This window comes from Trichosurus vulpecula, chromosome 8, assembly GCF_011100635.1.
Source record: "Trichosurus vulpecula isolate mTriVul1 chromosome 8, mTriVul1.pri, whole genome shotgun sequence".
NCBI classification, from domain to species: Eukaryota; Metazoa; Chordata; class Mammalia; order Diprotodontia; family Phalangeridae; genus Trichosurus; species Trichosurus vulpecula.
The window spans coordinates 77,541,655-77,602,602 of NC_050580.1; the positions used below are offsets into that span (position 1 = coordinate 77,541,655).

The window sequence follows — 60,948 nt, forward strand, 5'->3', positions numbered from 1 at the left end:
AGGCATCTCTGGCCTCTTCTCCAAAGAGACTTTAATTCCTGGCAGGAGGGAAAGCAGGAAGTTGGGGCCAGAAGCCAGCACTCTGCTTTCCTCAGAGAGAGTAGACATTAGGCTAAAATTATAACTACTCTCACCTTTAAATATTATTAGTTCAGAGGATATAATTGGATTAAATCTAACTTCTGATCAGTTTCTCATGATTGGGAGAAGAGGGATTCCAAGCTCTATTTCCAAGGCTCAACCCTTTTCCCACCAAATATCACTTCCATAATGAACACACATAACAAACAGCAAACAAACTCATTTATCCAAATCAGAGCAAAACAGAAATCAGAGAAGGTATGCATAGGACAATATGTACCAGACAATGCCAAGTAAAGGAAGAGCTCTCCCATTGGGAGCAAGTTAACTTAGCTCAACCAAAAAAGAGAATTCTAGTCTCCCCCAAGGGAAAACTCATTGTAATTTCTACTGTAACAAGCTGGGGATGGGGATATGATGATGCCATCTCAGTGTCTTCCTTCCTAAAGTGGGATTGGCCTCTTCCATCTTTCCTCTCAAAGATGGAAGCCAGAAGCACCCAAATCTACTCAAAGATCAAAGATCTGAAGATTGAGGAGTACCAAAGAGAATTCAAGAAGGCCAAAGCTCTCCTGCTCTGGCCAACTCCACCCCATGCCTCACATAGAGCAGAGCATTCATCTCCACCATTGAGGAGAGGATACCATACCAATGGGCTTTGGGATTACACATGATTACACATGTATGTGTATTACACATGTGACTACACATTTATGTAACTGGGGTTTTGTTCTTCTTGTTTTCTTAATGGGAGGGGAGAGAGAAAGGATCTTCATTTAAAAAAAAGAATAAAGTTACAGGTGGGGGGAGGTGTGGTAGAGAAAATGCTGGCTGCATTCTTGCCTGTCTTCTGGGTTATTTGGACCTCAAATTAAAGAACAAATTCTTTCTACCGATTCTGATTCCCAAAGAACTGATTCTAGGACCTCTTTCTGCATCTCTCCTCAGGGACTTTTGTGACTCAAGTAGCAAGACCCCAGGACTGTACACTGGATTAGACTCATTGAATTACAGAAAAGGATTAGTGGTTTTCCCCCTCCACCCAGTAATCACAGAACAGCCACCAAGGCTGTTGCATGTTCAATCTGGACAGATGTGACAAGACTAAAGAGTCCATGTTACCAGGTCCTTTAGGTGGGAAATAGAAAAGGGAATCAGATGCCTTAGTTTTGCAGGGATGGTCTCAGACATTGACAGCCTACCCAGAGTACCCTGGGGAAAATCCAAAGAAGGCTCTTCCTTGGCATTCTATGATATACAGATTGGTGGAATCTCTTTGGATTACCATGTCTATGTACGTGTAAAAAAGAAAAGACTTGGAGATGTAGTAGTTAAGTTTAAAGTGATTGTTTATGTTTGCCCATTTGTTGCAAGCTTCTTCGGGTCTACACCTGAGCCAGAATTTCCCAGAACCTTATTTACCATCAGGGTCCCAAGGCTTGGCATGGAGGCTGATGGAAAGGCTTCAACCAAGTTCCTCCCTAAGTCCATGATTCAGTTATGAACCGTTCTCCTTCCCAGACACATATATCACCTTGCTTGAGGAGTTCTAAGGGAGGGAAGGGAATTAACTCTTCTCATCTCCTCTTACCTCTTCTTCATTGGCCTTTTCTTTGGTCCCACCTCCAGTCTCACATAAGCCAGTGGGAAATGTGGTTCTTTGGGATGAAGGCGGACTTTGTAGGAGAGTAAAACCCAAAGGAGAATAGCACTAGTGTCATCAACTCTTTGGGGTTACTGGGCCATTACCATATTTGCAGTTGCCTATGTCCCAACAAGAAATCCATACACAAACAGAAGCATCTTGCATTTTATGTGCCCCCACTATTCACCTCCATGCCCTTGTTAAAGATGTTCCCTATGCCTGGAATGCCCCACCCAGTCAAATCTATGGGATGTTGATTCTAGTGTTTGATAGATGCAAGAACTTACATTATTGGAGGAAGGTGTCTCTCTTTTATAAGAACTCCTAGGAAAACTAAACAGAAAGTTCAGACTAACAACTTATACCATATAACACAATAGACTCAAAATGGATACTTAACCCTGAATATTAAAGGTCACACCAAAAAAAAAGTTAAAAGAGAACAAGGTGCAGTAATTTTCACAACTATGATTAAAGAAAGAATTCCTTTTTAAAAATTCAATTCAATTTTATTTTATTTTCACCTTCAAATTCCCTCCCACTTCCCCTTCTCTACTGAAAAAGCAAGAAAAGCCAAAAGCTTGTTAGAAAAATGTGAGTGTGTGTGAGAGAGGAGAGAGAGAATATATGTACCTTAATCTACATTCTGAATTCATAACCCCTCTATCTGGAGGTGGGTAGCCTGTTTCATCATGAGTCCAAACTGTGCTCCTGATTCTACTCACTTAATTTTGCATCAGTTCATACAAGTCTTCCTGAGTTTCTCTGAAACCATGCTCTTCATCATTTCTTACGGTACAATAATATTTTATCACATTCAAATTCCATAACTTGTTTAGCCATTCACCGATTGTTGGACACCCCCTTAAGTTCTCCTCCCCTGCCACATATATAACCACCTCCCTTTGGCCTCTTTTTTGGTCACATACTCAATCTCACATAAGTCAATGGGAAATGTGATTCTTTGGGACCAGAGTGGACTTTCCAGATAAAAGGGTATGCACAGTTTTGGCTTTTTTAGTATAGTTTCAAACTGCTTTCCAAAATGGAAAGCTGGACTAACAGTGGACTAACAGCTCTACTAACAATGTATTAGTGTACTTATTTTCCCACAGCCCCTCCACCATTTATCATGCTCCTTTTTTGTCAACTTTACCAATCTGAGGACAAACCTCAGGGTTGTTTTAATTTGCATGTCTCTAATTATTAGTGATTTAGAGCATTTTTATATGGCTATTAATATCTTGCATTTCTTCCTCTGAAAACTACCTATTTATATCTTTGACCATTTATCAATTGGGAAATGGTTCCTATGCTTATAAATCTGAATCAGTTCTATGGGGGAAATTCTTAATGAAGGAAGATAAACTATCATAAAAGATAAAATAGGCAATTTTTACTACATAAAATTATAAAGTTTTGCATGAATAAAATTAATGATGATAGAATGAAAAGAAAAATGATAGAGCCAAAAAGAGTTACATTAAATATTAATAAAATCTGATATCTAAAATATACAATGAACTGACATAAGTATATAATACCAAGAGCCCTTTTCCCAATAGACAAGTAGTCAAAGGAAATAAATGGCTTCCAAAAGAAGAATGGCAAACTATATTTTAAAAAATGAAAACATGATTTAAACTACTAATAGTAAAATAAATGCAAATTGAAACAACTCTGAGATTTCATCTCATACCCAGAAAACTAGCAAAAATTTTAAAAATACATATATAGTAACAGTCAATATTGGAAGGACTAATGAGAAGATGGGTACATTGATGTACTGTTTGTAAAGCTATGTGGTGGTCTGGTCACTTGGGATATAAATTAGGAATTTTGCAAGAAAAATGGCTAAACTGTCCATAGCCTCTGACCCAGCAATCTCACTACTGGGTATATCCCCCAAGGAAGTCAAAGACAGAAACAAAAGTCTAATTTATACCACAAATATTCATGATAGCATTCTTTGTGGTTGAAAGAACTAAAAACAAAATCAGTGCCCATTGATTGGGGATGTCTAAAAAAAAGATTACAGCATATGACTGTAATGGAATATTATTGTACAGTAAGAAATTATGAATATGAAGAATTCAGAGAAATGGGAGATTTGTATGAACTTATCCCCAGAAAAAGGCACAGAATTAAGAAAACAAGATAGACAATGAATACAGCAATGTAAAAGAAATAGATCACTGAAGCTGACCACTGAATAAGGGGGGATAAAACAATGAAGGTCCTAGAAGGTAATAATGACAACTTCCTCCTCCTTCATGTCAAGAGAAGTGGGGAACAAGCAGGATAAAATATTGTATTAGTCAGCATGGTTTTTCTATTGGGTGTTTTTTCTTGATTATTTTCATTCATCTCAAGGAAGATTTCAGTCTACCAGGTGGGGATGTTATAAAGACAAAAAGAATATATATATATATGTGTGTGTGTGTGTGTGTGTGTGTGTGTGTGTGTGTGTGTATAGTGTGTGTATATGTATGTATATGTATATGTATGTATGTATATACATACATACATGTGTGTGTATATATAAAAATTTCCTTATAGTGAGTGCTCTGTTAGGACCCCTTTTTGCCTTCATCATATTTTACCTTGTATCACATTGACTTGTGTATGTCACATCCTGATTATTCAATTATAAACTTCTTGAGGGCAGAGACTATATTGTTTTGTCCTTATGTCTCCTCTAGCAATTGGCACAGTGTCTTATACATGGTAGGTTTTTTTAATGTTTGTTGAAATATTAAATTGATCTCCCTCTACTAGAGTGTAAACTCCTTTAGAACAAAGACCATATCTTATTCATCTTTGGATCCACAGAGCCTAAAACAATACCTCAAACATAGTAGGAGCTTAATCAATGTCTATTGAATGAATGAATGAGCAGCTGAATGAACAGATTCCTTCTGGGTACCCATTAGGATCAAAGAATTATTAGTACAAAATCTCAGGATTTGTCCCCTGCTGAAGGGATGCTCTTTCTATGCTTTCTGCAAAACTCTTCTCCTTCCACTGGCCCTTCTGTTGCTGCCCCATTGCTCCTGCTCCTGCTAACTCAACATTTCTTCTTTCTAGAGTTGGGCTAAAGAGAGGAGCAGAGATAATTATGTTGTTCCCCAGACCAGAAAATGGTGGGGTTAGGGAGAAGAGGGTGGGAAATTGACATCTATATAGACTGTATACGCATTATCTCATTTGATCTTACAACAACCTTGTGAGCCTCATCTAACATATGAGGACACAGAGAGACTCAAATAAGTCAAAGAACTTGCCCAAGGTTACACTGCCTTTGTAAGTGGAAAAGCCTTGAACTAAGGTCTCCTCCAAAATCTGAGTTCAATTTCACCCACCAATACCCTAAAGGGAAGCGAAGTTCCATAAGATAGGAGGGGGATGAAACGGAATGGTGCCAGCCAAGGAGCAAAGGTTAGGTATCAATCAATCAACAAGCATTTATTAAGTGCCTGCTACGTGCCAAGCACTATCTTAGATATTGAAGATGGTGTTGTTGTTGAGTCCTTTTTCAGTTGTGTTCGATCCTTTTTGACTCCATGTGGGGTTTTCTTGGTAAAGATACTAGAGTAGGGGCAGCTAGGTGGTGCAGTGAGTAGAGCACCAGCCCTGGAGTCAGGAGGACCTGAGTTCAAATTCGGCCTCAGACACTTGACACACTAGCTGTGTGACCTTGGGCAAGTCCCTTAACCCCAATTGCCCTGCCTTCCCCCTGCAATAATTAAGAAAAAAAAAAGATACTAGAGTGGTTTGCCATTTCCTTCTCCAAGGTGCTGGAGATACAAATACATGTATAATGAGGCTGGAAAGTTAGACTGGGGCCAGGTTTTAAAGGTATTTAAAAGTCAAACCAAAGATGAGTTGGTCACCCAACCACCCAACCAGTGTGTGTGTGTGTGTGTGTTTGTGATCAGAGGCAGGATATCCTGACTTCAAATCTGACCCTCTCTCTACTGCTCTAACAGTTGCTCTCACTCAGTAATGATCAGATCCGTTCTTTAGTGTTTTCCCATGAAACCACATTCTACTTCAGGGAATTTATGAAGCTCTTTCTCTCCATCAGACAGGTGAAGTGGGTAGAGAGGCAGCTTGGTGTATTGGCTAGCATGCTGGACTTGGAGTGAGGGAGACCTAGGCACTGATTCTTCCTCTGACACTAACTAGTTGTGTGACCATGAGCAAGTCACCAAAACTATCTAACCCTCAGTTTCCTCATCTGTAAAATAAAGATATTAACTGCAGTCCTTACCTCACAGACTGGTAGTGAGATTCAAATGAATATATGTAATGTACTCTGGAACTTTTCAAGGTTGTTGTTATTTATTACAAGGTTTATTATGCTTATTTTGGAGATGGGAAAACCATGAGCAGCTAGGCAGTACAATGGGGAGAACTCTGGGCTTAAGTCAGGAAGACCTGAGTTCCAATACTATCATGTATGACCCTTGACAAGACACTTAATTCCTCCTAGCCTCCATAAAATGGGGAGAGCGGAGTTGGATTTCATGGCCTCTAAGACCCCTTCCAGCTCTTAATCTATGATTCTACGAGGCTCAGAAAGGGTAGGTACCAAGCTCATGATCAAACAGCAATCATTTAAAAACAGCATGTGGTGGAGTTATATATTTAAATGTCAGCTATTATTACCCCCCACCCCAAACTGCCTAGTTTCCCTTAGTAACGTACCATGGATCAGTCATCCATGCATTTATTTAACATCTATGCATTTATTTAAATCTTTTTAAGCCTGCATTTTCAGTTTGTGCCACCTCTTGGTAGCATTGAGTAGGAGGAGATTGACTGGGCAGGATCACACTTGGGGGACTCAGGAGTGATCCTACATTGCTCCTTGTCAGAAAAGCCTTGGTTTTTAGCACCAATACTTTCCCAGTGGTGCTACATGGCTGTGAATACAGGAAAGCCATGATCTTAGAAGCATCAAAATGGCAGCTGACCTGTAGGGCGATAGAAAATTGCATGGGTGTGGCTGCAGCGTATTATCAACTATGACTACTGGGCCTTGAAGAGTGATGTAAAAGGCATCATTAAGGATCTACGGGGCATTAGCAGGAAGAAAAGAAGATGGGCCTGCCAAATAGTGGGAGTTAGAGGTAACATATGGGTAGGCCCAGTGGTCGATTGGTGCCCTGGAGACACTAAAAGAAGTAAAGGCAAGCCTCAAGCATGTTAGGTGACAAAGTCATCAGCAAAAATAGTACAGGACAAGCAGAGCATGGAAGGAAGGAAGGGAGGGAGGGAGGATGGATGAAAAGAAGGAAGGAAGGAAGGAAGGAAAGAAGGAAGGAAGGAAGGAAGGAAGGAAGGGAGGAAGGGAGGAAGGGAGGGAGCAAGGGAGGGAGGGAGGGAGGGAGGAAGGAAAGGGAAGGAAGGAAGGAAGGAAGGAAGGAAGGAAGGAAGGAAGGAAGGAAGGAAGGAAAGGAGGGAGGGAGGAAAGGAGGGAGGGAGGGAGAGAGGAGAGGGGAGGGGAGGAGAGGGGAGGGGAGGAAAGAGGAGGGGAGGAAAGTTTGAGGAATAATGGAGGGTACATGGTCTATATCAGTGGAGGGGCTGCACATCTGAAATCGCAGAGCCATCGACACAGCAAAGCACCACTGCCTAGGGTCACAAGTTCTATAAATTCCTTCCCCAGTGTGTGAAAGAGGATCTGCCATCCCTGTGTTTATCTAAGTCCTCTGCGAGCCAATTTATGCGATCAGTGTGTGCTGTCTTTTGGGAAAATGAGTTCCTTGAGCTTACTACCCACTGTGTCAAACAGATCAATTCAATTTAAGAAGTTGGGCTTTTTGTTCTCTCTCTCTTGCCCCTTCTTCTCTTTCTCTCCTCTCTTATCTGTCTCTGCCTCTCTCTTTTCTCTCTGTCTCTCTCTCTCTCCCTCCCTCCCTCTTTTTCTTCTTTTTCCCTCTTCTGTCTGTATGTCAGTTTCTCTCTCCTCCATTTCCATGTTTCTTTTCTTCTCTCTCTCTCTCTCTCTCTCTCTCTCTCTCTCTCTCTCTCTCTCTCTCTCTCTCTCTCTTTCTCTCTCTCTCTCTCCATATCTCCATATCTCCCCAAAGTGTTGTCCATTTTGAGATTTGGTGAACAAATTCTCATTCACCTCAGATTAGACTCTGTTAACAGCTAACGTTTACATAGCATTTTAAAGTTTGCAAAGCACTTTACATACATGATCTTATTGGAGCCTCACTACTACGAAGCAGGGGTTATCAGTATCCCCTTTTTACAGATAAGAAAACAGAGGTTCCAAGATGTCAAGTGGCTTGCCAATGGTCCCACTAGTAAAGCGCCAGGGGCAGGATTTGAATTAAAGTTTCACTGGTTTCTAGCCTAGCCTTCCCCTGTTGCTTCTGATGACACACACACACCCCCACCATGTGAAAAAGTGTACAATTCCTACTGGCACCTGATTGCCCATTTCTCCTCGGGCACTAAACACTCCCAATGCCTCATTACCCCCACCTATTGACAGTGTCCTCTCTCTCCATTGATCTCACCGTTACTAATAAGTAAGTAGTAAAGAACCCAATCACAGCATCACAGGTTTAGAGCTGGAAGGGACAAGGAGGGCCCCTAGTACCACCTCCTCATTTTATAGCTGAGCAACTGAGGCCCAGGGCAGTTAAGAGAATCGATGATGGTCACCCAGAAAGATGCGTAACTGAGCTAGAATTAAAACTAAGATCCTTGGATTCCAAATTTCTTTCCACAGTGCTGTTGTACCATTCAATTTCCTTAAAATATCAAGCGTTGTGGTACTATCAGCATTCAAACTCCCCCCACCGACAGCCCAAACAAGCCCCCTTACTTCCTCCTAACCCCTTCTGGATCATAAGAATGAAGCATGCTATACCCACCTCCTGACAGAGAGGTGAAGGCCTCAGGGCATGGATTGAGACATATCTTTGGCACATGGCCAACACAGGAATTTGTTTTGCTTGACTATGCATGTTGGTTAGAAGGGTTTTGTTTTTCTTTCTTTTTCTATGGGGAAGGGGAAGATGGGAAGGAGAGAAGGTAGATTTTTGTTCATTAAAAAATAAATTTTAATTTTAAATATATTTTTAAAAGACAAGAGATGAGAGCCCAGTCTCTCCCCCAACCCTCCCACCATTTCCATGAGGGAAGAGAGAGCTAGCCTGCCGTTGCCACCACACAAACCTATGAATCTTCACCCCAGTGAAAAGGAAGATTCCTCAGTTACTTGTGCTTCTTTCTAAGGAACTTTGAACTCTTTGCCACAGTTTCCTCCCCCTCAACAGTGTTGGGCAGAGATCTTGGGAATCTCCTTCTCTCTGACTGTTCCCAGTTCAATCCTTCCTCTTGGTCTCATGCACAGAGCTGCCCTCATGAAGGAGAGGAAACCCCTGTCTGCCAGTAAGAACGTAGCCAGCAGGAGTCTTCTTACTCAGACCCCGATTCTTAAGCCCTTGCTTACCCTTCACCTCCAGATACCCAATGTTACTGCTGTTCCAGGGTCCTGCAGGGTCACCTGCACCCCACCAGTGAGATCCATATCTTCACCACCCACCACACATGATGTGTACTGTTAGAAGAACACTGAATTGGCAGACAGAGAACTAGAGTTCAAAATATGGCTCTCCCACCTTGTGCTAATCAGTGTCCCTCTCTGAGCCTCATTTATGTCCCTTAATCTCTGTTTGACTCAGTTTCCTCAACTGTAAAATAGGTATGATAATAGCACTTACCTCCCAGGGTGGTTGTGAGGATCAAATAAATATTCCTAAAGCACTTAGCACAGTGTCTGGTACATAATTGGCCCTCAATAAACACTTGTTTCCTTCCTTCCTACTCAAACCTACCTCATCTTCCCTTGTCCACTTTCTGTGGTTTTTTTTCCAGCCACTGAAACTCACACTGACCTCTCCCTTCTCCAAATTCCAACTACACCTACAGGCAGGATCACCCCATTTGGCACCTAATCATGTGTTTGTCTAGCAGGCAGACTCATAGACTCAGGAGGGAATCTTGGAGATCTTCTGTCACCTACCCTCTCATTATACAGCTGAGAAGTGATTCACCCAATTCAGTGGGACAGCTGGGTCTAGGGCAGGGAGCTGAGATTTCAAATCCCACTTCATCTTTCCCTTGAAAATGATACACAGACCTTCAATATTGTACCAGCTCCCCCACTTTCTACAGCTGACCTTTGTTTTGGATCTGCATCGATGGGCAGCTAGGTGGGGTCATAGTGCACAGAGCACTGGGCCTGGAGTCAGGAAGACCTGAGTTCAAATACATCCTCAGACACTTACTAGCTGCATGACACTGGACAAGTCACAACCCTGTTTGTGTTTGCCTCAGTTTCCTCATCTGTCAAATGAGCTGGAGAAGAAATTGGCAAACCAGTCTAGTACTTTGTCAAGAAAATCCCGATGGGGTCATGAAGAGTCAGACATGACTGAAATGACTAAAGAACAACGACAAAGTATATTCCTATATATGTACATGTTGCCTTGATTAACAGAATATAAGTTCCTTGAGGGTGGGAACCGTTTCACAATTTTCTCCGTACCTCCAGAGCCTAGCATAGTGTCTAGTACATTGTAGCTGAACGCTAAATGCCTGTTAATTGATGGATTGATAACTACTTTTTGAATTTAATTGAATTAACTTCAGTTCTCCTGACTCTCAATCTGTTATCCTTATGACACCTGCTTCCTTGCTAAACTAAGTTCTTGGATTTCCTTAACATCTGCCCTTTTCTCCCCTCTAAGTCCTAGTTTGAAAGAGTTCCCTGTGAGTAACTGTAGGCAGTTCCTATCTACTAGGATGGAATGGGAAAAAAATCATTAGATCGTAACCTCCTTGAGGGCAGGGACTGTCTTTTGCCTCTTTTTGTGTCTCAGCAATTAGCATACTGCCTGGCACCAAGAAGACACTTACTAAAGGCTTACCTGACTGATTGATTGATTTAAAACTTTACACTGACCAACCCATCCCTCCAGAGAAAGCCACAAAGGGAGGACAAGGCCTCAGCATTTCATTCCTAACTTTGCAGACATCAATGGCTGATCCAGGCAATCATTCAGTCAACAAGCATTTATTAAACACTTTTGATGTGCTAGGCATTGGGAATAGACACAAAGAAAAGCAAAAACACAGGCCCTGCCTTCAAAAAGCTTGAATTCTGTTGGGGGAGACAACATGCGAAATAACTACCTAGACACAAGAAGTGTGCACAGTGTAAATGGAAGGTAATCTCAGAGAGAAGGCATTAGCAGTATGGCGAGTGGGGAAAGGCCACTTGCAGAAAATGGTATTTGTGCTGGGTCTGGAAGGATGCCAGGGAAAGTAGGAGAAGAGATACAAAGGGAGAGTCACAACCCAGTCCAATCCTCTGGTCTCCACGAGCCTGGTTTGGAAATTCCCACTGAAGAAGGTGTGAAGCAGTCCCCCAAGTGCTTGTCCCAGAGCATGTCACAGCATGGGGAAGGTCCTCCCCTGCAGCCTGATAGCCCCCAGAGGCTCCTTCACTAGGCTAATGAGTGACTTAGAGTGAGGATTGAAACAGAACACAGAGGGGCCTTTCTTTGGGCTGGGGAAAAAAGTCAGGGCCCATCAACATGGCCTCAAGTTCAAGTGCCTAACAGTTCCAGGCCATGACCCTGGTTCCAAGGAGGACAATCCCTCCATTGGCCCCCAAGACTTGGGCATCAGCATCCTTGCCCCCATGAATAGCTCCTCCTCCCCAATTCTTCCATTCCTTAATGAAGCCATTGTTGGTTCTGTGTTCCCTTAACTGCCCCACCTCCCCCTCCCTTTCCTGCCCTCCCTCTCCCCTTCACCCTCTGGCCTTCTCTTCCCTACAAGGTTCTTAATATCTCCCTTGGTCATCTAGAAGAGAAATAACTCCCTGAGTCCTGTGTGACCCAGAGCCTTTCTCCTGGACCCCAGGGCATCCAGTCTGACCAAACAGACCCCAGTCAAAAAAGGGACTCCCCCTTTCCTTTCTGTCCTACTCTTCACAAAGCTTTCCCTTCTAGTTGCTAAGAAGAAACAGAGAAATTCTCCACCTTCTGTCTACATAGAGCCAATATGCTCAAATCGCTGTCAATCACACTGCATTCTCATGGTCCAAAGAAATCTTTTCAGCTCCTGCCCTCCCTGGGTCTTTCTGGGGACATCTAACCCCACCAGCAGCTACCCAGGGCAGTCTACACTGGTCTTAAGGAACCTGGTCAGCTCAGTATCTCCCTTCTATTAGATAATTTGAATTATTGCTCTGCAGAATGGTTAACAGGAGGGCTGGACTCAATAATAATGATGATAATTAATAATAATATAATGTTAAAATAATAACTAATACATAATTGATAATTGCCATGTATTATAATTTATATGAATTATAATTAATAAATATTAATAATTGATAACATATCCATTAATATTGGCTGCCATTTACATAGCAATTTTAATTTGCAAAGCACTTTCTAAATATGATCTCATTTTATCTTTGCAACAGCCCTGGGAGGTAGGTGCTGTTATTATCCCCATCATACTGATAAGAAAATTGAGGGAGACCTGGATTGAGCTATTTGCCCAGGGTCACTCAGCTAATAGTCTCTGAAACAGGATTTGAACTCAGGACTCCAGATCACTGTGGCACCTTCTGGCCCCTTATATTACATCTATGGTCCCTTCCAACTCAAACATTCCATGTTTTTTATGAAACCCTCTCCTTATTCTCTCACACCAAGCTTAATGTTAATTGCAGCACCCTCCTCCCTTCCAGCTCCTTCTCCCTGGCCAGAGTTATTGGCTGGGACTCCAGGGGTCCATCTGTCAGTCAAAAGGCCTCCACAAGACAGTAACTGGCCTCCACTCAATGCAGTCTATTCTATCACCATGAGACCCTTGAGTGGCAGGGTAGTAGAATGCTACAGACTTCCACTAAGTCTGGGAATCAGGAGAGCTTTGTTTTAGTCCCACTAAGCAACAAGACCTTGGGCACTTAATTTCCCTTCTCTGAGCCTCTGCAAAATGAGGAAATAGGACTAAATGCCCCCCACACACACACACACACACACAGTCTAGTCCAGCTCTACCAGTCTATGGTTTGAAACCTGGATGTTCAAAATTGTTAAAAGGGCACTTGCTGCCGTGAAGAGCCCCTGCTGCCCTGAAGTGAGGCAGAATCCTCCCCTCCAGGGTAGAGTCCCCCAGAAGTCAGCCTTAGGCCTGTTACCCTGACTCCCTCAGAGCTGCTCAGAGCCACCACCCTATAGAGCATTTGCCTGCACTCCTCTCTGTATTTGGATGGGGGGAGGTCAGGGGGGAGAGATTGGTTGGCTCCTCCTACCCCAAAGAGCTTACTGCCCCAAAAGGACTGCCAGGTATCCACCCCAGCTCTCTGAGGGGGTGTTGTAAGCAGGTCTTACGAAACTGCCCAAAGCAACAATGCATCTCTCTGTGAGGCCAGCAGGCTGAGCAGCCAAGAACAGCAGAATTGTGGGGCACTGAAGGGCAGCCAGCACCTTACACAAGTACCTGGGTGGCTCCTACTCCCCCAGCTGTCCAAGGCAAAGTCTCCTTGAGGGTGCAGCCCCTGGGGGTAGGCATGGGCACCTCAAGGGGCCAGAGCTACCATCCTGAGCCCATCAATGGAACCTTGGCCAAAATTCCTGATCAAGATTGGCAGGACCAGACTTAGGAATAACAACTGTCGTTCCTATACCACCTCATGTTTTATAAAGCTCTTTCCTCAAAGCATCCCTGTGATTCAGGGCAAGTATTATTATGTTCATCTTACAAAAGAGGGAGATGAGATTCAGAGAGGTTGTGGGACTTCTCTATGGCTGCACACCTAGCCAGTGACAGAGCTGGAACTCAAACCCAGCTCCCATAACCTCCAAGTCTGCTCTTCCATTATATCCTACAAGCCGGGTTGGGGGATACTGCCATCACCTTGTACTCTCCCCCCAAATCACTAATCATTAGCTCTGTACTGTCCTTTCTTCTTAAAGGCATAGGGAGCACTATCTCAGCAGAGGAGAGGAGGAGACCCATGACCAAAGAGACTCTTCCTTGTTACCTTGGAAAAGTCATTCCGTTTTCTCATCCGTAAGATGGAGTGAGCAGTCATAACTAGTAGAAATCATGCCACGGGCAAATGCAGATGGAGAGCAGGGCTGGTGAGTGGCATGGAGGATAGCCAGTCCAACCAGAAGGCAAGGGGATAATGGGAAGGGGGCCATTCATCCTCCCCAAACTCCCACCCCCCCCTCGCTGCTCATCAAGACAAACTGCTGAGACCTCAGGAAGGCATTTCTCTCTTAACCTACTAGTTGGCATCCGGAGGCAAAGTCCTTGCCCATGCTGCCTAAGGCTCTAAGGGGATCATCATACTTGCAGTTCCTACCTCGCAGCTCACCAGAACTTGAAGGATCAAGGAGATAGATGGAGATTTCCCAAACTGAAGCCCAAGAATGGGAAACAAGAAAGGGACCCTGGGACATCTATTCAGAAGCAGGCTTTCACTGTGACAGAGCCCCACTATCTCTGTGCCGCAAAAGGACCGAGGCCTAACTCAACCCTACCTCAGGGCCCATGGGTGGCTAATATAAGGGTCCCAGGTTAAGTCATGAAGAAGTCATTCTCTTCTAACGCTGCCTACCATGACCCAACAAAGGCAAGAAGCGCTCAGTAGCAAGGATCCTAATAAAGACCAGTCTAACTTGGACGAGGAGGGTCAATCAACCAATGCAAGGAGGGGGGCAGAGGTGTGAGGGAAGAGAAACCAGAGCGGGAGGAGAGGGCCCGAGGGGATAGAGATAAGAGAGCTAAGTGAGCGAGAGAAGGAACAGGAGGGGAGCAAGATAAGGAGGAATTGATGTTGGGGGAGAAAGGCTCTCAGGGAGACGCACTGGACTGAGGGCCGGAGAAAGAGAAGGAGCAAGAGGCAGAGAGGCGAAGGGCCAGAGGCCCAGAAGGGGGAAGAAGGGAGAGGGTAGGGGCTCGGGACAGGGCGCGCCCGAGTGTGTGCCGGGGAGGGGGGTGAGGAGGATGGAGTGGGCGAGGGGGGTCAGACCTGCCTCCCTGCTGCCCCGGGGCCATGGGCCGCAGGAGATTGGCTGGGGCTAATCGGCGGGGTACAGCCAGCGCTCCGAGGTGGGTGGCGCCAGGGTTACTCAATCGGCCCGCCCGGGAGCCGAACCTGCAGCAGACACACACACACTTCGCTCCTGCGCTGCGCTCCGCGCGCCCCGAAGTCACCGCGCCCGAAGCAAAGCGGACCACCAGGGAACCGGGACCCGCCAGGCGACGGCTCGGGCGGCAGGGGCCTGGAGGAGCGGCCCGAGCCCTGGCCCGAGAGGCCGCAAAGAGAGAGAGAGAGATGCAGGGCGCACGGACGACGCTGCTGCTACTGGGGCTGGGGCTGGGGCTGCTGGTGGTGCCGGGCGCTCCGGCTGCCCGAGCCGAGGAGTATGACTACTACGGCTGGCAAGCGGAGCCCCTGCCCGGCGGGGGCGGCGGGCGCTTCTACTCCAAGCCCCCGCAGTGCCTGGACATCCCGGCTGACCTGGCGCTCTGCCACACGGTGGGCTACAAGCGCATGCGGCTGCCCAACCTGCTGGAGCACGAGAGCCTGGCCGAGGTGAAACAGCAGGCGAGCAGCTGGGTGCCGCTGCTGGCCAAGCGCTGCCACTCGGACACGCAGGTCTTCCTGTGCTCGCTCTTCGCCCCTGTCTGCCTGGACCGGCCCATCTACCCATGCCGCTCGCTCTGCGAGGCGGTGCGCGACGGCTGCTCGCCGCTCATGGGCTCCTACGGCTTCCCCTGGCCCGAGATGCTGCACTGCCACAAGTTTCCTCTGGACAACGACCTGTGCATCACCGTGCAGTTCGGCCACGTGCAGGCCACAGCGCCGCCAGGTAGCGAGCGCCCCCCGCGGCTCCCTACCCCCACCTGATCACTGGGTTGCCGGTGGAACGCAGGGGCGCCAAGGCTTCCTAAATACGTGCCCTCTCTTGCCTCCCCAATTGAGTTCCCACTCCCCGTACTGGGAGCCCCCTCTGCCTCCAACCTCCCCAAAACCTCTCTTGCTCCTGGGCTGAACCACTTTCTCTCTAGCTTTTCCCAACACAAGTTCCAACTTCTTTCCAACTCTTCTTGTCCTTTGGAGTAACAATGGAATGCGCCTGAGTGGTTTTTTGTCCCCGTCATCTCGCAGTCCACTCCCCCAAGCCCAAGCCCGGTGTCAGCGAGACACAGATATAAGGGGGGAAACTGAGGCAATGAAAAGTGAAGCCACCTGGCCAGCAAGGAAACTAGTGCCTTGGCCTGGGTTGGGACTCCACTGTCTTAGCTCTCGCTCTGGGCAATGCTCTCCAATCCTCCCAACAATCTTTTTCATGAAACTTGTGGGCTCCAAGTGGCCCCAGTCCAGTACTCAGCCACTCACCACAGGTAGATTCTAAATCCTATCCAGGATTGACCCTGATGGCAAACTAATCCATAAAATCCACTCGCATCCCAGCCCCAGCCCCACCCGGACCCCCATCCACACCCAAACTCATTCCTTCACAAGACCCCACAGAGAGAAGTAAGACCTTGAGGCCCAGCTCCTGAGGGCCTTTAATAAAGGTCTAGTCTTAACCTGCCCTGAGGTCACAGCCCTCTGGGTTGGGACAAGGAAAGTGAAGGAAGAGGGCTCTGGGATCAGTGGAAAGAAAGAGAAAAGAAGAGGATGCCAGAAGCAACATCAGTGAGGCATTTTCCCAGCCTAAGACCCAAGCTCCCGCCTCTTCTTTCCTTGGAGACCAAAACGAGAACAAGTCCCTCAGTGTAGGCTCCCCTTCTCTGAGTTCCCCTCACTCACCCTCACTGGCCCTGTAATCTAGCTGGAATCCAGCCCTGATCCAGAAAAGTTCCCTCCCCTCTCCCTTCTCTACCTGTCAGTGAAGTCCCAGCCTTGCTCCTCTCTTTGTAAACCGTGGAGTCCCTGGGTAGGCCCCCAAGCCAAATTCAGGCAGACAATTCCAAAATGGGCAGAAATTTTAGAATGGGCACTCTGCTGGTTGGACTTTTTCCCCCCAAAGAATTTGGGTTTCGGGAAACTATTGAAAGGACCTGTCCACTGCAGACTCTTCCTTAACCTTCCTGCTCCTCCCTGGAAGCTCACTCTGATGCCTGACCTTATGCTTTCCAACAATGTCCCCTTAACTACTCCATAACTCCCTCTAGCCAAGTGTGACATTTTTACTGAGCAGAGCTAGGGAGGACCAAGGCAATTCTATATTGGCTGTCCCACAGTGTTGGGGGGAAGCAGGTTGCAGACCCTGAGACCATGTGACTAGAGAGCTCTAGCCTGGGAAAAAGTGGGATCGGCTAGCACTGGCAATCCAGGACTCTGCACTGTCTCACTTGGCGCCAGACTCCGTGAACCTGGATTTAAATCCTGTCTCTGATGCTTACTACCAGTGTGACTTTAGGCAAGTTACATAACCGTTCCCCCTGGGCCTCCACTCCCTCAGCTGTAAAATGGGAGGGTTGGACGAAATGGCCAGTAAGTTCCCTTTCAGGTTTAATCTGGGATTCTGTGACCTACAGACTAGCCCCTGAAGGTAGCCCAGTGAAGGGGCTGAGTCCATAGCAGTGCAGGGAAGCAGCAGGAGTAATAATCACTCTCAAATGGAGGGACGTGGGAGAAAGGGCCCACACTGTGTCCACAACTAGAGGCTACAGGGGGATAGTGGAGTTGGCAGAGCATTGCCCGTTGTCTCTTACTCACTCTCTCCCTTGGCCACAGGGATCCAAAGTCAAGCTGAGTTGACAAGCATTTGTTAAGTGCCTACTATGTGCCAGACACTGTACTAAGTGTGAGGAATACAAGGAAAGACAAAAACAGCCCTTGCTTTCAAGCTCACAGTCTACTAAGGGACAGACAACAAGGCAGATGGGATAGACTGGAGATCTGCTCAGGGAAAAGGAACTAGCATTAAGGGGGATTGGGTCTCTTTGTACTATCTGCAGTCATCAGTGCTCCTCAGTGATCAGAGTGGACAGCCATGGGAAAGGAAGGTGGTGAGGGACAGGACAGTCTCACAGCATCCTTCCTTCTCTGCAGTGTCCAAGATCTGTGCCCAATGCGAAATGGAGCATAGCGCGGATGGCCTCATGGAACAGATGTGCTCCAGTGACTTTGGTGAGTATGGCTGCCTGGGAGCTCCCCTCAAATTCAGACCCCCACTTGGCTCCAAGCTGACAGCAGAGATTCATATAGAAAGTATCACGTATTCATCTATCTGGGAGACATATATCGCCTACATACAAAGGTGGGCATAAAGCCTACTCTTCAATAGATCTGACATTGACTTCACATTTTAAGGTTTTCAAAGTACTTTATATACCCAGGATATCATTTGATCCCCACAAATCCCCGGAGGTAGAAACTATGGGCATATTTCCATTTTACAGATGAGTAAGCTGAGTGCTGCTTACAGAGGTGACTTGACGTAGCTCCTGAATGGGAGAGACAGGATTCAAGTCCAGGTCTCTCCCGATATCACTTTCTTCCGTACTATATAGCCTCTCAAAAGTAATCATTGCCAGCATTTACATTAGTTAAATGTCTGAAAAGGGCTTTTCATACATTGTCTCATTTGTTCTTAACAACTAACCCTATGAGTTAGGTATTATTATTGTGCACATTTACAGATAGGGAAACTGTGGCTCAAAAATGTTAGAAGACTGAGGGAGTGTCTGGGGTCCTGGCCCCCTGGCCAACTCAATGAGTTGCTATCCACTCAGATAGATAGATAGATAGATACATACATACATACATACATAGAGATAGAGAGAGAGAGAGATAGACAGACACGTGTGTGTGTGCATATATACAAAATACATAATAGGTAATTACAAAGTAAGGTTGAAGGGAAAGAAGAGAAAGTTAAGAACTGAGGAAATCAGGAAGTCGCTCTTGTCAGAGGGAGTACCTGAGCTGTGCTTTGCCCAAGGTTAAACAGATCACTGAGGTGTCCAGGTGATACTGTTAGTTTTTGAGGATGGCCTTGAACCTTGGTCTTCCTGACTGTAAGCCCAGAATCCATCTATATATGCTAGGCTGCTACTAATAACCTGACCCAACCAGAGGCTTCCCACTAGCCATCTACAGAGGAAAGGGCTCATATGGGGAAAGTGAGGTTTGGATCAGGAAAGTGACTCGGCTAGGGTCATACAGCAAAACAATTCAGTTATCTGAACCCAGCAGGCCTAACTCCCAGCACCTTTGTGCTCTCTGCCTATGCACCCATCTTCCCTGCCCCCATCAGTTTTGTATCTCTTTAGTTTCTTTGCACCAGGTTTCCTGAAAGCCCAAGACTTTTCTGCAGTCTACGCCTCCCCTAAAACATCCAGGACTTTGGCTTCTCAGTACTAATCCTCTGGAGACCCTCAGTTTACATGGGTTTGCCACCAAATAACTCACCACCCCTTCCCCAGGAGCAGTCAGGGTCAGAGTTGGGCAGAGCAACGATGGGCACCTTCAAAATAAATACCATACTTCAATAGGATGGCCGCTAGGTGGCACAGTGGGCAGAGCATTGGACTTGGAGTAAGGAAGATCCAAGTTCAAATTCTCCCTCAGACTCTTACTGTTTGTGTGAACCGGGCAAGTGGCTTTAACCTCTCTGCCTTAGCTTTCTCATCTGTAAAATGGCAACAGCAAGAGTCCCTACCTCCCAGGGTTGTTGTGAGGAGCAAATGAGAGGCTATTTGTAAAGTGCTTTGCAAACTTTAAAATACTATATAAATTATTATATGTTATATGGATAGATTATCAATGATTGCATGAATTTATTATTTCATCAATGCAATTAACTCCCTCCACCAGTGCAGATGGCACCCCACGCACACCTTTTATCCTGTATATTCCTTATCCACGATTTTCCAAAAGTCCCCCTTTTTTTAATGATGACCTCTGACACTTGCATGGTATTTCACAAAGCTACCAATCGCTTTCACATCATTTGATCCTCGTGAGTACCCTGCAAGAAGGGGACAGGACCGATACGGTACTTCCATTTTACAGATGAGGAAACAAGTTCAGGGAAACTGAGTGATCGTCCAAGATCACACGGCTTAGAGCTGACAGAGAACCCAGGTCCCCCCGTGCTCTTTCCCATGCGGAACACATAGAAGGGTATCTCAGAATTGAAAGGGACTTCAGACACTTCCAGGACATAGATTTCCTCCCTCCCATGAGTCCTTCTGACCTCTTCGCTTCCATCCCTCCCACAGTGGTCAAAATGAGGATCAAAGAAATCAAAAGTGAAAATGGCGACCGGAAGCTCATTGGGGCCCAGAAGAAGAAGAAGTTACTCAAGACCGGACCCTTAAAACGCAAGGACACCAAGAAGTTGGTGCTGTACATGAAGAATGGGGCCAGCTGTCCCTGCCCCCAGCTGGACAGCCTGACAGGGAACTTCCTTATCATGGGGCGAAAGGTGGAGGGGCAACTTCTGCTCACGGCTGTCTACCGCTGGGAAAAAAAGAACAAGGAAATGAAGTTTGCAGTCAAGTTCATGTTCTCCTACCCTTGCTCCCTCTATTATCCCTTCTTCTATGGGGCTGCCGAGCAACACTGAAGGGCAGCCCTTCCTTCTCCCCCACCTAGCCCCACCTGGTCTCAGCTGGTGCTTTCTCCTCCCAGCCCTGTGGACTAGCTGTCAATTCCATCACCCCCCACCCTGGGCTTGCTCTGACTCACCATGCCTGATGGAGCCATTGAGTGGGAAGGAAGACAGTTTCCATGTGGGAGACAATGACAAGCAAATTGAGGCCCATCTGGCAAGATACTGCCATGGGCCAATAGGTGATATTCTGGCCTTTAGGAGAAGGAATGGAGTCAGGGGGTTACTCTCATTGGCCAAGATATACTATGGTGCCCCTGGTTGGTACCAAAGGAGTTGGTCTCTATTCTGCTACCTTTGTCTTCTCATGTTGAAAGAGACCTCTGGGTCTCAGCAAGCAGGTGATGGGAGGGAACGAGGAGGGGGCAGGACAGTGAGCAAACTGAGGAGGCTATTTCCAGAGGGAGGGAGGGTGGGGTAACCTCTCTCACTCTCAACGATGGAAGCAAGGACTGGGAGGTCTCATTTTGAAATAGGATAAGCTGCCCTGAGTGGCATCAAATTTTTCTCTGTTCCTCTCCTCACTTCCTCCAGAAAGGAAAAGAAGTTAGAAACATCAGGTAAATGCATTGTGGGGTTCTCATCCAAGCTCCAACCTTCCCTCCTTCCCCCCATTTCCCTACCCTTCCACTTAGGCCTACCTACCTACCATTGGCCTTGACATAAAGGGGAAGATCAGTCCCCAGCTCTATGTAATTACTGCCCCCTACAGAATTTCTCCTGGGTGTTCATTCACCAACCTTAACATTTCCTATAAATTATTGCTGGTGCTGAGGTCATAGGGGCTAGAGAATATATGTCATTTGTTTTTTGTAAGTTTCTAATTAAACCAGAGAAACCAACCAAAGGAATTGGACCAAAAAGTTTCTTTGCCTGACCATTCAGAGAGATTGGGGTGGGAGGGACAGTTAGAAGGGAAGAAGCCTATGACTTCAGAAATACACACACTTCACCCTTAACAGATTAAGCACAATAACCTAGTTGGCATTTACATGAGCCCTTAAAGTTTGCAAAATGCTTTCCCCATCAAGACCCTCTGAGGTAGGCACTGGAAGTTATGGGATCTCCATTTTGTAGATGCTTAGAGGTACTAGATGGTAAAGCAGATAGAGCGCTGGACCTGGAATCAGGATGATCTGAGTTCAAATACAGCCTCAGACACTTAGTGGATGTGTGACCCTGGGCAAATCACTTCACTCTGTCTCAACTTCCAGATCTGTAAAATGTAATAGTAATGATAGCACCTAACTCTGAGGACTGTCACGAGGATAAAATAAACTAACACATGTACAGTACTTTGTAAACCTTAAGGTGCTATATAAATGCTAGCGTTCATCCTTACTATTACTATTAAGCACCTACTATGTGCCAAGCACTGTGCCAGATAGTGGGAATACAAAGACAGAAATGAAACAGGTCCTACCCTCCAAGTCACGGATAAGGACGTGTAAAACCTAGGGATAAGGCCTGGACCTGTCATTTACAGGTGCAGGAACTCCTGGCGAACAACTTCCTAAACCAGGCTGGTTGGCATCTTCTCTGCAATTTATAGTCCTAAAAATTACCTAGAGCAGTGGGGTCAAACTCAGATAGAAACAGAGGCCTCTGAGTGGTCGGTGAGGATCCCTGCAGGCCACAGATGGACTGAGTGTTTAAATTCGGTGTTAGCTACTTTTTAACTGTGCTTTTATTTAGTTACATTTTCCCCAGTTACATTTTCATCCGGTCGGGGTAGCGCCCAGCAGTGTCGTGGGCGTCATGCAGCCTGTGTATCCAACACCTCTCTCTTAGAGCACTGAAAAGCTGTTTCACCCAGGGTCACACTGACATGATGTGTGTGTTAGTCAGATCAGGAGGCACTTGAACCCAGGTCATCCTGACTCTGAGGCCAGCTCTCTATCCACTCGGCTAAATATACAAAATACATAACAGGTAATTATAAAGTCATGGGGGCCAGAAGGAACCTTGGGATAGAGGAGATCAGGAAACCTTTTTTTTCAGAGAGGGGACCTGAGCTGTGCTTGGCCCAAGATCACAGGTAACTTAGCGGTCGATACGAGTCCCCAAAGCAGGTCCTCTGTTTCCAGACCCCACTTCTCTTTAAGCCACCTGGTATTTTTGTGAAGTCTTTAGATCTCAAAGGCCAATGCAGATGTCATCACTTTCATCAGACAACATTTTGGGAAGAGAAGTCGGTATCAGAGGTGACTGTGTAATGGAGTAAATGAGGAGGTTCAGTTCCTCAGTGACTGGATACGTGTAATCAGATCTTCATAATCAGAAGATCCCTCTTACTGAGAGGCAACAAACACAGTATAGTGGAAAGGTGGGGACTTGGAGTCAAGAGGCCTGGGTTTGAATTCTCCTTCTGGCTCTTCCTAGCCATGTGATCATAAGAAAAATTTTTGTTGTAGCTGCTCAGTCATTTCAGTCGTGTCTGACCCTTGGTGACCCCATTCAGGGTTTTCTTGGCAGAGATACTGGAGTGGTTTGCCATTTCCTTCTCCATCTCATTTTATAGAAAAGGAAACTGAGGCAAACAGGGTCAAGTGACTTGCCCCAGGGTCACCCAGCTAGTGAGTGTCTAAGGCTGGATTTGAACTCAGGAAGACAAGCTTTCCTGACTCCAGGCCTATGCACCGTGGTGCCACACTTAGCTGCCCTATATTATAAAAATAACTAGCATTTATAAAATGCTTTAAGGTTTTCAAAATGCTTCACATCTGATCCTCACAACAACCCCTGGGAGGGAGCTGCTGTTAGTTCTTTTGTGCAGACGAGGAATTCATGAACCAACTATTCACTTACTTCTCTGGGCTGCAATGTTCTCATCTGTAAAATGGGGGTACTAGCTATGTCTACTAGCTAAGTCACAACTTTTTTGCCGAATGTTCCACAAGCCTTGCCCAAGGATGGGGAGGATTCACGCTAATCTCCATGTGGGGCAATCCTGGGCAAGTCATTCATGCTTCAGGTGACCCTTCTAAGATTTCGTCGACAAGCCCTTAGGGAGTTGTCTGTGCCTGCTGTCACATAGCTAGTCAGTGGCAAAATCCAAACCCAGATCCTCCTGACTCTAAGCCCAGCATTCTATCCATTAGGCCACACTGCCTCTACAGGGTAAATAAATATGAGCTATTCTTACTCTGCTTATTTGTCAGAGGGGAGCAAGGGAAGCCAGGATTCAAGCATACTTGCCCAGAGGGTTTGAACAATGGCCCCTCTCATTCTTGACCTTCAGATCCCTGGCATCCCTACAAATAGGGAATTCATGGTTTAAGAAGTATGATGAAGGGGCCAGAATACATTCAGGGACTTGGGGAAGGCCAGTAATCACTCAGAGCTGGACCACTAGGTAGTATGTGGGAACCTGAAAATAGGGTCAGAAGAGAGCTGAACCTGGGGCTTGGATCCTGGTTCTTTGCTACCACTTAAGCCAAGTGCCTACTATGTACCAGGCACAGAGGATACAAAGAGAGGCAAAAAGTGTGAGCTCAGGGAAGTGACTTTAATTTTTCAGTGCCTCAGTTTCACCACATGCAAAAGAAGGGGTTGGACCAGATGACTTTCATGCTCTAAATTAATAATTATCCACCCAACCATACTGAAGATAACCATGCCGTTGAGAGGTAAGCTGCTCAGGTTTGCAGGAGGTAAAGTCGATGACTGGTAGGAGACATGTCAGGCCTGAGAGCTCACTCTGAAAGCAGGTGCTGCTGCCACTGTGAGGGGTATAAGGTGTGCATTTGGGACTTTGGGGGGCTTGGCTTGAGGAAATACATTATTATAACAGCTAACATTTACATAGTCCTTTGTTTACAAAGCGCTTTACATAAATAATTTCATTTGGTCTGTTATTATCTATTATTATCCCCATTTTCATACAGATGAGGAAACAGGCGGAAGAAAGAAGTTGTACCTTGCCCAGGATCACACAACTGGGAAGTGTGTGAAGCAGAATTTGAACTTGGGTCTTCCTCACTCCAGGGTACTCTAACCTCTATGAAGTTTGCATAGAAAGATGTAGGTGGACTGGAGGATCACAGACTCAACAAACTTTGAACAGGTGCTCCAAGATGGACCCTTTCCCATTGGGATTAGTAAACAGAGTAGTGCTTTCTAAGGCTGGCCAAGGCAGAAAGCCTGCCTGGGGCATTCTGACTTTGAGCTAGTATTCATCTGAGCTATACCACCATTTTCCACCTTCTCTCCCTGTTCCCAATCCCAAAAGGAAGCTTTGTTGGATGTTCCCATGCCTTTGAATTTTTCCTACTCTCCTTGGGCTCTCAGCCTCCAGGGATGAGCACAGGTGGCAGGTGGTAGATCTGATGTAGGCTCCTTCTAGAACAGGGATTCTTAACCAATGGGTCTGTGGATAGATTTTGAGGAGTCTATGAACTTGTATGTGAAAATATATATGCATATATATATTCACTAGCCTCTTATAAATTTGGAATTTCCTTCAATTATTGAAAAACATTATTCAGAAAAACAATATTCATATTCAGAAGCTCTATCCATAGCCAGGCTTCACCACACTGCCAAACAGTTCTATGACAGTTAAAAAAAAAAAAGCTAAGAACTCTTATTCTTAGGGACTAATCAAGAAACTGCAAAGAAGACATCTTAGCTGGAAGAAACAAAGGAGAAATGCCAATGTCCATTCTTCTGAAGAAGTGAGCCCGGCCTCCATTTTCTCTGTCCAAGAGTATTTTTCACTCCATCCCAAAATGGGGAAAAGCAACTACTATAGGAAAAACATGAAAAGAGGGAGGGGGAAGGAAAAAGGGCATAAGCCCAGGAATTCTACCTCTGAGGAAAGGCAGGGTATCTGAGTCCACACCAACAGGTGGGGCATAAAATCCTTTCAGGCTGGCAGTATTGGGGTATAAATCACCCTCCTCAGGCAAGCAGGTGGGCCAGCCACAAAGTAAATACTAGGCAGAGACAGCTTCCCCTTTGTCTCTACCATGGAGGGAGAAGACACTGCTGCCCTCCCTGAAGCTCTGCTCCCTGCCCTCTGATGTGAATCTGATCCTTGTCTTTTGCCCTTACTCTGGTCAAATATTTGCGGATGCTTTCTTGGCGAGTTGGGGCCAGAGAGATTTTTCCACCAAACAGACAAATCAGCCTACCCCTCCTCTTGGTCCCGGCATAGTACCTACCTCTGTTGTGCACTGGCAGCTCAAGCGAGGGCCCACCCAGCTTGTTCCCTCACCCCATCTGACACTTGCTTCTAAAGGAGCCCTAAGCCTTGCGGTCAACATCACCAATTCCTTATTCGTGTGTAACACTTCAGTCTACAAAGGGCTTCACATCTACTCTCCCACGTGGTCCCTACAACTAGACTGGGAGGCAGCTAATGATAACAGTTCATATTTATTTAGCACTTTACAGGCAGCTAGATGGCTGGTGGATAGAGCACTAGATGGGAGGTGAAGATCTGAATTCAAACTCTGCATAAGCCACTTATTATGCATTATGACCCTGGCCAAGTCTCTAAACCTTCCAGCCTCAGTTTGCTCATCTGTAAAATAGGGATAATAAAAGACCTACTTTGCAAGGTTGTTGTGGGGACCAAATAACATAGGCAAGCTGCTTTGCAAATCTTAAAGCACTATAGAAATGCTGGCTATTAGCAGTTATCATTACAAGGCATTTTCCTCAAAATAAGCTGTGAGGTAGGTGCTACCAGTGATGCAAGCTCTGAGGCTGGGTGAGGCATCCTCAGTGATGTAGTGATAACGGGCACTTTAAAATCTACAAAGCACTTTACTTGCACAATCTCAGAACTTCAAACAGTCCTCAGAGGTGGTATAATCACCCTTTTATTGAGGCTCAATGAGGCTGAATGACTTGCCCACAGCCACACAGCTCATATCAGGGGTGAAATTTGAACCCATGTCTTTGTGATGCCAAGTGTACACAATCTATTTGCTAGGCCATAGTGCAGCCAAGACCCAAGTCTTCTGGTCAGGATCTAGTACAACATACTGCCTCTGCTGTGTACCTACAGAACAAGTATTGTTGGGGAAACTGAGGCACATACAAATTTTAAATGGCTTATCCAAGGTCACATCTGATAAATGCAAGAGCTGGGGTTCAACCTCAGGTCTTCTAACTCCAAGTCCAGTGCTCCAGTGCTAGCACAGTGTTGTATTCCTCTCCTTCCCATCCTCAGGGCCCCACCTCTTTTTTCATCCTCTTGCTACCTCCAGAGGCAGGATGGGAGAATAGAAGGAGCTGGACTTAGAGTCAGCAGTGACCTAAGCCCCATGCATACCGCTGTCATTTACTAACAGTACGAGGTCACTGGACAAGTCCTTATACTCTCTGAATCTGTTTGCTAATCTTCAAAATTGGATGCTTACCCCAGAGTATTGAGAATGACACGGCATAATATGAAGTGCTTTGCAAACCTCCAAGTACTATGTAAATGTCAGCTTTTATTATTACCACCCTCACATCTGCCAAGGTGAGGTTCTTTGCTTGGCTCCTTTCAGCATCTGGGATCAGCTCCTAGCATTGAGCTACAGAGCGCTTAAGTGGTCGGTGCAACCATGTTCTCGAGCTCTCTTATGGACAGGCCTGGCTGGACCTGGTTCCCAAACATTCGGTAATCAAAGAGGCATCAAACATTAACACCAGAAGGGAACTTAGAGATCATGTAGTTTGACTCCCTCCTTTTACAGAAGTGGAAACTGAGGCATAGTGAGGAAGAGATTTGCCCAAGCTCACACTGCAAGTCTTGTCAAACTCAGAACTAGAACACAGGTCTCCTGCCTGCCACCACAATGCTCTTTCCACCACATCCAGATGGGAAAGCAACCCACGTGTGCAGACCCTATGGCTCAGGCCAACATAGGTCCCCAAGGAAGAGCTCAAGCTTCCCTAGCAGCAGCCAGCTGGGGTTCTCAGGGCTGGAGATGCAGGGGCCTGAACCCTCTTTCATCCCTGACCGTCTGTATCCTGCCTCTCTTCCCAGCAAAGGGGTCACATTCCTGAACCACTCTGTCGACTTGTAATCCTGACGAAAGTTCACGCCTTGGGAAAACCTACATGGGAGCTGTTGCAGCTGGAATGTGTGGCTGGGTTCTAGCTCCCCAGTCAGGGTAGCACAGTGGGCTGGAGGGAAAAGCTGAGGCTGGAAGTGGGGGAAGGGGCCTGAAGGAGTATGGAATCCCACAGCCCCCAGACAGGCTGGGCGTGAATGGAATGTGCTGTGCTCAGTGTTGGGCTTGAGGCCCAGCTATCTAACCCATCACAATCCCTTGGCGGAGGGAATAAGAGTGGAAGGGGCAAGCAGAGGGGAGGTTACCAGAGGCCACTACGAACTTAAAGGTTCATACCAGAAGGCTGATCCCCAAGAAGCTAAGTCCAATCGGAGGGGACCCAAGCCTGCTTCTATCTTGTTCAGCATTTGTCAAGTTTGGAAGACGTCAGGATTACTGTTCAACCACTTCTGAGACACCGAGTAAGACTTAGTGCCTTATCTGATTTGTAGGATGGACCAAGTGGTGGATAAGTTACTTAGTATCTCTGAGCCTCAGTTTCCTCATTAACATGTGCACTTCCCGGTTCACAGGACCAGAGTGAAGAAGGTGCTCTGTAAACTCCGGGGGCTCCCTAGGTGTGGGCTGTTATCAGTACTACTTTATATCTACCTCTCTATGAAGACCTCGTCTGGCGAGTCAGGTAGGCTTCCCTGGAGACAAAATAAAGGCTCCAGAATGAGAGAATGGGGTTGAGATTTCAGTGAAGCGCCAGGCAGCCAAGGGCAGGAGCTCCTTTTAGCCAATGTCCTGATAAACAAGTTATAATACAAACAACCTATGTAGCCTCACGCTGTCTATAAAGCACCTTCTTCACAAACATCCCGAGAAAATTAATTATTAGTCCCATGTTACAAACTGAAGGACAGGAAGGTTAAGTGACAGGCCTAGGGTCACACAACCAATGCATCAGAATCGGGACTTGGGGTCAGGACACCTAGGTTAGTGCGCATACTGGTTGAACTGCCTACTAACCACCAGTCCCGGGCATCACTTCACGTCATTTCCTCATCTTTAAAAGAGACATACTACTATTCATACTACCTACCCCCAAGACTATTGAGAAGAGAATTCTACAGCCTGGATACCCTGGGTAAATCTGAGCCATTATCTCCTTTTCACTATTAATTACACTCATTTCCTTCTGTTCATTCTTCCAAACACAGAAAAGATCTGTCCTCTACAACCTTCATAAAAACCCATCACATACCTAGCCAGTAATCAAATCAACCCTTAACTTCTCCCTTTTCCTAGCAAAACAAATTCCTTTTCCTACAGTACATGTGTTCTTTGCTATCTTTGCTGCTCTTCTTGGAATCTTCTCCAATTTCAATTCCACTACAATGTCCGTAGTACTGTTCTGGACAGCCGAATTTCTCCATATCCACTTGGTGATGACCCAGAGTGGCACAATCCTCTAATGTCAGGGTCCAACTAACAGAATCCTGGTTGGTGCCTTGGGAACACATGAACAGAGGAGATGCTTCTGGTGATGGGAGCAAAGGAATGGCCTTAGCAGCTGATCAGAACCCTCTCAGGCAGAAGGAAATCTCTTGCTATAAATGAACCCATTGGGGGACTTAGGTTTGGGGCAGAAGACAGAATCCTCATCATCAGAGGCAGCTAGGTGACACAGAAGATTGTGTCCTGGTCTTGGAGTCAAGAAGACCCGGGTTCAAGTCCTACCTGACAATGATTAAACATGTGACCTAAAATGGAGATGATGATAGTACCTGTCTCAGGGGTTGTTGTGAGGATCAAATGAGATAACATACATAAAGTTCTCTGCAGATCTTAAAGCGCTCTACAAATGCTAGCTATCGTTATCATCACAACTGCTTTACAACAGCCCTATGAAGGCAATAATGCAAACCTTTTATGCCCATTTTACAGATGAGGGAACTAAGGTTCTAAGAGGTTAAGTGGCTCGTCAGCACCATTTGTGCCTGGGCTGGGGCTTCTAACCCAAGTCCAGCATTCTCTTCATACCACTCTCTCCAGTCAGGGCTGCTGCTGTCACTTTCTCCAAACTAAGGGTCCCTAGTCCTTAGGCAAATGATACTAGTCCTTAGGCTAAAAGTAGTAAATTCCTTCAGGCAAGAAAACCAACTCTCCCACCCTTCTCCACACTCATCATCATAGGGACTGAATTCACCAACCTAAGTGTCCAAGGCTCACATAGATAGCATGCTCCCATGTGAGGCTGGGAGGGTAAAAAAAAAATCACATTTTACAGAGAGGTTAAGTGACTTGTCTGTCCATAATCATCCAGATACAAAGTTTCAGAATTACTTGAACTTGGGTCTTTCCATTAAATGTCTGTCTGGTGTCACCGTGGGCCAAGCACCAGGCCTTACGGTAACGCAAAGTCCAATTCAACATTTGTACCTGCTGTGGGAAAAAGCTTGTGGACAAAAAGTGTGGGTAAAACGTGGACCATGAACTCATGGAATTTAGACCCCACGGACTTCTACTCTTGGCTCCCCTGAAAATCATTTCTTAGGAAATTGGGGGTGAAAAATCTTCGCATCAAGTTTCTCTAATAAAGGTCTCATTTCTAAGATATATAAGGAACTGAGTCAAATTTATAAGAGCCATTCCCCAAATGATAAATGGTCAAAGGACATGAATAGGCAGTTTTCAGAGGAAGAAATCTAAGCTATCAATAGCTATATAAAAATACTCCAAATCACTCATTAGAGAAATGCAGATTAAAACAACTCTGATACCAACTCATACCCATCAGATTGTCTAAGATGACAAAAAGGGAAAATGACAAATGCTGGACAAGTGGACAAATACTGTGGGAAAACAGGTACATTAACCCACTGTTGGTGGAGCTGTGAACTGCTCTGATGATTGTGGAAAGCAATTTGGAACTATGCCCATAAAGCTATTAAACTGTGCATATCCTTTGATCTAGTGATATCATTACAAGGTCTTTACCCCAAGGAGATCAAAGAAAGAGGAAAAGGACTCATATATACAAAAATATTCATAGCAGCTCTTTTGGTGGTAGCAAAGAATTGGAAACAGGATGCCCGCCAAGTGGGGAATGGGTTTACGGGTTATGGAATTTGAATGTGATGAAATGCTATTGTGCTATAAGAAATGATTAACAGCATGGTTTCAGAAACACAAGAAAACTTGTATGAACCAATGCAAAGTGAAGTGAGCAGAACCAGAAAAATAATTTACACAGTAACAATATTGTAAGGACAATCAACTTCGGAAAATCTGAAGAACTCTGATCGGCATGATGACCGACCACAGCCCCAAAGGACTCATGATGAAACACGTTCTCTACCTCCAGATTGAGAACTGACGAACTCAGAGAGAAGATTAAAGCATATTTTCTTTTCCTTTTTTTTTTTGCACAACTACACATATTTGTAATGAGCTTTGTTTTTCTTGTCTTCTCAATGGGGAGGAGAGGACAAGGGAGACAATTTGGAAATGAAAATAAAATTGAATTTTAAAAAAAATCACTCCAAATGATACTAAGCAAGTAGGCCTAAGAATCACAAACTACAACAGCAGGTCTGTTCCAAATCAGCTACCCTAGGCATGTATGCCTCAATTAATGAATGTCCATTATTTAAAAAAAAAAAAAAACACAGCAGAGCTGGCTTTTGTCATAAGTCTCAATGGCATTCCTGATAAGCTCCGTATGTGTAATGGAAAAAAAAAAACCCTCCATTCCCAGTTTCCACACCTCCAAAAAGCTTGAAGGCAAACAGGGCCAGTTTTAGGCAAAATTGCAAGTTTCTCCTTGGAGTCTACAGCCTCTTCTTTCTGCATCCCTCCCTCCCCCTACCTCCACCCCCCAATCAGTGGCAGCCCTGTCCTCTCTTCTGACACCCACTGCCTTTTGCTCTCCCAGTGTTAGAAAAGCCCAAGTTTAAGATTAAACCAAGAACAGGCCTTCATTACTGCTGCCCATTAGAATTCCCCACTCAATCCAATTTCCTACCATCAAAACAGGAAAGGAATTGGGCATTTTCTCATTTGGCACTGTCCACAATGTTCCAGGGGCAGCTTTTACTCCTGGCCTCTTTAAAGGTCACTTGCAATGATTATGAGTAAAGCATTCTAGTTGTTCCTTCGTAATTATGCCCAGCCTCAAGACCAAAGCTTCTTGCATAATGAGGTCAAAGGGGTGGGAATCAACTTCTGAGCCTTGCTAGGAGAAACAGGGCAGATAGCATCTGCAGGATAGACTTCGGGGCTCAGTGTCATCCAGTCTGAGATTTCTCATGCTCCAGGCTTCCTCACCCCAATCCAGAGACCCCCATAATCAGCTAACATACCCCCTTACTCAATCTGCTCTCATCACGCCTTCCCCTCTGGCCCAAGCTCTTGTGACACAGAGACAGGTGAGAAGAGTTTCAGGAAGCTACTGAGGTCACGCTTTCCTCTCCATGCTACAAGAACTAGAATTCAGGGTTAAGACACACAAAAGGCCACCCTTCCCTGACCTTCATCTGTACCGCCCAGAAACCCAACCTGACACCCAACCCTGTTTTCCAGCATCTGCTGCTGACCATGGTGTCCTCTCCACCCCTAGTCAATTCTGCTTGGCCTGTCTCGACAAGGATTGGCTCTTGTTGCACCATTCCAAAGCCTGCATTACTTAGCTTTCCTGTTCTAACCCAGCCCCACCTCTAACTCTTAGAAGGCCACAAGTCTGGCCCAAGTTTGAGTATCTAGACCTGCTTCTTCCAGTTACCCGAGGAGAAGACTTCCAACTCCTTCCCCTGCAGCATCAGAGATTACCTTCCCTAGGCTCCAGCCCAAGGTCCAGACGGCCACTCTGTTACAGCCCTGTCATGGTGGTAGCAGCTCTTTAAATAAGGATGAAGCAGGAGGAACAAGTCAGCAAAATCTCAGCTTAAGCAAAGGACAAAATGCACTGTTGTCCAAGACGGTCCCAGCACAGAAAAGAGGGCAGGATCAGAAGAATCAGAGTTGGAAGCATTTAGGGTTACAGTTACCCAGCCGAAGGTTTTGCAAAAATGGAGAGGAGTAACACAAACAGCCTGATGTTGTTTTATTGTCTCCGTGTACACAGAGATTCCTTTAGCACACCTCCAGTGGGAAGCACAGTATATCCAAGCTCTCACTTCGAAGCGGATAGAATGGAAGAGGTGGCAGAAAGAGGAGGCACAAAGATCTGGTTGACCCCTGGGGACCCTAGGGGAGCCTCCAACTAAAGAAGGGAGGGGCAGAGGATGGGGTAGGGAAAGTACGAAGTCCTGAAATATCTCAGTCTCCTAGGTCCTATGTCTCAAGGAACCTCATCGTTCCAGGAATAGTCTCAGGGTAAGGGTAGTCCCAGGTTCCTCTCTAATCTACTCCCAACACCCCCTGCTCCCAAGAACCATATAATAAATAAATAAATATTTCCAAGATAGGGAGGGAAGTGCCAGTGTAGGAAAAAAAACCTGACCAGGCTCCCATCCTGGGAAGTGCCCACTTGGTCCTCAAGAAACTAGACACCTGCCTCAAACTAACAAAAGGGTGTGGTCAGTATCAAACAATCCCTTGACTGAGCAGGCCACAGAGAGTCAAAGGAATATCCTGGCTTCACCACTACATCTCTGAGCTTATCTATAATATAGCAGAGGAGTCTTGACAACGTGGAGAAGGGATCCAGTCGGCTTGAAGGCAGCAGGAACAACTACTATTGAGGCATAAAAACACATGGTAGGAAGCCAGCCAGTTTCCCAAGCTGCCTCTCCATAGCTGAGAATCAGAGAATGACAAAGCAGGATTCAGAAGTTTCCTTCACCATCTTACTTTCCAAGGGAGTGATTGTGAGAACGGGCTGCAGTGATAAAAGGCTTCATCAATGCCTTTACATCCAGCTCACACACAGTTAACTGGCTGGCTTCTAGCTGGTCTTTCATCATTCTGCCCCCTTGACAGCTACAGTTCCAAAGGTCATGTGGTGACAGCCTGTAACTGCAGCCCTCGTAGGGGCACTGAAATGCCATGGACAGGGGGTTATGGCTGCCACCCAACCACCTCTAGCCACGCTCTCCTGGAAGGCCACCTGGGACAAGGTACTCAGGTGTTTCTGTCCCTACAGGCTGATGTGCAACAAAGGTGCCTCTCTGGCTTTGGGGATCCAGTTACTTCTACAACTCCCAGTATCACGAAGGCCATAGGGTAAAGGTTAAGCCCGACTTACAAGTAATCAGGCCAAGATTTGGCTTCACTCTAATTCTGCCCACTCTAATCCCCCATTCAATCCTGCTTCCCCTATAGTCCACTGTCTAGCAATCCAGGGGTTACCCGGCACAGAGATCTGAGGGGAGCTATCATTCCAATCTTCCAGAGGAATACAAAGGGAAGCTGGAAATGTCATCAGTGACCCCAGGGCAGGTATGTCGCAGGTAGAGAAAGGAAGGGGAGGCACCTATCCAATGTTCACACCCAGCTCTGCCCAGCTACCTCCACACACTGGCATGAGGGATCTGGGGAAACTCTAATTGCTCGCCTCAGGAGCAGGCTCAGGAGAGGAGGGTGAGCAGGCGGGGCTCACAAGGGCCCCCCTCCAGGACGCTCTTCTCACTTGCTGAGGGTCTGGTTACATGAGCCACACACAAATACAGTCTCTCTCTGTGCTTCAGGGGCTGAAAAGAAGAAAGAATTCCGTGAGAGGCATCCCACACTCCCATCTTATTCACCTGACCACAGGAAAGGGAGGCACACTCATCCTTACTTGTTCCTGCAGATGGCCGGCAGGATCAGCCCCTCCCTGTCACTAACTACAGGCCGCCCCATTGCTCCTCACACTTCCTTTCTAACTTGACCTTTAGATTTCTTTTCCATGGAAACGTTCTTGACAAATCCTGGGGACTTTATGGCTGCCGTGACAACAACACTCTCTCCCAAGGAACCAGAGGCAACTTTAAGCACTCACACTATCCATTGTTGGAAATTTTTCAAAAAAAAAACCAATGTAAACAAGGCCCCTATAACTGGGATCCAAGTCTCTCTCAGCTTGTGCTTTAAACTGTCTTCATCTTCACCCTTACCCTTTCCATTAACCCACCCTGGGACACTCACTCACCTGTGGCTCCCATAGAGGACTTGGGGACCTTGAAGGAGCAGCACCGGGAGCAAAAGCTGTTTCCACAGTTACTACAGCTGCGCTGTGAAGAGATGAGTCCCAGTAATCACAAGGTGAGTCTCTCCCTCATGGTCAGAGCCCTGTTCCCTAACTTCTATACCATTAGATCTCCCTCGAAAGCTCCCAATAACTGGATCTTCTCCAAGTCTATCTTCTAGTCTCCATGTTTCAGGTTCTCCCCAGCAGAGAGCTCACTGAAGGAACTAGGGATTTTCAGCTTCACAATAACGAAGGAGGGAGACCATTAGGGACTTCAAGTCCCAACTAAAACAGACCAGGGAGCTCAGTGGCCAGAGATCCCAGTGGCTCTCAGGTGACATTCTAACCCTCTGATGCTGGGCAATTTGAATGTCCTTTCAGTCTCTGGAAACATGCTTAAACATAAGAGAGTTAGAGGATCCAAACGTGACCTTTGCTTCCTTTATCTGACTGACGTTCATCTTGACTTGAGTCTTACAAAAAGACCAGGGAGGTGGCAGGAAGGAGACAGGAAGGACAAGGGTGTCCAGGGTTGAGGAAACTATAAAATTTTCTCATCATCTCCTACCCAACTCAATTTCTAATTAAGCTAAACATCAGTGCTTAATTAGCATAGTAGGTGCTAATAAATTCCAGTTGACTATTTTCAAAATTCAAGGTAAAGACATTAGGTCTTTACCCAGGTGAGGGTAGCAAGTGCCCTGCGAGAGCTCTGTTTCCCTTGCTCCTGTGTTTAAGTATCTTTCCAGTGGCAAAGGGGGAGACTTCAACTGTCCACAAATGGAGTGCTATGATGCCATATGAGGGTACCCAAGACATCTGCGCACTAGACTATATTTGCAATCGTAAGGTAGATAAGGCAGAAACAAATGTTAGAGAAATGAGAAGCTCTGTCAGCAAAGCAATCCACTTGATACGGAAGCCTGGACCAGCTGGGGAACCAAGCCTTGGATGGCCTGAGAAGAGGCCACCACCTCCTATGGCCCACAACAACACATATAAGGAAGACTCACCCTCTTCTTCAGCACTGAGAAGGTAGCAGAGCAGCTTGTACAGTTTCCTGAGAAACAAGAGGCAGAAGGTCATCATCTCACCTGACCCAATCCTCTGGACTCTCTACCTGATCCTCTGTATTGCCTATTTTTGCTGAAAGGGTTACATTCAGAACAATTCTCAAGCTAGTCATACTGGCTGGCAAGAGCTGGCTCAAAGACGAGAGTTTATCTCCAAAGCTGAGCATGTCCTCCTGAAAACGCCCAAGAGCCAAAAGAGTGGTTTAGGCTGAGAAGGAATGAGTAGGCCTTGAAGATACTGCATGCCCCTCAAGCCCATTTCCCCTATCCCCACCACTGCCACCAAAGTACCTGCCCTACGCCCTGCTTGCCCACTGAACCTTCTTGACTGCCATGAAAGCTTCTTTCTCATAGCCTAGAGAAGTCACCTGCCTAGCAGGTTCCGGACTCAAGGACACCTTTGGAAAGGGTGAGCAGAAAGGAGGCCTGACAAACAATGTTTCTGTCTGGGAGCAGGCATCACTTCAGAAGGAAAAAGTGGGGAGAATGTGTAGGTTTCTCATACAGAAGGAAAAGTACCAGCAACCTTTCCTGCCAAACCTGACCACTTCCCAGGTCTGCTCCTTGCAAACTACTATGCTTATATTCAAGGTGGCAATGACCCCTCTCAATGTGAGGGCCCCATTTCTCCCTCACCATGCAAATCCCCAGCAATAATTCAAATTCTCTGTGGTATGCACCGTAGGGAAAGATATTCCTACACTGGAAGCAATGAGGGTGAGTGAAGAAGGAAAGCCAGAGGGGAGAGAGCTATTCTAAGAACTCAGAATCAAGACAAAAGCACAAGGCTCCAAGGTACAATGGAGAAGTCTACCAGTGATAAAGAAGAGAAGTTATGACTGGGAGTGAGAAACCACACTGGCCACAGGAGGGGAAGCTGGCCATTCTTTGCAGAATCAAGAAGAGCCCATCTGTTCAGGCTGCAAGCGTTCAACAGTGGACTAAGAAGGGTAGAACCTGACACTAGCTATCTCAGCGCCCACCTGTCCCCCTGTCCCACTGGAAAGGCCCATGTATGAAGGCAGCAGTAGACTGGAGGTGGAAGTTGAGCCTGTAAAAGGGTGCTAATCAGCACTCAAGGAAAGGCCACAGCAGGCTGAGGTCTGGGGTGAGCTAATGTGGCAGCAACTTTCAGTTAACTCCAACAAGGAAGCAGAAATGAAGACATTTCAGAGAGTTCCAACAAGGAGAACTGGCTATGGATTTCCTCCTGAGGATCAGAGCATCAACTATAATGGAAGGTCTGAGAAGCCTTCTCTGCCAGAGAAGCAGGAGACTGATAAAAGGCAGCTGGGCCCCACCTCTCAAGAAGAAACCGGAGACCAGAAAGGAGGGTAACGACAGGTGCAGAATGCAGTATGCACTGTCCAATGGGGCCACTGTCACAATTAGGTTCACTTAAATGTTCTTCTTGGTTAGAGCATTCACTGAGGGGAGAGAACGGAGGAGATGAGGGGCTTCTATCCCGAAATGACTGACAAAAAACCAAAGGCATCAATAAAATTTACTTCAAAAATGAAAAAGATATGAAACCCAAGTTTTCTGGCAAGCTCTCACACATGGCCAGGGAGCTCCTCCTGATCCACCCACCTGATCTATCAGGTCATGCTCCTGCCACCAGGGAGAGAGCACCATATCCAGAAATGTATTTATTCTGAGATGGCCACACTGGATCTGTCCCTAGAGAATGACCAGAAACCCATCCAGTCCTGGGAGGCCCATCATTTGCAAGGGCTCAGACCAGAAGAAAAGACATTCTCTTTTGGAGAATTCTGTCTAGTGGCAAGAACAACCCAAGGACAGACACAATGTCCCAAGTGTCTAACAAAAATGCTGGCTCAGCTCTCTCTGCAGCTCCTCGAAACTTCTTTACCCTGGGGTACAAATTCGCTCTACCCCTGAAAATATCTTCTGCCCCAGAGATCTCAACTTCTGATGGACTGCTTCCTCCCGGAACTGCCAAGGACTCCTGGGCCAACCAGGGCTTCATTCCTTCCCAAGCCACACCAACGACTCAGCTCCACAAGGCTCTCTCCACTACGCTAGCACACCCCATCAGGCACCTTCCATAAGATCCTGTCTCCCCCTGCTTTTCAGCTCCCTTTTGTGGTTTGTCTTCCCCCACTAGAATGTAAGCTCCTTGAGGGCGGGGGCTATTATTCTTTCTGCCTGCATTTGTACAGCCAGTGCTTAGCACAGTGCAAGGCAGACAGTAAAAATGATAATAATAAATGCTTATCGACTGGCTGACTCACCACTGTCAATAAGCAGTTAGCTCCAGTAGCAAACCAGGGAGGAGCCTGATGCTAACACGTGATGGCAAATTAGGAAACCACCCAAGCCTCTAGTCTAGGCCATGACACTACCACCAGCCACTTAGAAAAGACAGTGCCTCTCTGTCATCACTGATGAAGGGAGAGGTGAGGGAACTGCCCCGAGAACAGCCCTTCAGATTCAAAAGCACTGGCACATTTTTCTAGGAATATTCTCTCCGCAGAGCTCTGTTCTCTGGTTTACCAAGGCCTCAAGAGCAAGCAGTTTAGTGTAGGGTCAGAGAAGCTGGTGAAACCACTACATATTCACAGGGACAAGGAGTCCTGGCAGCAGCACAGGAGGGATCAGAGAGGAATAAAAGGTCCTTGGCTTCCTTTCAAAGCCTAAAAAAAGTTTTTGCCCCTATTTGGAAAGACCCTGACTCCAACCAAATAAATATTTCCCATCCCTATTAATCAGTGTGATGATACACAGCAGGCACCATGGATAGGGAAAAATATGAGGGCCCAAGCAAGACCTCCTGGCACCAAAACAATGACTGATTTTTTCTAAGGTAAATATGAAGTCAGAGAGATTAGGAATTCACCCAATCAAGACTTCCCCTCTCTCACCCCAAGTCCAGGCTAGAGCCCAAGGTTAGCTCCTGCTAATTCTTCCCAAACAGCTCGAGCACCCTCCAGTGGATGGCCAACCCAGAAGCCGATTAGACCAGGGAGAAGCAGAACCACAATATACCAAGCAGGCCCAGGGCTACTGCTCAAGTGCCCATGCTGCGCAAAAGCTGGGGCAGGGGGCAGGCCCCATGGTATTGAGATGACACAAAAAGGCCTATGGAATAGAATGGCCTCAGACAGGCTCTGGCTCCCCTTGCAAGTCATGTGGCCCCAGAAAGGCCTCTCCTTTCCCAGGGGAGAACTGTCCAAACCCAAGGTCACATACACCAACAGGGAAGTGAGATACAAAGCGCCTAAGAAAGAAGGGAAAGGGGTCTTTACCCAGCAGGCTGCTGAAAGGAGAGGAAGTCAGACTCTTCTAAGAAGTCGCTAAATCATTTCCTAAGGCAGCCAACCGCCAGTTTATGTAGCTTTGGTCTGGGTTACAGGTGCCAGGCTTCCTCAATCAAGCTCACTCCAAATGTGCCCCACCGTGGGTGCCATGGGTACTGGAGAAAAAAGACTGCCTTTCTGACCTCTCAGCCCAGGCTTATCAACAGGGAGGAGCCAAGGTCTGAAGGTCCTTCATGTTTCCAGAAAGTGAGCTGCTCTAGCCTTTGAGCTTCAGTGTCCTAGGCCAGGCTTCTCAGTAGCACAGCCAGGCACGCCCTCCAGCTCCATACATACCCTTTCCCCAACAAATTAAGGGCTGACTAAAATACATGGACTGGGGTTGACAGTCGTTCCACAAGCACACAATGAGCTAAGTCCTAGGAGGAAAAAAGCTATGTGCTTCACCTTGTTTCCACTTAGGACTGAACAGGTGAGTCAGGGTCCTAGGTATTTCTAGAAGAATTCAAGACTTCCTAAATTACAGTTCACCTCAGAGTCAAATTATTCTACAATTCCTGGGACTGTCTGGTCTGGCATTAATTTCCCTATCTCCCTGAAAACTCATGTTCAATCTCTAAAGACAAGAAAGGAAGAACCCAAATTCAACCTCTCCATCCCAAACTAGATTTGCATCTATCCCAATTCTAGGGTCCCAGACCTAATACTCAAATCCTAATCTCTGGAACTAACCACCACCCATCTTCTCAGCCCCGACCTCCCTCCTCTGCCCCAAGCTTTCCCTCGCTCTCTTCCAAATACCGAAATTGTTGGTGGGATAACGTTTTCGGAGCTTCTCAGTGAGTCGAGACACCTTGCTTCGAATCACTTCATTCTTGCTCATAAAACCATTGTCGTGTGGGGCCAGATCATATTCCACATTGCAGGGAGATCCCTCATCATCCTCCTGTGGGAACAGTACCTTTTAGCCCTGCCCAGCAGCTGACTGGGCCCTGAGACACATACCTAAAATCCAAAGATGGAAAAGACTGCACAAAGCCAGGCAATAGGTTCAACTAACCCAACCATCCACCCTATCCCAGATCCCTTCCCCATCCACACAGTCATACTCACCAGCACCACCAGGTGGGTCTCCTGCCTCCCAGGGTGCAGGGGGGGAAGGAGAGAAAAGAAGAGGAGACAGATAGCAAAGAGAGGGGAGAGACTGCTGCAAGATGTGGACTACTCTAAGGCAACCATCCTGAAGCTCTAGATGAGGCTCAGAGAGGTTATCCCAGGCTTCCCCATTTTCTAAACCTACTTTCAGCCTCTGGGAAGTCCTTACTCTACTTTCCTTGCTATCAGAAGCCCTAAGACCCTCCCCACCCTCTTCAAGAAGATTCCCAATGAGCTGGTCTATTTTTGAAAATGAAAAAAGTAAAGATATTAAGCCATCCGATTCTCACAAAATAACCACCGAGCCACTGACAAGAAATGCATTTGCCCAAAGATTTGGCGAGCTGTCCATGAAGGCTGCCCAGTAATAATAAAACCAGACAAGAAGACTATACCCAAAAATGAGAACCCCAGAAACAAGAAAATTCATAGAAGGAACAACCCTGGATTTGAGCCCCTCATTTCAGGAGATTAAAAAGAAACTAGAGCACCAGAAGTACCTAGGCTATTAACCTATTTGGGACCCTTGGATACAGGGCTCTATCAAAAGGAGACCCACCTCAATAGCATCTTTAAATTCTTCATCTGGCTCAGCCTCTTCTGCCTCCTCCACACTGCCTGGTGTGAGGTCCTGTGAAGAAAGGCCTAAGACATCATCTCTGAAGGCAGAGAAGCCAATATCACTCACTAAGGGAAATACATGCCCCTGGCCAGATCACCATGACCGAGGATGCCTGCTCCTGCCAGGGAAGACATGCTAAAGAAGCAGGCTTTGAGATAGGAGACTTAAAAAGGCATCTTCACAGGAGAAATAGGAACCAAACCACAATTCAGCCTAAAGAAATTCATAGAGGTTGGGGCCAAGTAAGATTAAGGATTCCAAAAGAGCCCAGGCAAGAAGCCACACAGAGCAGTTGGCGCATCATTAAGGGGAGTTCACTGGCGGGCAGGTTCCAAAGATCCCAGTGCTAGATACTGACCTCGGTGGGAGTAGGGGTTGAACTGCAGTCCAGCAATGCTCCTCTTCCCCCACCATCTGATTCCAGGCATTCCTCAGTGATCGCTGGAAGCTTAGGGTTCATCCGCTGCTGCAGGGTAGCCCGGCATTCTGCCACTACTATCCAGGGGCAAGCAAGGCAAGGGTACAGAATAAAAAGTCTCTTTGGAGACTTCTCCATTGGGACTAGAATGTTAGTGCCTCGAAGGCAAGGACTACTTTTGCCTTTCTTTGTATCCCAGGACTTAGCACAGTGAATGGCACTCAAGAAGTGCTTCCTGATTGGTCAGTAGCCTACATGACTCAATTCAGCAAATCACCCCCTTATATACAGATAATGTTTTCACCCTTCTCCTCTCACCTCAGAATGTCTGGGGAAGAAGAATACCTGATGGAGAAAGACAAATCCAGATGCATCTATAGACATTTAGATTTTAGATGGATCTATGATCTCCCATTGGCAAGGATGCTCTTCCATAGCAAATCACAATCCTCTCCCATCCACAAAATTCCTACTCTCAGGCCTCATCTAGATCCTGGAAGTGATTCTGGGTCCTTGAAAGTGATGCCAACTTAACTCAAACTCTGGCAGGTACTATGAAACAGGAAGGTTTCAACTATGGTTCAAGAACTAGTCTAATTTCTCTCTCTTCCTTGTAAAGAAGGAGGACTATGGGTCCACTGCACATACCATCAGGCTACGTGCAAGTGATACAAAAGCAAAAGAGATCAATAAATTTTTTAAAAAATAATCAGGAAACTCTGAGAGGAGAAAATGTTAGGTCCTATTAGTAACATTCTCTCAGACAGTTTTGCTTAAATGTTTTCCAGGAACATACTTTGAAGGTGGGTTTCTCAGGATGTCTGCTAATAAAATGCCTTGTCAAGATAAAAGGTATCAGTAACTTTTTTTTTAAAGAACCGGTCTGGATAAGTACAGAGTGGTCCAGCACATTTTTGCCACCAGGTGATGACTATTTTTAGTTCAAACACCTCAGGAAACAAAAAATGCAAAACCCATGGACATCTTTGCAGCAGCATACCATGACTCCGAGGTCCCTAGACTGTCTCTTCAGGGCACAAGGCAGTGGACAAACTAGTGTGATCGCTACATCAAAAGTTCTCTAATCTAGGTGGGTGACTGTTGCAAAAAGCAAATCATTCCATTATCTTTGATCTCAGCACAGAGACAATGAGCCATGTGCCACAGGGGGAGAACCCCAACAGGCACAGGCTGTATCTCAGAGATGCAGCATCCATCCTGGGGCTACGAGTGAAGGTATTTCTCTGATAAGGTACTGCCCCCTGGTGGAGCAAACAGGCCTTGAGATCAAACTAGCCAGTCACAGGACAGAGGCACAAGCCCTGCATTCTCACTACAACTTCCAAAGGTTCCTTTCTGTAGCACCCAAAAGGAGTGCCCCCCTGCTACCCACTGCATGAACCCCTCCTCCCAGAAGTGCTCACCTCGGTAGAATTCCACATTTCCCAGAAAGAGAGTGCTGTTGAGAAGAGCGAGGACCCAGCACAGGGGTAACACATAGAGCACGAAGACGGAGCCCAACAGAGCCCCATAGAATCTGGAGAGAGGAAGTCAAACCACAAGGTTACATAACAGCACATGCTTCCCAAACAGGGCCTGCTTCACAGTCACGCTGAGAGCGAAGCCCAACAGGGGCCACCCGACCCATCTGACAAAGGAGGTGGCAGGCTTGAGAGGCCGAGTGATGTGCCCAGGGTCACCCACCAAAGGCAGGGTTTCTGACCGCAAGGCCAGCAAGCTCTCCACTGCATCCAATGGCCCCCAGCTCGGCTCTTTGCACCTTGGCCTAAGAACACATCATAAGGCTATACACACTGTGCATGTAGATGGTAGAGCTTTCCTTCTCCCCTCACTGAAGAAATTCACTTGCCTTTCCCCATAAGGTTACCAACCAGCTTTCCCTAGGTCTCAAGCTGGAACCTCATTGATGTTTATTGTATTAAGTCACAGAACAAAAGAACTGAAAGGGACCTTAGATCACCTAGCCCAACTGCCCCCTTTTTTAGGTGAAAAAATTGAGTCAGAAGAAATAATGCCCCTAAGGTTACACAAAAGTTGGGGCCAGAGCTAGGAGCAGAAGCCCAGTTTTCTGTCTCTTAATCGCACTGATGGGAGTGGAAGAGCTAGAGGTGTCTTCAGGGAGGGAAGGATGGGACTCACTGTGAGGACACTGCTGGGTTCTCCCAGTATAGCACACGATAGACCGACTCACACCTACAGCACAATTGATTCATGAAGCTCTCCAACTGGATCAAGCTGTAGAAGTACAAAGAAGCACTGTGAGGGGCCCCAAGGGTACCTGGGGAACCTGTGGCTCCATTTTATTAGTAAGCCCAGTAGTAGAGGCCAATGGCCTTCTTCAAACACAAATGAAGGATGAGGAAACCCAGAGCAATCAAAAGGAGAGCAGTGACAAGCCATTTCAATCTGTGAGCTCTCCGGCTCTCGGGCTCCCACCTGAAACCTGAGACCTGGCCCAACTGCACCCTGGCCAGTTATCACTCCTCCCCATCCATCCGTCATCTCCCATCTCATGTTTCACACTCACAAGCTCTTCACCTCTGCCACAGCCTCAGGCCGTGACAGCCGGACCTTCCGCAGATCATCCTGCCTCACGCTGTGATACTTCCTCCGCATCAGCTCCGGCTCAGGGAGGCGGACCCGGCACACCTCCTGCAGGTAGCCCAGCAAGGCAGGAACAGAAATCAGCAGGGCACCCACTGAGTACCAGGCACCTAAAGGCAAGAGAGCAATAGGTCAGACAAGGGTATGGGGCATCCCAGGAAATGGCAGCTGCCTCGGATACCAGTTAGGTCAGATATTCTCTCTATGGTTTCAGCACCAGCTCCTGCTTTCTAGGAGCTCCTAAATGCCTATCAGAACTCTCAAGACACTACTTTCATCTTTAGATTAAAGGAGATGAAGATTAGCCAGTTATGAACTATAATAATCCACTCTGACCTATAATTCAAAGCTCCCTTAACTAGATGATTCAAAAAAGCCAACCTCTGCACTTAATTATAGTACAAGTCAAAATATGGATTATTTATGTGAATATGTCTCATCCTCTGGCTAAACTATTAGCTCCTTGAGGAAGGAGAAATAAATTCTGATGAGGAGAAACAAGGAGAGTTATGTGAACAGATGTGGATACATAAGGAACTCATCAAATTAGATTTTTTTTTAAAGACATATATAAAAGATAAAAGCCAGGAAGGATAAATGCAAAAGCATGGCATAGTCTTGTAGAAGCAGCGTCAGGAGAGGCTGGCCAGGAAAGCCAAAGACAACAACAAAAAAAGGAAAGCAAAGGAAAACCCAAGAAAGGACAGGCCCACCACCCGGGTATGTGTAGAAACGATAACAAACAACGGACAAAAGGAAGAGCTGCTCGACTCCTATTCTGCTTCTTTTTTTCTCTGCCAAGAAAAATGCTCTTTTGACTGTGAAGTGTAAAGCAAATATGGCTGATAGAGGTGACAGTCAAGATGAGCAGGAAAATAGTAAGCAAAATCTTAGCTGCCCTGATAAGACTGAGTGACTATGCCCAACTGAACAATATACTAGCATGCTGGAAAGATGGTGAATGTGTTTACCGAGTCACTGTCAGTGATCTTTAGAACATGAAGAATAAGAGAATGGCTGCAGGACTAGAAAAGGAAAAATAGTTGTCCTGATATCCAAAAAAAAAGGGAAGGAAACAAATAGAGCCCCCAAACAAAAGGCTGGTAAATCTGTTAAAATTCCTTAATCTATTATGAAAGGGACAGTAAGGAGCATATAACAAATGAAGCAGTTGTAAGAAAGAGCCAGCATCAAGACAGAGGTGATCGCTTTTACATGTAACCAGGGAAAAATAAAATACTAGATAAATACAAAAAAAAAAAAAAAAAGAGGTGATCAAAGAATATGAATAGGCAGTTTCTAAATGAAGAAACTAAAGCTACCAAAACCACAAGGGAAAAGATGCACCAAATCACTTATAATTAAAAGATAAACAAATTAAAACAACTGCGGTTCCACTTCATAGCCATCAGACTGATGACAGCAAAAGACAAAAATGGCGAGTGCTGGGAAGAGATGTGGGAGGACAGGCCGGCACACTAATAGCTGGCCCAACCATTCCAGAAAGCAATTTGGAACCATGCCAAGAAATCATTAAACTGTGCTCACTCTCTGACCCAGTGATATGGCTACCAAGCACATGCACCAAAGAGATCAAAGGCAAAGGACCGATTACATACAAAAATACCGATAGCAGCACTTTTCATTGCAGCAAAGAACTGGACATGAAGTAGATGTCTGTCAATCAGGGAACAGCTGGACAAACTGTGGCTTATGAATGAAATGGAATATTACTGCATGCTAAGAAATGGCAAATATGACCAATCCAGAAGGATCTGGGAAGACTTGCATGAATTGATGCAGAGTAACCTGAACAGGACTAGAAAAAACAACTCAAATTGTTAATTAAAGGAAAACAACTTCAAAAGCCTTCAGAACTCTGATCAACAGTTACTAATCATGAATTCAAAAGACTGATGAGGAAGCGAGCAGTACACATCTTGTTGGAGAGCCGATGGACTACAGGACAGAATAAGATATCTTCTGACACGGTCAAAATACTGACTTTTGTTTTGAATGACCATATTTATGTGTTACAAGAAAGGGCTTTTATATGGGAGTTAGTACATAGTGATAACCATGCAAAAAAAGAAAAGAAAAGAAAAGCTGACGGCTATCTGAAGCAGGACTTGAACTCAAGTCTTCCTGTCTCCAGATCTTCCACTGTCTCTACAAAGCAAAAACCCTTTCTCTGCAATTCTGAATGCCATTAGCTTCAATGAATCAGCTTTTTGGGAGCAAAGATGGAAGGAGACCGTGGGTGCATCCGGAAGAGCTGCTTGGTATAAAAGAGAGCAAGGACAGGATGCTATAACTGGCACGGCACCAGGGGCTGGCTGCCCTTGTTCCTTGGCACATTCTAAGCATGTTAAATACTTCCAAGTGGCAATAATATCAAAGTAAAAAAGAGAAGATACCTCTCACTCATCCTCAACCTGCAAGTTTTCTACCTCTCGTTAATATGTGGGCCCTACCTCAGCCCCCCAAACCAGTTCTTACCCTCATTCAGAGTGAGGAAGAGGAAATTGAGGCCCAGGCAGGTCAGCAAGGAACACACTGGTGCCTGCCACCTACAACATAGAAAACCTTGATCAGTAAAGATAGTGTTCCATTCCCTCCTACAGAATATCAGAAAAGGGGCAAATCCTGTATGGTACCACAGAGCCAGCAAGCAGCAAAGACAGTACACATGAGATTGAAGAGAAATAATAAAGAATGAACAGGCTTTTCCTTTAGTCAAGTAAGGAGTGGGGAGAGAAGGGAGGCCTAGTAAGTATGTTAGGGGTAGGAGGGGAAAACCTGTAGGGAACAAGTCACACCCTAATCCTCATGATGGGAAGAATGACCGTCTCAGGAGTGCTTCTTCTGGGGATCTGTGGGTAGATTTCAGAGGGTCCATGAACTTGGATGGAAAAAAAAAATCACATCTTTCTTTTCAGTAACCTCCATTTGAAATCTGACATTTCTTTTACTTGTTTAAAAGCATTCTTCTAAGAAAGGGGTCCAGAGGCTTCACCAGCCCTACCAAAGGGGTCTACGACACAAAAAAAGGTAAGGTCCCCCTAGACTAAACCACAGCAGCCTCTGCAAAAGCATACCTATGGAGGAACATATTTAACCACTTTTTTAAAATTACTTCAAAATGCATAAGGGTGTGGTCTATTCAGGTGTGGACTGAACCAGATGACCTCCAAGGTCTCTTGTAATTCAGAGTTTCGTGATTCTATGAAGGCAGGTTTTATCATTCTCCTAAAGTACACGACCGTGAGTGAGTGAATTAGGAGAACCTGGGGAAGAGAGAGTAGTTACATGCATCCCCTTTAAAAGGAAGTTCAGTTCCTGTAAAGAAAAGGCTCAGAAGAGCAAGATCTCTGTCATTTGATCTCTTGATTGTGAGCATAGGGTCATCAGTGCCCAGCAGAGATCAAAAGTGGATGCAAAGAAGATAAGAGATGGAAGCCAATAGCAATAAAGAAATACAAAAATACACTTACGACTGATTAGTCTTACAATGTGGGCTATTTATTCTACCTAACTGGACTATTTCCTCATTTTCCAAATAAAGTTAATTTCTCTGCTTTTATGTAAATATACTTTTCTTTGGGGAAAAAAACCCAAAACCTTGAGACTCTCTGGAATGGTATTTCTCTGACAGCTATACCTAGTGTCTGAATACTGCCTACCTCATCCTAATCAAGTCCCACTGATTACCTGATAGCAATTAACAATGGTACAGTAGGTAAGACATAAGAAAGCTCTTTAGAACTAATCCTGAAACCCCAGACTCTTTGTGGTGTGAAAAACACCATATTCCCACTGAAGCCACTCTATTGTTAAAGCTTCTTCCATGCTAACTTCCCCCTTCACAAAGACTACCCACAGAAAGGGCTGCTCACAGAAGAGTGGCCTTTTAGGAAACCGTGGCTGATTACAAGGGACTGATATCATCACTACAGACTGAGGTTAAAAGCCTTTCAAACACCAAGTGCTCTTTACTAGACAAGGAACACAGAGCCAAAGAACGAGCTTATCTCATACACTCAGGCTCCTAAAGGTACAGAAATCACAGGCTCCAATAAATTTGGGTGAAAGGGTTTTAACCCAAGCTCCATCTTTAAACAATCTCTCTACATCCTCAGTTTTATTCCTCTTGGAGGAAAAGAAAGAATCCACTAAAATACATTAATATGCTATACTGCATACTGTGTCCCCTGTTAGGCTGTGAACTCCTTGAGAGCTGCGACTGTCTCCTGCATTTCTTTGAATACTCAGGGCCAAGCACAGTACCTGGCACATAATGTAGGTGCTAAATAAATGCTTAACGACTCAATGCTACAGGCTACCCAGCTTGGCTGCCAGGAGTCAAATCTAAGCTGTAGTGACATTCAGCCCAGGTTTCTGAATGGCTATTACAACAACATAGGGAAGCAGAATGTCCAGGATACCAGACATCCCTACTCCATGAAGACCATACCTCAGCAAATAGAGGATCCCATCGCCTGCATCCTTGAGGGGCTCCAAGTAGAGAACAAGCTTCTTGTAAAACAGGACCAAGTTGAAGAGGTCAAGCACTGGAGGCTTAGGCGGGGCAGGTGGAGGGTCGGGTTGGGCCTCAGGCACAGCAGTGGATGTCCCCTCCTGCCCACAGCCTTCTTGTTCTAGTGCCTGCATCCTACATTAAGTTAAAACGGAAATATTAAATACAACACATTAATGAGGAAAGGAGTAGGTAAGGGGAAAAGATAGGAAAAAAAATCCCCTGGATCCTCTAGATATGCTCTTATTTACCTACAGATAATGATATTTTTACATTCCTACCCCCCAAAAGGATAATCTGGTAACTTCTTGGAACCTGTCTGTTATTGCTTCAAACCATAAAAACTCTTTTATGAGACTCAAAGAGAATTTACCAACTCCCTCAAATCCTTTCTCTAAAGAGGAGGGTAACCCATCAAATATGGATTTTGTTCCCAACTCCAAAATCCTGGATACCTCCCACAATCCAGCACATCATTTTCCCTGAATATCTAAGAGCTGAACCAGAACAGGTTTAAAAATAGAATTAAAAAGTAAAACATTTAACTGTAAAATTCCCACCAGTCACTACCAGTCCTGGGCGGGAGGGAATCAGGTCCCTCTTCCTTCAGCTGATCATTGTGGAAAGAAAATTGGACAAGAAGCTTATTCACCCCTGGTCCAGAGAATCTTAAGAGTAAGAGTTGGAAGGTGTCGACTTAGAAATCACCTAGTTCAAAAGCCTTTGAACTTGTTTAATATTTTGATAACTATTTCAATAGAATTAGTTTCTTTTGTAATGCTATGTATTTTATTTCATGCATTTAAAAACATGCTTCCGAGGCTTAAAAACAGAGACAGTGTGATCGCTACATCAAAAGGTTCTCTAATCTAGGTGGAGTAACTGTTACAGAAGACAAACTAACACACAGAGGTTAAGCTACTCTCCCAACAAATAGGAGAGCCAGCATTCAAAGCCCCAGGTCCTGTGACTCCCAATTCAGCCGTCTCCCCAAGCATCCTTCGGGGACAAATCCCTTCTGCCCTTTGGACTCCAACGCAGACAGACCCGATCATTGCTAAGGTCACTCTAGCCCCGAGCCCTAACGATGGTGGGGGCCCTCGCCCACTGGCCCGATGCAGCTCCCCGCCGAGCCAAGCACCGGGAGAGAAGCGGAGGGAGGTAAGGGGAGGGGAAAGGGTCCCCAGGAGAACATGCACACAGTCAGGGCCCGCCGCCGGGGAGAGGCTACCCAGGAGTCCGAGCCCCACGTACCCGACCTGCGGCCCGCCGGCCGGGATGGCCTGTTTGCGACTCTTGGGATCGGAACCGGGACCCGGGCGATACCCGGGTCCGGTGGGGGCGGCCCGGTCAAGCGCGCAACCCCCAGCCTCCGGGGTTCAGTATCTTCCCCTCCAGAGCAGCTCCTGTCACAGCTTCCGGAAACCTCGCCGACATTGACGTTTACGCATCGTGCCCCGTGACGTCAACGCGTCGGCTCCGCCTCCTCCCAGTCTCCCAATCATCGTCCAGACTCCCCAAGGATTGAGAAGGAGGCGTGTCCACAGAGGACCCCGCTCCACCCCCCCACCCTCACCCCACCCCCGCCTCCGCCCAAGACTTTTTTGCATACTTCCTTCTTAGGGTCGCCCGCGGTAGCGATGCGCCTGCGCGTGTCTTTCTCGGAGCCACTGTGTTTCTAAGCAACCTTCCTCTGCTTTAGAGTGACGTCACCAGGAAGTCGACCTTCCTCTTTCTGGGCTCTTTGAGATTGGATTGACCCTCGCGCTCCAGCCCCCATCCAATTAACTCACCTGGGAAAACAGTAATGGAGGGCCAACCTCAGGTCTGAAAGGCGTCTCAGATCATCTAGTCCAAGATCCTCCCTTTTTACTTGTTTATTGTTGTCTTTTCACATCGCATTCACTTCCAGATGGATCCCTTCACACCTCCCCTAGCAAACATTAAAAGTTTGGGGATGGGGTCGGGAAGCGGGGCGGGGGGAGAGGGAGAAGCAGTTTATCAAACCAGCCCACACATCTACAATAATCCTCACCCATGGTCCCCACCTCTGCAAGGGAGAGATAAGGGCTAGAACTGTGATTTCTCGGGTTGACGGATCACCAGGAGGAGGAAACTCTCTAAAACAAATCAGATCACACCTTCTTTTTGCAATGTATAGTCTTTAAGAGTTGCAGAGAGCTTTTCACGTGTTATCTCAAATGATCCTCACAACAACCTCCTAAGGCAGGTGCTATTAATGACAATAAAAATAAATAATTAACATTTATGTAGCACTTACTACATACCAGGCACGGAGCTAAACACTTTACCAATATTATCTCTGGGAAGTAGGTGCTATTATTATCCCCTTTTTACAGATAAAGAAACTGAGGAAGACAGGTTAAGTGACTAGCCCAGGGTCATACAGCTAATAAGTGTCTAAGGCAGGATTCAAACTCAGGTCTGCCTAACTCAGGGCCAAGCTCACTTCCTCTTTTTTTTTTTTTGAAGGAAGTCCAGCGAGGCTAATGATTTGCCCCTGGCTAAAAGCTAGTTAGTAGCAGAGCTTAAATTGGAAAAATCTGGTCTCCTGACTCCCTGAGTCCATGTTATTTCTAATACTACACAGATATTTGGTGGATTTTAAAGGATTCTTTCCCACCTAGTGCCAAAAGAAATTTTTCCCCACTAACCAGGCAACACACCTGAAATTTCACTATGTTCCATATTTTTTAATTTTGAGAAGTATTTCTTTTCAGGGTTCTCCTGCTAATATGCAGATAACTCTGGAAAGGGTTATCCCAGATTCATAGATTGCCAAGGCTGGCAAGGACTTTAGAAATCACCCAGTCTGTTTTGGACATGTTGAGTTTAATATGTCTACTGGACATCTAGTTCAAGATGTCTGAAAGGCAGATGGAGATCAGAAACTGGAGGTCAGCCGAGAGGTTAGGGCAGGATGAGTAGATTTGAGAAACATCAGCATAGAGATGGTCATTAAATCCCTGGGAGCTGATGAGGTCACCAAGAGAAAAAGTGTAGAGGGAGAAGAGAAGAGACCTCAGGACAGAACCTTGCAGGACACCTATGGCATGATCGGAAAGAGAATCTGACAAAGGAGAGAGAGAAGGAGTGGTTAGATAGGTAGAAAGTAAACCAGGAAAAGAGTGGGCAGCTAGGTGGCACTACGGATAGAGCACCGACCCTAGAGTCAGGAGGACCGGAATTCAAATCACCTCAGACTAGTTGTGTGACTCTGGGCAAGTCACTTAATCAAAGAAAGCAAACCAAGAATGGAAAGGAGGGTGACCGATAATGTCAAAGGCTACAGAGAGGTCGAAAGGAATGACAACTGAGAAAAGGCCATTGCATTGGGCGATTAAGAGATCATTAGTAGCTTTGACGACAACCCTCCCACCCCTTTCCTTATGTACTCTACAGCTTACAACACAGGAGTCATCCTGGATTCCTCACTGTCTCTCATCCCCACATCCAATCTGTTCTGAAGGGCTGTCGATTTCACCTTTGCAACATCTCTTGAATATTTCCCCTTCTCTCCTCTGACACTGCCTGCTACCGGGTGTTCCTAAAGTCTGGACACATAGGCAAAAATGCATATTTTCAAGAAATGAAATGAATGAAATTTTCAACAACATTTTATTTAATTGGAATATTATCAGATAATAGCTTCAATATGATTTCCATCATTTGTGATGCAAAGGTTGATGTGCTTTGCAAGATTCACGTGAACTCGATGCAATAATTCCACATTCCCATCAGTTTTAGCACATTCACTCTTTATGGGTTCAGTCAAGTGTGTTGCATTGATTTTCATTGAGCATACTTTCTCCTTTAGCGTAGCCCATAAAAAGAAGTCAAGGGGGCTAACTAAGGTCTGTTAATATTCCAAATATTTCAAAATATGCATTTTTTTCTTACATGACCAAACTTTAGGGACACCCTGTAGCGCAGGCCCTCATCACCTCATGTCTGGACTATATTGTGATAGCCTGCTGGCAGGTCCACCTGCCTCAAGTCACTCTCCACTACAATCCATCCTCCATTCAGCCACCAAAGTAATTTTCCTAAAGCTCAGGTCTGATCATGTCACCCCCTATCCAATAAACTCTAGTGACTCCCTACTGCTTCCAGAACCAAATACAAGATGCTCTATTTGGCATTCACTCATGAATGCCTTTGGGGAGAAGACCCTAAATATGAACTAAACTTTGTTTTAAGAGATTTTTCCCCAGGACTCCAAGTTGGGGGCATAATGAGCCAGAGAATATAAAAAAAAATTTGAGCAAGACAGCTGTCATATATGTTCCCTTCTCTCCTCTGGTCCTCTGACTTAAAATTTAACCCTAAATTCATGCCCTTCCTTTTTATAGGTGAGGAAACTGAGCCCCAGAGAGGGTATTACCTGACACCTGGGTTGTTGTAATAGCTTTGTAGTTGCCCTCTCTGAAGTTTCTCCCCATTCCAGTCCTTCCTTCACTCAGCTCTCAGTGATCTTTCTAAAGTACAGGCCTAGGTTCCTCCTCTCCTCAATAAACTCCAGTGGCTCCCTATTTCTGTCTAGCTTTTAAAGCTCTTCACAACCTGGCCCCTTCCTACCTTTCCAGAGCTAGTGCCTTCCTTCTGAGATTATCTCTAAGTCATCATTCCTTGAGAACAGGGCTCGTTTTTGCTTTTCTTTGTGTGCTCAGTACTTAACACAGTGCCTGGTACATAGTAAGTGCTTAATAAATGCTTGTTGACTGGCTACCTGATCCCCTCTCTTTAGAGATGGGGCTCCCCCAGGACTGAATACACCATTTAAATAAACACTTGTCGACTGGTTGAGCTCTTTAAGGTGTGAAGTTCCTCAAGATTGAAAAGAGTGGTAAAGGTAGTACCTTCCTTTTCCTTTTCTAAAAGAAAAAAGGACTGCACCCCAGTCACTATAAATAGGTTACAGTGGAAAGACCCGTGGACCATGAGTCAGAAAGCCTAGGTCTCAGTTCTAGCTCCGTCTCTGGGCGATTAAGTTACTTGGCTTCATCGGCAACAGTTTCAAGTCAGTTCGATGGATATGGATTAGACAGAGACCAAGTACACCCACAATGCTAAGTGGTATGGATACAAAAATAGACCTTCTCTATGTCCTAATCGTAACACTTACAGTCTATTCTAATGGGTTTCCATAGCTGTAAAGTGAGAAAGCTGGACTGAGTGATCCCTAAGACCCAGCCCAGCTCTAACAGGGTCTCATTCTGTCTCTATGACTTGGGACAAATATCTCTTAAGAACAAGATTCTTCTTAGCCCATCCCATGTTTCCTTTGTTCTTAACGTCTTTGCTCTGCATCATACACTATCATTGGTACCAAGATTGTTTCCAAGATGGTAAGCAAGTGAATGAGATGGAATAGGGGAGAAACAAAATTTAAAACCAAGTAAGTATTTAACTGCAAAATTCTCAGAGAACATTATATTTTATGTAGAAATCATTAGGCAAAGACATTTGTGGCCTTACCAAGTATTGCATGGAGCCAAGTATGACCCTCAGGAAAATTCTATTGGAAAACACAGGGGAAGAGGGCAAGAAATACTTTAAGGATGCCTTAATCTCCTATTCCTCCTTCAAGGTCCAATCTGTGGTCACTTTATCTGTGAAACTTTCTCTGATTCCGCATATGGAAGTGATCTTTCTTCTTAAGATAACTATAGAATTTAAAGCTTTGCAAAAACACAGTACATATATTATCTCATTTGATCCCCTCAACATCCCCTTAAAAGTAAGTTCTATTATTATCCCTATTTTTTTACAGATGAGGAAACCGAGGCTGAGAGATGTTAAATGACTAGCCCAGCTCAAGAGTGTCCGAGGATGAGTTGAATTCAGGCCTTCCTGATTCCCAGTCCAGTATGCTCTCTCCTAAGCCAACTGGATGCCAGCCCACTCAACGGTCTTTGTTTTGTACTCTCTTATTATACTTATTATCATCTATTTTGTTTTATGGTATGTCCCTGGATGTCAGCTCCCCTGCTGGGCTATGAGCTCTGTGCAGACTGTCCTATTTATCTTTGTTTTGCCCCCGGTGTGAGCAGCAGCACCATGAGTGCCTCAAACATAAATGCCTCATAAATATTTGTCGAACTGAATATTTGCTGAATTTCAACTCTCCAACAGATGGCAACCTCATCCAACTCTCATACTCTCTCTGAAACGTCAAGCCTTTCAGAGGCTTAGTTCTTAGTTCTTAGGTCTTAGTTCTTTCAGAGAACTAAGACATAAGATGGATTGTTATTGGGTTTTTTTTTAAGTGTGGGATGTATTGTTGTTGTTCAGTTGTGTCCAATTCTTTGTGACCCCATTTGGGATTTTCTTGGCAAAGATACTAGAGTGGTTTGCCATGTCCTTCTCCAGCTCATTTGACAAATGAGGAAACTGAAGCAAATAGGGTTAAGTGAGTCGCCCAGGGTCACACAGCTAGTAAGTGGCTGAGGCTGGATTTGAACTCAGTTCTTCCTGACTCCAGGCCAGAGCTTTATCCACTGTACCACCTAGCTACCTGTGGGATATATAGGTGGAACTACAGATTTTCTGGGCAATGAACACATCATTTGGTGTCCAATAAGAAGCAAGTCAGTGTAGTACATAAAATATTGTGTTCCACTTTGAATCAGGAGACCTAAATGTATACTCGTGGGGAATTCACTTAACCTCTCAAAGGCCCAGTTTCCTCCTCTGTGAAATGGGGATCATAATACATCCCCTACCTTACTGGGTTGCTGTATGAAAAGAGCTTTGTGACTCGAATTCAATCTAGCTCACACTCAACCTGGCTAAGATTGTTCTGGCCCACTTGTCAATACAAGCGTCAAAAAATGGTGAGATTTTTTAATGGCAAATCTTTAATAAACTTTATTTTTCCTTGTAAGAAAAACCTTTGTAAACCATTAAGTCCTAACAAAAACACGAGGCTTCATTGCTGCCACATAGAAATACTTGTCCAGAATGTACATTTAGAGCTTTTTAGTGTTTAAATATTACTTGACAGTGTGGTGCATCTGAAGAATCACAGAATTCTATGAGTCAAAGGACCAGGGTTTGAATCCTGACTCTGATAGTCACTTGTGTGACCTTGGTAGAGATAATTACCCTCTCTGGGACTCTGTTTCCTCATTTTAAAAAAAGGGAGGGGAACAAATTTAGGGCTAAATTTTAAGTCGGAGGACCAGGTTTCAAATCTTAGCTGCTATTCACTAGCTGTGTGACTGTAGGCAAGCCACTCAACCACTCCGAGCCTCAGTTTCCTCATCTGTAAAATATGGCTTAGACTGAATAACCTCTAAGGTCCCTTCTAGCTCTAAATCTATGGTCCTAATAAATCACATAGCACTTTACCTCCTGTGACTTCTGCAGCCACACAAAGGTGTTCCATGCATGCTTTTGCCTTGGGGAAGTAGCTATACATGCAAAATGTGCCAGTTTAATGGATAGGAGTCACAGATGCAGAGTCAGGAAATTAATATCCCCAGTTACATTTTATGCCTCGGGTCTTGCTGCAGGGAAGCAACCATCCATCAATGACACAGGAGTTAAATGGTTCAGAAAGCTAGGGAGTGGAAATCCATGTAGTGAGAGGCATTTTCATCTCATCACCCAAAACCTAGACTTGTCTCCCAGAGAGCAGACTCAACAGCCAGTTTGAGGGGAGAGGGGAAGAAAACTGCACATGAGCATGGGTACTGAGGAGCCCTGGCTCTAATAGAATGTCTAAGAAGGCAGGCTTCCTCAGCACCGCCACCCCGGCTTCCCCCCGCCTCCACTGCCACCCAAGGTATGCAGCCAGACACTGACCAATTCTAGTCCTTAGGATGAAACCCTAAATGAAAGATTCTTAGCCTTTTTGTGTGTCAGGGGCCCCTTTCGCATCTGGTGATGTCTATGGATGTCTCAGAATAATTTTTTTAAATTCATAATTGAAGGAAATGCCAAATTTTCTTATCCAAGTTCACCAACCCCCTAGAAATCTATCCAAGAACCTCTTCTGAGGAACCATGTTAAGAACCCCTGCCCTAGAATAACTCTTGCTGGAGAGAACAGGCTGACAACTCTTATGGCTTATGTACAGGGAATACAGACAATTGTAAAGAAAGGGCATATCTCTGGCGGAGAAGTCTGGGTAGTGGGATAGCAAGGACTTGAGGGATCTTGATTGTCGAGCCTTCCTTTTGCTCTCCAATGTAGAGAAGGGGAAGAAAGCTGAAAGAAGGAAAAAAAACACCCATTTCTTCTCTTTCTCTCTCTCTTTTCTCTCCCTGAGGATGATAAGACAATGAGATTCCCTCCCAGGAATGCTTATTCAGGAAGCAGAAAAACAAAAAAAATGCAGAAGCCTGCCCTGGCCTAGATTTCTGCACTAAAACCTCAAACACATACATACACGCAAATGCACAGATGTGAGCCATACGAGCTATGTTTGAATTTCCTTAATCAGAGAAGGAACTCTCTGGCATTTGTATGAAGATAACAATAGAGGTATGACATTCTTCATGAGAAAAGTTATACAAGAATTACTGGGTGCCCAATAGTAACAAGTAGCATTGACAGAGACTACAAAGGCTTACAAAGTGCTTTACAAATAATTTCATTTGATCCTCAAAACAACCTTGGGAAGCAGGTGCTATTGTTATCCCCATCTTACCTATGAAGAAACTGAGGCCAGCAGAGGTTAGGTTACTTGCCCGGATTCACATGACTAGTAAGTAGTGTCTGAAGCTGGATTTGAACTGCGTCTTCCTATCTCCAGCTGCATCATTCTATCCACCGTACCACTTATCTGCCTCTAGGATAATTATTGGATGTATTTTGATGAGGAAGAAGATGATGATGATGATGACAACAGCAAACAATTGACCCTCCATGACATTCTACTGGGAGAACTGAATCCCATTAACTGTGCCCATCTCTCTATAAACGAAACCAGAAGCTAAAAGGAAGTCACACCTAAATGGAAGGATGGCTCCCCAGTACTCCTTGAAGAGGCAAATAAAGCAAGTCCAAACAGCACCCTTGTGATATCATGGCCCTCTTGGAGAACAAAGTAACAAGAACAGCAAAGTTGTTGATAGAGTCAATTTTGTCGAACAGGCAAAGGTAACAAGAAACATCGTTTCATGGGCATTCACCATCTTGTCTTACATGACTTATGTAAAAAGACCACCATGAAAATGTTATATTTGATTACTTTAGAATAGCTAGATCGCTCAGTGGTTAGAGTTCCAGGCCTGGAGTCAGGAAGACACAGCTTCTGAGTTCAAGTCTAGCCTCAGACACTTACTGGCTGTGTGACCCTGGGCAAGTCATTTAATCCTGTATGCCTCAGTTTCCTCATCTGTAAAATGAGCTGGAGAAGTAATGGCAAACCATTCCAGTATCTTTGCCAAGGAAACACCAAATGGAGTCATGGAGAATTGGACATTACTGAACAACAACAAAACTGGTTACTTTAATGCAAAGGCAGACACACACAAACACACACAAATATGTTGGAAAATATGGTTCAGGAGTAAGGAACAAGAGAGATCTCAGGCTTATCAGCTACTCGAAAGCATCATATCTATATATATCATGAATGTTTTCTAGAAGGTTCTAGACATAGTGAGCAAGAAATGAAATTGATTATATTTTAACAGACTGGACACAACTCATGATTGATTTGAGAATTATTCCTGCATCAGCTGTCAGTGTACAGTCAGACCACCAATTTGCTTAAGCAATAATAACAATAATAGCCAACATTTGTATAAATGATTCAAAGTTTTCAAAGTCCTTTAATATTTTCTCATATGATCCTCCCAACATTCCTGTGAGGTAGGTGTTATTATCATTCCTATGAGGTCTATATAAACCTATGAAGTTTACAGAAATATATATATATATATGTATATAATCTGATTTCCTAAGCCCAGCACTCTAGCCACCAGAAATGAGAGAATGAAGAAAATGTTGAAAAGAAAATGAGAGGGAGAAAGAGAGAGGGAGAGAGGGAGAGAGAGAGAGAGAGAGAGAGAGAGAGAGAGAGAGAGAGAGAGAGAGATGGCATGCAATTAAACAACTCCGGCTTGACCTATTTAAACAAGCTATTGATGCCAAAAAAAAGAGAAGAAAAGCAATAAGCAACAGATGGAGGAATGGGCAGTAATACAGATTATAAACATTTCCTTCAAAAGTTTAACCAGAGTAAATCAATTGCCATGATAGGGAATACAAAAGAGCCTAGAAACTGTCATCTAAGAACCAATTGACCTCCTTGCCAAGCAAGGTGACACTGCAGCCAAGTGCAAACATCAGTTCAGAATATAGACTCATTTGTAAAATCTTAGAGACAAAGATGGTGGAAGATTATAAGATGTATCACCTCATAAAACAGGGGAATGTATTTGAAGGGAAAAGAAAGTTTTCCAAAAAACTTGGCAAACTGGAAGGAGGACCACAGACAGATGAGAAATGGCAATCTGTAAACATTTTTATGATCACCTTTCCTTCAACAAGGACAGTGGAGCCACAACATAAAGACTTCAACACCCCTGCCTAGGACGTGCTGCAGAAGGAGATAGAAATGACCCTAAAGAAACAAAAGGTGGGAAAAGTAGCTGGACTAAACCAGAGAAGACCCCAGCTGGATTTGACACAATGTTTGGTCAATGAGGAATACCAAAGGCAGGGGAAAAAAACCAAATTTTATTGTTACCAAAAAAAGGGTGGCCAAGAGAATATCAGTAACTATTGACCCATCTGACCACTTTCCTGTCTCTATACAATTTTTATGATAATAATCAATACCTGTATTGAGAACATCCTTGATCAGGGGTGGGGAACCTATGAAATTTACAGAACCATATATATACAATTATATAATTTCATATATATATATATGATTTCCCAAGCCCAGCACTCTAGCCACCAGAAATGAGAAAATGATGAAAAGAAAATGAGAGATAGCATGCAATTAACTCCAGCTTGACCTATTTAAACAAGCTATTGATGCCAAAAAATGTTCTGTGAAGTTTGGATTCAGTCAAAGGGCCACACTTGAGGACTTAGAGGGTCACAGGTTCCTTACCCCTGTCCTTGATGAAGACTTGAGAATCTAAGAGGCAGAATATCACCAACAATATTTTACAGAAGAATACATCTTTACAATCATATAATTGATAGGAAAGTATAGAGAATATAAGATACCACTGTGCATATTGTTTTTATACTATAAAAAAACACTTAATTTCACAAAGAAAAGTTCTCCTTCATCAAGGTGTCTCCCATGCATATGTTAAAATTCTCAAGAGATTAAACAATGAAGATAACTTTGTTCAATGACTCTCTGCTTACTACTATAAAGTAAGGCATAAAACAGGGAGACATACATTCATCTAAGTTGATAACCAATGTCATAGAGGACAGCCAAGGTAGAATCCAAATGGAAAAGGAAATCCCTATGGATTGGTTCAGTTCTCCCTTTGTACCTATTTGCAGATGACATTGTGTTGATCGCCTCAAACCTGGCAGCATGGGAATGAAATGTTGGAAATGAAGACCTGTGATCATTCAAGAGAATTCAGCCTGACTGGAGAGGAGGATTTGATATCTTCCAATGGCAGAACAGTAACAAGGAAAATCAAAGGGGAAAGTGCTCCAGCTGACTGAATCTTTAGCTATGGGTGGAACAGCCTTTGAAGGAATACCTGCTAGTGCCCTGTAGGAGGAGCTGGTGGGAGGTCTGAATCTTAACTCCTGAGCTGAGTTCCTTGAACTCAACAGTTTTTAGGTATGACTATAGAATGGTTTGAGGGCAGCTAGGTGGCACAGTGGCTAGAGTGCTGGGCCCAGTTCAAATGTTGCCTCAGATATTCGTTAGCTGTGTGACCCTGGGCAAGTCACTTAATCCTATTCATCTTCAGTTTCCTCATCTATAAAATGAGTTGGAGAAGGAAATGGCAAACCATTCCAATATCTTTGCCAAGAAAACTCCAAAGGGGGTCATGAAGGGTCAGACATGACTGAACAACAACAAAATAAAATGGTTTTGGACTACCTGGGTCTTTGAGGAATTGAGGCAGGCAAATTACAGAGTAGCTTATTGACATTTTTTCCTGCTATGAGTAAAAAACAGTTATGTTATGTTTGGGGATTTTTTTTCAGGCATAGGAAAACAATTTATTTCCTTCAAACAAGCAAAATGCCTGAAACAAGGGATTCCCAAGTGAGCACTGACAGACAAAAACTTAAACAAACAACAGCAATAACATATCTACTATCACACATATCATAGGAAGTTAAGACTTAAGACCATCAAAACAGAAAGCAGTTTTTAAGGCTGCTGAATTAACATTTCACATTTCCTTTTTTCTTAATATTTTTTATTATGAAGTAGAAAATCATCAAACAAATCAATATTTCCATATATAAAGGTCAGAAATGGGGATTTTATATGAAACCATAAATCTATTGCATACTATGCTATGCTTTTTTGATTGACTCAAGCTGTGTGTGTGTGTGTGTGTGTGTGTGTGTTTGAAATCTGGCAGCAAAGAAAAGAGATCAGAGTGTCTTTGCGGGCAGAAACTCCAGAAGCCACAAACAACAGTCTAGTTTCACAAAATCTATACACACACACA

The 60,948-nt window shown here is 45.2% G+C and overlaps 2 protein-coding genes across 3 annotated transcripts; one reads left to right on the top strand and one right to left on the bottom strand.

Annotated features, from left to right (window-relative positions):
* Nucleotides 1–14,840: 14,840 nt before the first annotated feature.
* Nucleotides 14,841–20,759, top strand: SFRP5 (secreted frizzled related protein 5). Its single transcript, XM_036736532.1, has 3 exons — nucleotides 14,841–15,660; nucleotides 17,856–17,933; nucleotides 20,030–20,759. The coding sequence occupies exons 1-3, from the start codon at nucleotides 14,841–14,843 to the stop codon at nucleotides 20,374–20,376; spliced, it is 1,245 nt and encodes a 414-aa protein (XP_036592427.1). The 3' UTR covers nucleotides 20,377–20,759.
* An 11,740-nt stretch (nucleotides 20,760–32,499) lies between these two features.
* Nucleotides 32,500–49,757, bottom strand: ZFYVE27 (zinc finger FYVE-type containing 27). Of its 2 annotated transcripts, XM_036736234.1 has the most exons (13): nucleotides 49,553–49,747; nucleotides 48,236–48,433; nucleotides 46,261–46,331; nucleotides 43,685–43,871; nucleotides 43,297–43,392; nucleotides 42,561–42,673; nucleotides 41,077–41,213; nucleotides 40,656–40,727; nucleotides 40,055–40,075; nucleotides 39,743–39,887; nucleotides 35,604–35,650; nucleotides 34,552–34,633; nucleotides 32,500–34,111 (listed from the first exon to the last, which is right to left on the bottom strand). In XM_036736234.1, the coding sequence occupies exons 2-13, from the start codon at nucleotides 48,430–48,432 to the stop codon at nucleotides 34,047–34,049; spliced, it is 1,233 nt and encodes a 410-aa protein (XP_036592129.1). In that variant the 5' UTR covers nucleotide 48,433; nucleotides 49,553–49,747; the 3' UTR covers nucleotides 32,500–34,046. The 2 variants fall into 2 exon arrangements, with proteins under 2 accessions (XP_036592129.1, XP_036592130.1); XM_036736235.1 differs by lacking the exon at nucleotides 40,055–40,075 and having other exon boundaries at nucleotides 49,553–49,757.
* Between the last annotated feature and the right edge of the window lie 11,191 nt (nucleotides 49,758–60,948).

Excerpts from the sequence above, each read along its gene's own strand:
- SFRP5 (XM_036736532.1), top strand. The coding sequence starts at position 14,841 with ATGGGCCGCAGGAGATTGGCTGGGGCTAATCGGCGGGGTACAGCCAGC. Across the intron at positions 15,661-17,855 it reads GCAGGCCACAGCGCCGCCAG|TGTCCAAGATCTGTGCCCAA; the intron begins GTAGCGAGCGCC and ends CCTTCTCTGCAG. Across the intron at positions 17,934-20,029 it reads GATGTGCTCCAGTGACTTTG|TGGTCAAAATGAGGATCAAA; the intron begins GTGAGTATGGCT and ends TCCCTCCCACAG.
- ZFYVE27 (XM_036736234.1), bottom strand. The coding sequence starts at position 48,432 with ATGCAGGCACTAGAACAAGAAGGCTGTGGGCAGGAGGGGACATCCACT. Across the intron at positions 46,332-48,235 it reads GGGATCCTCTATTTGCTGAG|GTGGCAGGCACCAGTGTGTT; the intron begins GTATGGTCTTCA and ends TCTATGTTGTAG. Across the intron at positions 34,634-35,603 it reads TCTCAGTGCTGAAGAAGAGG|CGCAGCTGTAGTAACTGTGG; the intron begins GTGAGTCTTCCT and ends ATCTCTTCACAG.